Source organism: Tenrec ecaudatus, chromosome 6 (assembly GCF_050624435.1).
Source record: "Tenrec ecaudatus isolate mTenEca1 chromosome 6, mTenEca1.hap1, whole genome shotgun sequence".
Taxonomy (NCBI): domain Eukaryota; kingdom Metazoa; phylum Chordata; class Mammalia; order Afrosoricida; family Tenrecidae; genus Tenrec; species Tenrec ecaudatus.
Window position 1 is genome coordinate 84,419,838 of NC_134535.1, and position 71,925 is coordinate 84,491,762.

At 45.6% G+C, this 71,925-nt stretch overlaps 1 protein-coding gene, 1 long non-coding RNA gene, 1 other non-coding gene and 2 pseudogenes across 4 annotated transcripts; 2 read left to right on the top strand and 3 right to left on the bottom strand.

The window, feature by feature from the left end:
• Positions 1-2,205: 2,205 nt before the first annotated feature.
• Positions 2,206-20,291, bottom strand: LOC142450141 (uncharacterized). The gene is made up of 3 exons (XR_012784918.1): positions 20,209-20,291; positions 18,590-18,684; positions 2,206-3,077 (listed from the first exon to the last, which is right to left on the bottom strand). It is a non-coding gene; the product is annotated as an uncharacterized LOC142450141 (long non-coding RNA).
• On the bottom strand, positions 18,441-18,558 carry LOC142452127 (small nucleolar RNA SNORA70; annotated as a pseudogene).
• A 5,951-nt stretch (positions 20,292-26,242) lies between the features above and the next one.
• On the bottom strand, positions 26,243-40,828 carry TMBIM6 (transmembrane BAX inhibitor motif containing 6). Of its 2 annotated transcripts, none has more exons than XM_075551725.1 (10): positions 40,670-40,828; positions 32,011-32,098; positions 31,532-31,640; positions 30,714-30,834; positions 29,718-29,766; positions 29,511-29,608; positions 29,260-29,339; positions 28,714-28,814; positions 27,297-27,372; positions 26,243-26,374 (listed from the first exon to the last, which is right to left on the bottom strand). In XM_075551725.1, the coding sequence occupies exons 2-10, from the start codon at positions 32,064-32,066 to the stop codon at positions 26,351-26,353; spliced, it is 714 nt and encodes a 237-aa protein (XP_075407840.1). In that variant the 5' UTR covers positions 32,067-32,098; positions 40,670-40,828; the 3' UTR covers positions 26,243-26,350. The 2 variants fall into 2 exon arrangements, with proteins under 2 accessions (XP_075407840.1, XP_075407839.1); XM_075551724.1 differs by lacking the exon at positions 40,670-40,828 and adding an exon at positions 40,156-40,312.
• A 291-nt stretch (positions 40,829-41,119) lies between these two features.
• LOC142451044 (sigma non-opioid intracellular receptor 1 pseudogene) lies at positions 41,120-42,438 on the top strand (annotated as a pseudogene).
• A 12,408-nt stretch (positions 42,439-54,846) lies between these two features.
• Positions 54,847-55,011, top strand: LOC142451934 (U1 spliceosomal RNA). Its single transcript, XR_012785036.1, has one exon. It is a non-coding gene; the product is annotated as a U1 spliceosomal RNA (small nuclear RNA).
• The last annotated feature ends 16,914 nt before the right edge of the window (positions 55,012-71,925 follow it).

The window sequence follows — 71,925 nt, forward strand, 5'->3', positions numbered from 1 at the left end:
TAATATCGTTCAGCAATCTCTCCATTCGGTTGGATCACCGCTGCCTTGAGCACAGATGGGCATCTCTTGCAGTCAGCTGGCCAGGCAGCTGTCCTCCACAGTTCTGGACACAGAGGAGTGTGTGTGTCCAGCATCGTGTCTGTTTGCTCAGCTCTCTCCAGTGTTATCCCCTCCATTTATGGAGCCTGGGTTTTTGCCAATGCCTGCAGCGCAGCTTGGACTTCACGTTCAAGAGCACGGTATCAAACAATGTCCTACTATTATTCCTACAGTTTACACTGACCAATATTTTTAGACCAATCTTCGTCTGGAAGCCCCACTGAAACCTCCCACTAGGGGTGCCCTTCAGGGGATTCGAAAGCACAGAGGGTTCCAGCATCACTAAAATAGGGCCAACGGACGGGAGACTGTGCTTGTTTTTAAAGCTTTCCATTAACTGGATTCTGCACATCACCCCCCTCCCCACCACCACCACGTAGTTTGCACGGCCCGCTGCTCCCCCTGCTGCCTACACAGTGGTACTGCACCGAACTCAGTGGTTCCCATTTGAATTTTGTTTGGAAAGAAGCAAACAAACACAAAACTTCGCCGGCACTGTTGCTAACTTTAACACCAGCTGTCTCTTAGCGGATGATGTGCCCAGCTGTGGGTTACGACTGCTGAGCGGCATTGTTTCATGAGGGGCTGCAAGCCTCTCGTTCCCTCACTTCTCGGTTAGTGTGTCTCTGTAGAGAGAAATGCCCACGTTTTGTTTGCCCCAGAGGACAGGAGCACGTGCTTGCTTCTCTTTATGAACCGGCATTCAAAAGAGCTTGGTTTCCTAGCATCTTCCGAAGGTGACCAAGGAGATATATATCTATATTTTAATATCATCATAAACATATGCATTTAAAAAATATTGATTACCCAGGATTGATGACCCTCTAGGGACAATAAGTAGAATAAGAGTTTGGGGTGGGGTGGTGGTAAAAGGGTGACTGTGTCAAGGAGTCCAGGAAGAAAAAGAATGTTTGTAAACGGACGTGATAGCAATTGTACCATTCTGCTTGAAGTGATTGATATGATCTATGTATTAACTCCCAATTAATAATAAAATTTTAAAAAGATATGTTGAATATATATTTCAATCTATTGCTGTTATGATGCTCGCTGAGGCTGGACTCATCCGTCTTTGGCCTCTGAGAGCCTATTTGGGTGTGCGCCAGCATCTCTTGAAGGGCCCAGTCCTCTTCGGTTGTCTCTCTGCTTTCCAGCACATCACATTTCAGGCGCATCTCGTCCATTTCTTGCTGTGAACCTCTGATCACCATTTCTCGGAAGAGCACCGCTTCCCTTTAGTGGAAATGATAGGAACCACAAGCAGAGCGAGAGCACAGCATCCTTTTCACGGCCGCTCCTCCCCAGTCTAGTTTCCAGTCCCCAGAGATGAAGAGTGCCCTTGCGGTCATGCCCTGGCTCAGGGTCCTCTAGTTCCTCAGGCTCTCTCGCTCAAAAGTCTCCCTTACCTTCAGGACAAAATCTGTTTCTAAACCCACATACCAAGCCCTCAGGCATTGCCGCCTGCTTTCTTCTCTCCCCAATTTCCTACTTGCTCCCCACTCCCCCTAAGCTGGACACCCTTTGTCTCCCCGCTGAAGCTCGACAGCCTTTTGAGGGTTTTTGCAGGCCCTGGGATCTGGCTCCTATGGCCTTTCTCACAGCACTGTCTTTCTTACCTGGTCACTTAGCTCCCTCTGACTCATCCGCTAGGCCAGCGGTTCTCAACCTGTGGGTCGCAACCCTCTCATAGGGGTCACTAAGACCATCAGAAAACACATATTTCCCACGGTCTTAGGAACTGAGACACCGCTCCTCTATCCATCTCCAGGCGGGTCTGCCCACATGCAGATATGCCCACATACGAGTACCTGGCGTGAAGACTGTTACCCATGATACACTAGGCTTCAAGAGAAAATTTCATTTATTTGTCATTAGAAATAAATATTTGGTGCAGTGTAGCAATGATGAAACATACAACTTTCCTCTAGTTCCTAAAAGCTTCTCCCCTCCCTGCTCCCACTATCACAATCCCAATTCTACCTTACAAATCTGGCTAGGTCAGAGGATGTACACTGGTACAGATAGGAACTGGAAACACAGGGAATCCAGGGCGGATGATCCCTTTAGGACCAGTGGTGTGAGTGGCGATACCAGGAGGGTGGAGAGAGGGCAGGGTAGAAAGGGGGAACCAATTACAAGGATCTATATATTACAAGGATCTATATATAAAACCTCCTCCCTGGGGATGGACAACAGAAAAGTGGGTGAAGGGAGACGGTGGATAGTGTACGATATGGCAAATAATAATAATAATAATAATTTTTAAATTATCAAGGGTTCATGAGAGAAGAGGGAACGAGGAGGGAGGGAAAAAAATGAGGAGCTGATACCAAGGGCTCTAGTAGAAAGCAAATGGTTTGAGAATGATGATGGCAGCAAATGTACACATGTGCTTGACACAATGGATGTATGTATGGATTGTGGTAAGAGTTGTACGAAGCCCCGATAAAATGATTTTTAAAAAAGAAAGAAATATTTCACAATATATAAGAGCATATTGTTTTGTGATTTATCACTATGCTTTAATGATGTTCAATTTGTAGCAGTGAAAATACATCCTGCCTATCAGATATTTACATGACGATTCATAACAGTAGCAAAATGACAGTGATGAAGTAGCAACGAAATTAATGTTATGGTTGGGCGTCCCCACAACATGAGGAAGTGTGTGAAAGGGTCACAGCATGAGGAAGGTTGAGAACCACTGCTCTTGGCTTTAGCTTCTTCTAGATGTTACCTCCAAAGTCCTCTCCCGGAACGCTCAGGCGAAGCATGGCTCAGGTGCTTACTTCCACATAAGAGCACAGTGTTGACATGGAGTGTTCTGCTTGGCTGGTCAGGGAATAACTGAGAAGCAGAGGGTCTTATCCATCTTTATCCCCAGCCAGAGCACGTCTCATGGATCTGATCACTCAACCATTCTCTTCTCCCAGTGTGCGTGCCCCTCCTCAGGTGCCTCCACTGGTGCCGTCCCAGCTCTGGTTCAAGACAAGCAGATTGGGCCTGGAATGAGCTGCTGTGTGCAATACCTTTCTGTTTAATGCATTAATTGGTGGATTAGCTGGGGGAAGGAGGAGGAGGAGAAAAGAAGAAGAAAAGATGTGCACTCTTCGACTCTGGCTACAAAACCAGGATGTAGATCAGACACTAGCCTCTGTTGCCTTGCAAGGCTCACGTGGAAGGGCAAGGGGATCCCAAGACAGTGTGCTCAGTGCCTGGATGCAGATCTGCCACTGCCTGCAGGTGTGGCCACAGAAGCTGTTGACCACGCATCGCAAAGCCTTCTTGAGCCACTAGGACTATTACATGAACAACCACCAGATCACTCTTTGTACTGTGTTTTGTCAGCACTCAAAACACATTATGATTCCCTCCCTCCTCTGGAGAGTAAACGTCAGCACAAGGATAAAACGGAGCTTCAAAAAGAATCTTCGAGATTGGCCTTTTGTCAACATCAGCAAGCAAAGAAAGGGCAGAAGATGCTTAAGGACCACTTTTCAAGTTGGGGAAGAGTGGCTGCTCTTAGCTCGGATGGGAGTATGTGCATCCCAACAAGCTAACCGAAGGAACATGGATGAACAGCTCAGTATGTTGTTGTTGTTAGGTTCCAGCTCAGTGACCTGATGGACAAAGACAACGACAACAATGTATCTGGTCTTCACCATTATCACAATCACTGCCACGTTTGAGCCCATTGTCGCAGCCGCTGTGGCCAATCACCTCATTGAGGTGCTTCATTTTTCTGGAGCCTCTATTTTACCAAGGAGCCCAGGTGAACTGTTGGGTAAGCACTGGATTGCTAACCACAACATCAGCAGTTCAAACCAACAAGCCACTCCAAGGGCGAAAGATAGGTCCTATCTGCTCCTACAATGATTTACAGCCTTGGAAACCCTATACACAGGGTCATTATGAGTCAGAACGAGTTTGATGGCAGTGGGTTTGGCTGCTTTACCAAGCGTGATGTCCTTCTCCATGGACTGGTCCCTCCTGAGAATACATCCAAGATAGATGAGCTGGAGCCTGCATTTCTAAGGAGAGACGCATTCTGAGTGCTCTTCCAGGACCGATTGGTTCGTTTTTCTGGCAGTGCAAGTGCCCGTCACTCTTCTTCACCAAGCCAACATTCAGATGCGTCTATTATGCTGTGTCTTCCTCATTCATTGCCCAGCTTGAAGAAGGAGATGGGTGACATATATAAAACTCGGAGAGAGAGAAATTGCCAACCTAGAATTATAGATCCAGAAAAAATTTGTCTTTCGCATGGGATATTGAAAAGGGAATCCTTTGCCATGGACAATGGGCAGCAGTGTTGGATAAGAAAGAAGAGTGGGAACAAGAGACACCAGGAGGAAGTGGGAGACATTGCAATGAATGAGAACAAACAACACGTCCATGAATTGTGGAGTAGCAAATCGAGGATCTGCTCTGTAAACCTGCACCCAATTCACAATAATTAAAACAATAAAGGCGAAGTTAGGACATTTCCAAATAACCACAAATTAAGAGAAATTATAAAACCTAAACTAGCCAGATGGAGCCCAGGGGCACAGTGGCTATGTACATTGGGCTCCAATCCGAAAAGCCAGCAGTTTGAAACCACCAGCTCCTCCTCAGGAGGAAGAAAACATTTTCTATTTCTGCAACGAGTTAAAGTCTCGGAAACCCACAGGGGCAGCTCTACCCGGTTGTACAGGGTGGCCATGAGCCAGAATCGACGCGGTGGGAGCGAGTTTGGTTTGGGCTTGAGACTAACCAATCTTAGAAGAAATGTGAAATGGAATCCGTGGGCAGAGAACCAACAGTGCCAGCAATTCCATATGAAGAGGAAGTCAGGATGGTCTTAAGATGAGACAGACCATTTTAAACTTAGAACAAATAACAAATTAGAGGGTAACCTCAAAGAAATTAATAACCCCTATCATCACAAAAATCATAAAGATTCAATAACTCTAAAACAGCAACAATTAAGAAAATCTGTAAACAAAATTAATTTGGCACAGGAAAATCTCTAGATTTTTGTGATCCCAAACACAAAGTCACAGCGGTCAGTTCGAACCTGTCAATGGTTTCACTAAATGTAAGTAGACTAAATGCACAGGCCGAGTGGATCGGGAAATGTGACCCATCACTGTGCTGTCTTAGATACACGGACAAACATAAGCTAAGCATCAAAGGATGAAAAACATGTCATTGCAAATGGCCACAAAAGAAGAGCAGGAGTAGCAATATTTACTTCTGATAAAATGGACTTTAAGGGAGGCACTAGCTCAAGAGACAAGGAAGGGTATTATTTAATGATTAAAAGGCCCATCTAACAAGAAAACAACCACAATATCTATTCCCCTAGGGAAACCACACCCAAACTTACTGCCATCAACCCAATGCGGATTCACAGTTACCCTGAAAGAGACTCCCAAATACAGAAATAACACTTTAAAAGATAAATAACTCAGGGGGAGGGAAAAAAGGAAAATGAGGAGCTGATTCCAGGAACCCAGGCAGAAGGTGAATTTTGGGAATGATGAGAGCAACAAATGAATAGGTGTATGGATTGTGATAAGAGTTGTATGAGCCCCCAATAAAATGATTTTTTAAAAAGATAACTAACTCTACAATAATAGCAATGGATTTGGCAAAGCAGAACAAAAAGGAGGAAGACTCCCAACAAGTTGGCTGCAACAATTGGCTCAAACCTAGCTATGGTGGGGGAGGTGCAGGTCCCTAGCAATGCATGGAGCTGCTGTGAGTCAGAACCACCTGGACAGCCTGAACAACAAAATCGTGAGCTGAGGGTGCACAAGCAAATGTGGTGAATACACCTGATGGTGCCCGGATACCAAAAGATATAGCATCTGGAGTCTTAAAGGCCTGAAGATAAACAAGAGGCCATCTAGTTGAGAAACAAGAAAACCCACGTGGAAGAAGCACACCAGCCTGTCCTGACTCGATTGCTGAGGACAAAGCAGGTGCATAAGCAAATGCAGTGAAGAAAACTGATAGTGCCAGCTGTCACAAAATATAGAATCTGCGGTCCTATAGGCTGGAGAATAAACAAAGGGCCAATTAACTGAGAAACAACAAAGCCCACATGGAAGAAGCACACCAGCCTGTGAGATCACAAGGCGTCGAAGGGATCAGCTAGTAGGCATCAAAGACAAAAAAAAAAAAAAAAAGCATAGCATTGCGAATGAGAGGGAGTGCAGAGGGGGGACCCAGGGCCCATCCGTGGGAAATTGGACATCCCCTTGCAGAAGGGCTGCAGGGAGGAGATGAGCCAGTCAGTGTGCAGTGTGGCAATGATGAAACATACAATTTCCCTCTAGTTCTTGAATGCTTTCTCCTGCCCCCCATCCTCCCTCCCCGACTATCATGATGCCAATTCTACCTTACAAGTCTGGCTAGACCAGAGGATGTACACTGGTACAGATAGGAACTGGAAACACAGGGAATCCAGGACAGATGAACCCCTCAGGACCAGTGGTGAGAGTGGCGATACGGGGAGGGTGGAGGGAAGGTGAGGGAGAAAGGGGAAACAGATGACAAAGATCTACATATAACCTCCTCCCTGGGGGATGGACAGCGGAGAAGTGGGTGAAGGGAGACGTCGGATGGTATAAGATATGACAAAATAATAATAATTTATAAATTATCAAGAGGGAGGGAAAAAATGAGGAGCTGATACCAAGGGCTCAAGTAGAAAGCATATGTTTTGAGAATGATGATGGCCACAAATGTACAAATGTGCTTGACACAATGGATGTATATGTAGATTGTGATAAGAGTTGTATGAGCCCCCAATAAAATGATTTTTTTTTATTGTGAGCTGAAATGGACAGGTATTGACCATTGTGAATCTAACAGTAAACTATGTCGGAAATGACAAATTCCAAAGGAATGGCATTGAATTCTTTATCAAAAAGAGCATCCCAAGATCTACCTTGAAGTACAATGCGGCCTGTGATAATATCTATACACCTACAACAAATCTAGTTGATACAATTATTACTCTTGTTTACACGCTAATTAAAGCCAGTGATGGGAAAAAAAGAATGTTACCAATTTCTTCCATCTGAAACGGATCAAACAGGCAATCAAGATGTGTCGATTATTACTAGTGAATGGAATACTAACATCAGAAACAAGGAGGAGAGATCAGTAGTTGAAAAATATGGCCTTGGTTATAGAACCGAGGCTGGAGATTTCCTGGTCGAATATTGAGAGACCAATGACTTATTCATCGCAAATACCTTTTTTCAACAACTTAAACAGTGACATTACACATGGACCTCACCAGAGGAATAGACCATAACCAAATTAACTATGTCTATGGGAAAAGAAAATAGAAAATCTCAATATTAACAGCCAAAACAAAGCCAAGGACCGACTGTGGAATAGACCATCATTTGCTCATAGGTAAGTCAGGCTGAAGATGAAGAAAATTTAAACACACGCACAAGAACTACAATATGACCCGGATTTAGAAGGCATCTCAAGAACAAATTCGACATATTAAACACTAATGACCAAAAAGAAAGATGAGTCGTGGGATAACAAAAAGAACATCATACAAAAGATCATTTTAAAAGACAAGTCAGAAAGAGAGACCTCAGCAGATGGCAGAGACTCTGAAACTGACGCTTGCACGAGTAGCCAAAGCAGATGGAAGAAATGAAATAAAAGCGCTGAATAGGAAGCTCCCAGGGCAGCTACAGAAGACAGGCGAAGGCATTATATTGAAATGTGCAAAGACCTGGCGTTAGAAAACTGAGAGGGACGAACACGCTCAGCATCTCTCAAGCTGAAAGAACGGAAGGGGAAAAAATCAAGTAATATTGAAAGACTCTAAGGGTAAAACATTGAATGATGCAGGAAGAATCAAAGAACATGCCAGCTCTTGTTCTTCGAGAACGAGTCACTGTACTAAACAGAACTGCTAGACAGTCAACCACTTCAAGTGGTACCATGATCAACAGCCAATGGGATTGAAGGAAGAAACTCAGGCTACACTGAGTGCATTAGTGATGAGCAAGCGCTCACTCCATCTAATTGACCCACAGACACACACCCAAAATCATCTCATCCCCTGAAAAAAAAAAAGCCCCAGGAATGAATGAACAGAATGCCAACTGAAACCAAGGACAACAACCGAGGCAGTGGGTTGTGAGGGGCCGTTCTCCCAAACCCTCAGGCTCCACTCACGGGGGCCCGTTTGTCACTGACCTCTCCTCCAAGCAGGTGGGCAATCGATGACCCTGCAGCTGAAGCGAAGCTAAATGGAAGTGACCACCGCAGGAGCGCAGCGCTGGAGGAGAAGCAAACCAGTCTAAGAGCTGAAGGAGGTTGCCCAATCGCACCCTCAGATCAGGCCTCTGTGGGAGACCTGGGGTTCTGCGGTCATCGTTTTGTGCCATGAGCTGGGACAGGGGCTGGTACTCTCAGAAGGAAAAGCAGCGTGCCAGCCAGGAGGCCAGTCACAGGATGCAGGATTTTGGAATACACACCAGAGTCTACACCAGCGGTTCTCAACCTTCCCAATGCCGTGACCTTTTCATACACTTCCTCACGTGGTGGGGACCCCCAACCATAAGATTATGTTCATTGCTATTCATCACTGTCATTTTGCTACTGTTATGAATCGTCATGTAAATATCTGATAGGCAAGATGTATTTTCTTTTTTTTTATTAAAAAACATTTTATTAGGGGCTCATACAACTCTTATCACAATCCATACATATACATACATCAATTGTATAAAACACATCTGTACATTCTTTGCCCTAATCATTTTCTTTTTTTTTATTTTCTTTTTTAAAAAATTTTTTTTTAATTTTAACAATTTATTAGGGGCTCATACAATTCTTATCACAGTTCATACATATACATACATCAATTGTATAAAGCACATCTGTACAGTCCCTGCCCTAATCATTTTTTTCTCCTCTTTTCTTTTTTTACATTTTATTAGGGACCCATACAACTCTTATCACCATCCATACATATACATACATCAATTGTATAAAGCACATCCATAAATTCCCTGCCCCAATCATTCTCAAAGCATTTGCTCTCCACTTAAGCCCCTTGCATCAGGTCCTCTTTTTTTTTTACCTCCCTCCCCTTTCCCCCCTCCCTCATGTGCCCTTGGTAATTTATACATCGTTATTTTGTCATATCTTGCCCTATCCGGAGTCTCCCTTCCCCCCTTCTCTGCTGTCCCTCTCCCAGGGAAGAGGTCACATGTGGATCCTTGTAATCAGTTCCCCCCTTCCAACCCACTCACCCTCCACTCTCTCAGCATTGTCCCTCACACCCTTGGTCCTGAAGGTATCATCCACCCTGGATTCCCTGTACCTCCAGCCCTCATATGTACCAGTGTACAGCCTCTGCCCTATCCAGTCCTGCAAGGTAGAATTCGGATCATGGTAGTTGGGGGGAGGAAGCATCCAGGATCTGGGGGAAAGCTGTGTTCTTCATCGGTACTACCTCGCACCCTAATTAACCCATCTCCTCTCCTAAACCCCTCTATGAGGGGATCTCCATTGGCCGACACTTGGGCCTTGGGTCTCCACTCTGCACTTCCCCCTTCATTTAATATGGTATATATATACATATACATATACACATATATACACACACTTATATCGTTGTTTTTTTTGCATGATGCCTTATACCTGGTCCCTTGGCACCTCGTGATCTCACTGGCTGGTGTGCTTCTTCCATGTGGGCTTTTTTGCTTCTGAGCTAGATGGCCGCTTGTTTACCTTCAAGCCTTTAAGACCCCAGACACTATCTCTTTTGATAGCCGGGCACCATCAGCTTTCTTCACCACATTTGCTTATGCACCCATTTGTCTTCAGCGATCCTATCATGGAGGTGTGCAGTCAATGATATGATTTTTTGTTCTTTGATGCCTGGTAACTGATCCCTTTGGGACCACTCGATCACACAGGCTGGTGTGTTCTTCCATGTGGACTTTGTTGCTTCTGAGCTAGATGGCCGCTTGTTTATCTTCAAGCCTTTAAGACCCCAGTCACTATCTCTTTTGATAGCCGGGCACCATCAGCTTTCTTCACCACATTTACTTGTTCACCCGCAAGATGTATTTTCATGGTTACAAATTGAACATCATTAAAGCATAGTGAATCATAATATGTCATTATAGATTGTGAACTATTTATTTCTAATGACAAATAAATGAAATTTTCTCTTGAAGCATGGTGTAGCATGGGTACTCCTAGGTGGGCGTATCTGCATGTGGGCGGACCCGCCTGGAGACGGATAGAGGAGCAGTGTCTCGGTTCCTAAGACCATGGGAAATATGTGTTTTCCAATGGTCTTAGGCGACCCCTGTGAAAGGCTCATTCGACCCCCAAAGGGGTCTCGACACACAGGTTGAGAACCACTGGTCTACACGGACAGTCAAGCAGGAACTCTCACAAAAAGTGAAAGCGACGTGTAAAATGGCACGCCTGGCCTCACACACTCTTTCTGAGCAGACAAACCCCAAAGACTGGATGATGGTACTTACCCGTGTAGCCTGAGGCCCGGGAAGAAGGGGAATTATTGGAGCCTGTTCAGAGGGTCCTCTACTAGGATATAATGTGGGAAATTGTGAGACGGTCATCTCTGTAGCATGATTTGTGACCCACTTTCTAGAGCGAGGGAAAGAACCGTGGCCCCAAAAGTTTAAGGAGAGTCATGTGAAGTCTCCTACTGAGTTCACACTCCAAAATGATGCTGAAAATCATTCACTGGTATCGCTTTCTGTCTTAGAAATAGAAGCACCAGGAATTACACTGTCAAAAAAAGCCCAGGGTAACTTTCCCCAGAAAACAAAAACCATCAAGCCAAGGTGATCTATGAAAGGACTGGGAAATGGCATTGAGATTTTCCAGTAAAGAAAAGAAAACTTTCAACCTGAAGGGAGAGTTGCTGAAACTAATGGATTGTCCTCAGAAAGACCAGGCAGAGGGAAAGTCTTTGAACTCTCAGGACTGGGGGAAACTCGTCAGAATCAGTTGACTTTATTAAGCACCGCAGATTTCACAGTGAGGAGAAACCCTGCCAATGTCAATAGAGTGCTAAGAAGTTTAGATGGAGATCAGACCTTAACAAGCACTTAACCACACACTGAGGTGCAGTCTGTTCCTCATGGTGTGGAAAAGCTTCAGTCAGAAGCCAGATCTCCACACACACCAAAGAAGCCTTTGATATGTCATGAATTTGAGGGTGGGGGCAGAATTCAGTCAGGACTCCCTCCTCTTTAAACACTGACGAGCCCACAGAGAAGGGGTATTTCCCTGTAGTAGACGCAGGAAAACCTTCAGCAGGTAGTCAAGTCTCCTTAGACAACAGAACCCCCCCATCGGTGGAAGCTTGACATTAGGCAATTTTCACCAAGTGAAGTTGATAAAATGTAAAATCATAAAACAACGTGCTGCTAAGAATGTGTCACCAGTGGAAAATCTGTGAGCATTCTAAGAACAATCTGCTTGGAGTTGTATGTATCTGCCAACTCCAATAACAAATACAACTCAAAATAGCAGGAGCAACCACGAGTCAATCTACAGTCTTCTATGACCACGAGGCTATTTGTCTGGCGATCCTCGTCCCGGCCACTCTCGAACATATGTAGAAAAATTTATAGCATGGTCTTACAAAACGTAAAGCAATGGTATGTGTATTAATTGCATGTCTTCAGAGTGGTAGGCCTAACACCTTAAATTGTCTCATATGATAGAAATATATTCTTAAGTAAAGTTTTCCAAGAACCAAACTGGATTTTCTTTTATCTTTGGACATTTTGCAAACTCGGATGTCCTTTAAGTGTTTCTACTAGAAATTTTTAGCAAATTTAGGTCTTGGGTTTTCTCTGAATCAAATCATATTTCCCTCACCACCAAGGAATCTGACAGATGAACTAATCTAATCATGCACTAGTTTATGTCTCTACTTGGTAACCACTCAAAAGTAGAAAACGTCTCCAATGAGGTCGTATGGAAATTGGCTGGATTTGTAACCACAGACATTGGGGCAGAATTTGGGGCAGTTAAAAAAATTGCTATCTCCTTAACAACAATCTCAAAACTGATATAGCACTAGAAACACTCACTAATCTTTGCCAAGATAATTGGAAGGCAATTGTCTGTCAACGGACTTGAAAGGATCCATCTTTGTGCCCATGCCAATGAAAGGTGAGCCGATAGAATGGGGAAACCATTGACTACCGCCAATATAACATGCAGTTAAATTTTGCTGACGGTAATTTTACAATGATTGCAGCAATGTTCATCAACAGAGAGCTGCAAAACACTGCAGCTGGATTCTGAAGAGGATGTGGAACAACAGCTAGGACTATTGATGGAATATGGATCTCGACTGACAGCAGAGAATACCAGAAAGATGTTCACCTATTTTTACTGACAACTGAAAGACGTCCCACTGTAAGAGTCCTAGCAAATGATGGATAACACTGCGAAGAATGGGAACCCCAGAACACTCACTGGTGCTCATGCTCCACCTGTACACAGACCCAAAGGCAGTCATTTAAACAAAGCAAAGGGGGTGCTCAATGGTTAAAATGCAGGGCAGGTGTGTGTCAGGTTTGTATCCTTTTACCGTATCTAGTCCACCCGTGTGCTAGGCCAAGAATTTGAGAAACTGATGAGATGAAGAAGACTGGGAATCAGGATGGGAGAAAGGCTCAGTAACAACCTGCAACCTGCAGACAGCACCACCTTCATTGCTGAAAGCTCCGAGGACTGGAAGCACTAACGATGAAGATCAAAGACTACAGCTTTCAGTCCAGGTCCCAGCTCCATGTAAACAAACAACACTCCTCACAATTTGAGCAAGAAACAACCTTACAGTAAAAGGAGAAAAGAGTGAAATCGGCAAGGGTTTCATCTGACCTGGGTCCATGATCAAGGCCCAAGGAAGCAGCAGTCAAGAATGCAATAGAGGGGTTGCATTGAGCAAATCCATTAAAGAGCGATGATGGCAGTTTGAGAGCTGAGGGGAATGTGACCCAAACCATGGCATTTTTGTCTCAGGTGCACGAGAAAGCTGGACAATGCATAAGGAATACCAGGGAAGAATCGACCCATTTGGATCATGGGGCTGGCAAACGATATTGAAAGTACCATGGGCTTCCAGAAGAACAAACAAAACTGTCTTGGAGAAAGTACAGACAGGATGTTCCTTGCAGCAAAGTTAGCAAGACTTTCTCTCACATCCTTTGGGCATGTTATCAGGAGAGGCCAGGTCCTGGAGAAGGACATCATGCTTGGTAACAGAGGCTCGGTCAAACAGAGGACGTCCTCAACATATTAGATTGACTCAGTGACTGCAATGATGGGCCCCCACATAACAGCCGTGAGAACGGTACAGGACTGGGTGGTATTCCATCGTGTTGTATGGAGGGTTGGCTGTGAGTCAAGACTGACTTGACTGTACCTAACAACAGGAAACAACATGAAGAACTAACTGTACGTCAACCAATTTGAAGACCTAGAAAAACAAGACAAATTTCTAGAAGCACACTATCCACTCAATCTCACACAATCTGGTAGGAATTTTGAACAGATCTATCACAAAAGAAGAAAGTGAATAGGTCATTTAAAATAAATAAATCCTTTTTAGTGGGCTCTTACTGCTCTTATAACAATCCATGCATCAATTATACCAAGCACATTTGTGGGGGGTTTTGTTTTGTTTTTTTGGGCTTTTGAAAATAATTTTATTAGGGGTTCTTACAACTCTTATCACAATCCATACATACATCAGTTGTGTCAACCACATTTGTACATTCATTGCCCTCACCACTTTCAAAACATTTGTTCTCTACATAAGCCCCTGGCATCAGCTCCTCATTTCCCCCCCTCCCTTCCCGCTCCCCCTCCCTCCCTCATGAACCCTTGACAATTTATAAATTATTATTTTGTCATATCTTATACTGTCCGACATCTCCCTTCATCCACTTTTCTGTTATCCATCCCCCAGGGAGGAGGTCACATGTAGATCCTTGTAGTTGGTTCCCCCTTTCCACCCCACCCTCCCTCCACCCTTCTGGTATCGCCATTCTCACCACTGGTCCTAAAGGGATCATCCACCCTGGATTCCCTTGCAAGCACATTAGTACATATGTTGTCATCATTTTCAAAATATTTTCTACTTGAGCCCTTGGCATCAGTTCCTCTTTATCCCTCCCTCCCCCACTCTGACACCCTCATGACCTCTTGATAAATTATAAATTATTATTATTTTCATATCTTATACCATCTGCTGTCTCCCTTCACCCATGTTTCTGTTGTTTGTCCCCCTGGTGGGGGGGCGGGTGTTATACGTTGATCATTGAGATTGGTTTCCCCTTTCTCCCCCTTCTACTCTCACCTTCCCCCTAGCCTACCCTCATGGTATCACTATTCCTATTATTGATCCTGAGGGGTTTATCTGTCCTCGATTCCATGTGCCGAGAGTTGTTATCTGTATCAGTGTACATGCTCTGGTCTAGTGTACATGTAAAGTAGAGCTGGGGTCATGATAGTGGGTGGGAGGAAGCATTAAAGAACTAGAGGAAAATTGTGTGTTTTGTCGGTGCTATATTACACCCTGGCTGACTTGCCCCATCCTTGTGACCCTTCTGTGAGGGGATGTTCAATTGTCTACAAATGGACTATGGGTCCCCCCCCTTCATTTGCATCAATATGATTGTTCGTTTTGGGTCTCCTGATACTGATGCCTGATCCTGTCAACACCCCTTGATCACGTGAGTTGGTATGCTTCTTTCATGTGGGTTTTGTTGCTTCCCTGATAGATGGCCACTTGTTTAACTTCAAGCCTTTAAGACCCCAGATGCTATATCTTGTAATAGCCAGACACCATCAACTTTCTTCGCCACATTTGCTTATGCATCCATTTTGTCTTCAGCAATCGTGTCGGGAAAGTAAGCATCACAGAATGCTGGATCATTAGAACACAGTGTTCTTGCGTTGAGGGAGGACTTGAGTAGAGGCCCAATGTCTTAATACTTAACTACCTTAATACTTAATCTATAAATGTATATACATAGACCTATTTCCCTATTGCTATATATTAATATATTCACACATATATACATGATTATATTTATACCTCTATAAATGTCATTGGCTTCCTAGCTTTCCCCCCTATTTAACATACGTCATTTGGAAAAGTCCCAACAACAACAAAAGTTCTGACCTGAATAGCTTCCCTGGAAATTTCTACCAAACATTCAGACAACAGCTGACACCAATTCTACTCAAACTTTTCCAGAACATGGAAGCAAGCACACAAAAACCAGGTCAAGACACCACTATAATAGAAAGTTATAGACCAATATTCCTCATGACATTGATACAAAAATTCTCAACAAAATTCTAGCCAATAGACTCCAAGGGCATATAAAAATGCATCATGAACAAGTGTAATTCATACCAGGTATGTATGGAAGGCTCGACATTAGAAGAACAATCCATATAATCCATTATATAAATAAAGCAAAAGAAAAGAACCACATCGTCACATCAATTCATGTAGAAGAGGCACTTGACAAAATTCAACACCGATTCTTGATAACAGTGCTCTGTAGGGAAATTCCTCAACACAATTAAGGGCATATACACAAAGCCAACAACCAACCGCTCTTCCCAATGGAGAGAGACTGATAACATTTCCCTTGAGAATGGAAACCAGACAAGATGCTTTCTCACCAATCCTATTCAATATTGTATTGGAAGTCCTTGCCCGAGCAATGAGACTAGAAAGGAATATTAAAAACCTCCAAATTGGCAAAGAAGTTAAATTCTCTTTGCAGATTATGTGATCCTATACACGAAACACCCTAAAGATTCAGCAAGAAAACCGCTCACCCAAATGAAAGGATTCCGCGAAGTGGAAGGGTACAAGACCGACAGAGAAGTATCCGTCAGATTCCCATCGACTCACAAGAACTCCAGGAAGGAAACCGGAAAAGCAATGCTATTGGCAATAACCGCCCAACAAGGGAGTGCTTATGAATAAGTCTAACAGACACAAAAGACCTACACAAAGAAAACGATAAAACACTACTGCAAGAAACCAAGAGAGAGATGCTATTTCTAACTCGTTAAGGAAGCACCATAGCATTTCCCGGAGTGGCCATACCAGTTTGAGCTCCACCAGCAGTAGGTGAGGGTTCCAATCTCCACACCCTCACCTGCTTTGTTCTGGGTTTTGAACTGTGCTTTGAATACAGGGGTGAGGTGATTGCATCATTGGGTGGCTAACCTCAAGGTCAGTGGTTCAAACCCACCGGCCATTCATCTGGGGAGAGATGAGGCTGTGTGCTCCCATAAAGATGTGTGGTCTTAAGTATGGTTGGAAAAGGATTGTGGAAGCAATTGTACAATTCTGCTTGACATGATTGAATCATGGACTGATGTGACATATGTATCAACTCCCAAGTAATAATAAATTAAAAGAAAAAAATACAAACATAGAACCAGGAATGGGTTTTGGGGTCATACTAAATCCTAGCTCCAACTTAAGAAGAATTAATTCTTACATCATGGCCCTGCTCGATACTTGCTCTCGGAAGGGAACACAGAAGATATGGGGCTATAGTAAAATGTGTTAAAGAAAATTGATGATGCCCAGCTATCAGATAAAATAGTATCTGGAATCTTAAAGACTTGTTTCTAAGCAAGATGTCAACTAACTGCGTCCACATGGAAGAGGCACACCATCGTCAGTCACCAAAGGATTGTAAATCATATAATGCAAAATCAAAGGAGGGATTAGTATCAGAGACTAAATTGTGAGGATCAGATTTGAAAAAGGCTATGGGGGGCAGTGGGAGCCCAAGATTCATTTGTGGGAACTACATAGGAAACAAGCTTCTGGTGATCTCCCTGCATCCACAATTGAGGGATGGGAGGAAACGGGCTACTTACAGGGCACTGGACAGATGACTATAGAAGATCAGAGGCAGACATTGACTTAAGCAGTTCATACGTTGTCAGTTGATCCCCCCTCTGATGCATGCTGGGCCTGATCTGGTTTTCAACATTCTCTGTATTTTTTGTTTTTTTGTGTGTTCATATGCGGGCGTATCTCAGAGGTGTCATCAGAGGGCGCCCTCTGGAAGTGGTGCTCTATGTTTTTCTGTTTCTCGGTAGATGAAACTCGGGATGGGTGAACCTCTAAGGACAGCAAGTAAAACAAGGGTTTCGGCATCCATAAACTCACCAATCCAGAGTTTCACATACACAGTGTGGATTACAAGTCCATGTAAAGCAAACCAAAATCCCCGCAAGTGGACCAAGAGAGAGTATCCTGATCAATAGAGGGGGAAATTGACATCAAGGATGTCTATCTTGCTTGGATGCACCGTGAGTGCTCGTGGAAGCGGCAATCAAGCGATCAGACAACCCAGGGCACGAGGTCATTCTGCCGCACAAGGACCTCTGTGTAGTGTGCCAAAGGGAGGAGGCTCCTTGGACGACTGAAGGGCGGCTGACCTAAGCCGTGGTCATTTTAATTGCCATGCATGCGTGTAGAGCAGAGAGGCAGCGAGAAAGAAGGCCTTTGACGGGCTGGGTTGGCAAAGTGGCTGCAACGATAGCTTGAACATCGGAGCAATGTTGAGGATGGCCCAGGAGCGGGCAGTGCTTTGTTCTGCTGTGCCCAGCGTTGGTATGAGCTGGAACCCACTCGACGGCCCCATCCCGGACTCATTAGAGCGCCTTCACAAAACAGGAGGGCCCATCCAAAGCATGCCTGCCGGGGATTGTCCGATGAGTTCACTCCAAGGCAGACAGGTGCTTATGATTCGAACGTTCCAAAGGGGCAATCTTGGGAGACTTTCTTGAAGGACGGCACAGGAGTGTCACGAGGGCTTCGTAGGAAGAAGGTTTTCAAAATGGAAAACTGCATTGTTGGGGGAAGTCAGAGAAGTCTGATTGAGGACATCTTCCATCATTTACAGCGCGCCTTTGAGGCATAGCCAGGGCCGACTGCCCTCTGCGGATTTCATCGAGACCTGACCCCCTCCACCCTGCAGCCCTGGTCTTGCGCCTCAGTTTGAGTCCCTTTAGGATGTCAAAGCTGCCCTTTTTGTGTGTTATAAATTGAAGAGTACAACATTCCTTGGGGGAAGAGTTAGAGCGCCAGAAACACCGCCTTCAGAAGTGTATAGACCAAGTGGAGGACATGTCGAGAAACAATAGCATCAGGTTCTGGTGTTTTTTGTTTTTTTTTAATTTGTTCTTCCCAGTTTGGAGTCTAATTTAGGGAGAGCAGATATTAGTCAGGCCAGAGGCATCGAAAAGCAGCAAAGAATTGTCTCCAAGGTCCCTTAGGACAGCCTGTACATACCAACAGGCTGCATACACTACCGAGGAGGCTTGCTGTTTGCAGCCATTGCAAGGTTCTGGTGTTTTAATAATGATCTCCATGATTGTGTAGCAAGACTTTTTTTGTACTTACCTTGGTGCCAAATGATACAGCCATCTCACTCCTAGATCTTTAAGAGCAGCTAGGGCCTGACTCAATGTGGGCACACCACCATGTTCGTGGAAGCACTGTTCACAAGAGAAAGCATGGAAACAACCTAAGTGATTATCATCAGTGGATGAGTAGATCAGCTACTACGGTGCATGCACACAATGGAGGCCTGCACGCTCATTAATGAGGAACCACGAACAGCCTCGGGAACAGCACTGCGCCCGGTGCACCTGGAAGACTGTGCTTCGTGAGATTAGTCAATCACCAACAGGCAATTATTGTATGAAACCACTACTGTAAAAAGTTTACACACCCCCAGAAGAATTTATTTCAAAGGACGACATTGAATCTGCAGCTCCGGGAGAGGGACATATCTGATCAGAGCACACGGGAGCAGATGAAGGGGGAGGAGGAGAGAGTGGAGCACATCCTGGCCCACCAGGCCCTGAGGACGATGACCCCAATTAGAGCAGCCAGTCCACGGAGAGGACCACATGGCCAGCCCCACTATGAGACTTGACACCCCTCACTGACCCATGGCCCTGCGGGGGGCAGCACCGGAGACACAGTGTGGGCATTGGGCCCGACCTGATCCCACCACACCGAGACAAAGCACTGGGGGAGTGCAGCGGCAAGGGAATGGAGTGGCAAGGTCCCCAGGGAATGCTGAAAGTGGACTTTGGGGCCAGGGTGTGGTGCCCCAACAGATTGGATTGGAAAACACTCCTAAGGGCCAACAAACAATCCTTGAACTAACTACAAGCTTTTCTTTCTTGATGTGTTTTGTTTTGTTGTCAGTGGTTTGTTGTTGTTTTAATGTATACTGTTGCTTGGTTTCACTCTGTCTTGTTTTTGTGCATGTTATTATCTCTGTAGGTCTGTCTAAATAAGATAGCTGGATGAACTATCTGGAGGAAAAACAACGAGACCAACAGTTCCGGGGGGGACATGGGATAGGGGGAGATGGGTGGTAAGGAAGTGGTGTTAACAAACCCAGAGACAAGGGAACAACAAGTGATCCAAATTGGTGGTGAGGTGGGTGTGGCAGGCCTGGTAGGGAATGATAATGGGTAATGTAATGAAGAGGCATAGCTGTAACCCAGGTGGGGATGGAGCATGATAGTGGGACAGGAGGAAAGTCAAGGGAAATAAAGGAAAGAGCTAGGAGGCAAAGGGCATTTATAGAGGTCTAGACAAAGACATGTACATATGCAACTATATATATGAGGATGCGAAAATAGATCTATGTACCTATATTTATAGGTTTAGTATTAAGGTGGTGGAAGGACATTTAGTCTCTACTCAAGTACTCCCTCAATGCTTGAATACTTTATTCTATTAAATTGGCATTCTATGATGCTCACCCTCCCGACACAACTCTTGAAGACAAAGCGGGTGAACAAGCAAATGTGGTGAAGAAAGCTGATGGTGCCCGGCTATCAAAAGAGATAGCGTCTGGGGTCTTAAAGGCTTGAAGGTAAACAAGTGGCCATCTAGCTCAGAAGCAACAAAGGCAACATGGAAGAAGCACACCAGCCTGTGCGATCACGAGGTGCCAAAGGGATTAGGTATAAGGTGTCATCAGAAAAAAAAAATCTTACCATAGTGAATGAAGGGGGAAGTGCAGAATGGAGACCCAAAGCCCATTTGTCAGCCACTGGAGATCTCCCTTGCAAAGGGGTCTAGGGGAGGAAATGAGTCAGTCAGGATGTGATGTAGCACCAACAAAGAATACAGCTTTTCTCCAGTTCCTAAATGCTCCCTCAGCCCCCCCCCCCTCCCAACTACCATAATCCGAATTCTACCTTGCAAGTCTGGATAGAGCAGAGTATGTACACTGGTGCAGATAGGAGCTGGAGTCACAGGGAATTCAGGGCGAATGTTACCTCCAGGACCAGGGGTGTGAGTGGCAATACCGGGAGGGTAGAGGGTGAGTGGGTTGGAAAGAGGGAACAGATTACAAGGATCTACATGTGACCTCCTCCCTGGGGGACGGACAACAGAAAAGTGGGTGAAGGGAGACATTGGACAGGGCAAGACATGACAAAATAATTTATAAATTAGCAAGGGCTCATGAGGGAGAGGGGAGCGGGGAGGGAGGGGAAAAAAAAAGAGGACCTGATGCAAAGGGCTTAAGTGAGAGCAAATGCTTTGAAATTGATGAGGGCAAAGAATGTACAGATGTGCTTTACACAATTGATATATGTATGGATTGTGATAAGAGTTGTATAAGTCCCTAATAAAATGTTTAAAACAAAGTTTACACGGAAACATTCTTTGATGCAAACCAAGGGTGGAAGGAGAAAATAGGGTAAATTGTTAACTAGAGGTTAGACACATACTTGGGAGAAGATAAACACACCATGCAACCAGAGGAAAGTCAGGTCAAAACAACAAAGGTAAATACTATTACATATGAAATTCTGCAGTCAGTTAATACCAGTAGCCTACTAGCAGATACATTAACATGCAAGCAGATCAGGGGTGAGAAGCTGAATGAGGCTACCCATGAAAATATATAGGCTTGGTTTCACAAAAGGATGTGCCTACATGTGTGTTATAAATTCATTAAGGAGAATAAAAGAGCATACAGCTCTTTCCTTAGACAGGTCACAGAGATCCTGGTGTGTCGCCATGGGCTGCCAACCTGCCTGGATTAATGGTATTATAAGAGCAAACCTTACCAAGGTGTTCCTGATGTCAAGATTCTTATCTTTGACCTCAGTTGGGAGGCTGCAAATGTGAATAAATTTCCAGTGTGGCCACAATACTATGAGCCTCCAAAGTCCTGGAGCTTAGCCACATCAGTTAGCAAGGACATGGTGAAAAGTTGTGACAAAGTTGGCTTTCACATCCAAGTATGGCTCCACCCCTTCACATCACCTGTATTAACAAGCTGTTGTTCCCTGCTGGGGCTGGCAGGCTCCAGACGGGGATGTGAGGTGGTGTTGGAAAACCACAAGGCACTGTGACTAGAGTCCACATTGACCACGTCACCATGCCCAAGCTTCTAAACAAGGGGTCTGTGAGTAAGGCCTGACGCAGGGCCAAACACACTCCCTGGGCACCAGAAATCCCCATCTCCAAGAAGTGGGGCTTCCTTCACCAAGCTGAATGCTGTTGAGTTTGAAGACCGTGGCTGAGAAGAACCTGATCAAATTGGGGTGTCAAACACCGCCCCCTAATCTCAGCCCTTTGACAAATGGCAGGCCCTGCATTCACAAAGGCCCAGTGCCTTGTCTGACCTGACCTGTGCACCCACCAGTAAGTTGAATGTCCTGATTGAAAAATAAAACAAAAAGCACACAGGGAAGAGTTATGAAAGCTTCTTAGTCACAACATAGTTTTGGGGGACATTGTCAATTGGCAGGACAGTCTCCAAAGACATTCTCTGCTCTACTTTAGTGAGTAGCAATTGGGGTTTTAAAAGCTTTTGAGTGGCCATCTAAGGGGCAGCCGCTGGTATCACCCCATCAGGAGTGAAGTAAGCAGAGTGTGGAAATTAACACAAGCTACCCAAATCGTCTAACAGAACTAGATGGTGCACAGCACCACAGCAGACTAGTGTAAAGAGAAAATGTGAAACAAGACTAAGAATCACAAAAAGGACTAGGTTTACTGGTCTGGTGGAGACTGGTACAACTGGCAATATTATGAGCCTGGAACTGAACTGACTCAACTTTCAAGCAAATAGACTTTTATAACATAAGCAGGTACCAAGGAGGTAAGTATGTCTTAGAACCACGTGAAATCCAAGAGTCCTGTTTGCTCGGGATTCAAGGATCAGAAAGACAGGTAGGCATAATAAACATAAGGGTGTGAGGAGGGCCGCTACTTTGCGGGGAATCAATGCACTCAGTGTCATGGAACAAAATGTGGATTAATTATTGAATGGAAGATCAACTTGCTTTGTTAAGTTTCACCAAATAACAAAGAAAATTTAAAAACAAAACTCAGGGTGGGAACTGGGGAAATACCACATACAGAGAACATGAGATGAAGTCTAGAATCGCTGTTTCTAAGGAGCATTCTGGTTTCACTTCTTCCAAGACCAATTTGCTCCCTCTTTTGACCAAACCCAAACCAAACTCACTGCCATTGAGATGATGCTGACTCGGTGACTCGATAGGACAGGGTGGCATTGCCCCTGGGGGTTTCCAAGACTGTGCTCTTTACAGCAGAAAGCCTCCTTTCTACCAAGGAGAGTTGGTGGTTTCAGACTGCTGATCTTGAGGTGAATAGCCCAAAGTGTAGCCACTATACCACCAGGCTCCTTTGTTCCGACAGTCCAGACCAGGGGGCCTCAAACTGCAGCCCGTCAAGGACACTTATCCAGCCCGTCAGGTGTTTTTGCCACTGCTGCCTGTCCTGCTTAGCAGCCAACTCGTCCATTGTGCATAGGAACTTGTTTTTATAGTCCGGCCCTCCAACGGTCTGTGGGACAGTGAACTGGCCCCCGGTCCAGGCTATAGTCACTAGTTTTCAACACCACAAATACAGCCCTCAATTCGTATACCTTTCTTACGGTTCATCTTTCACACACGCATGAGACGATACAAAGTACCATAGCTTGGGTCAGGTGCAGCTTAGTCCTTCAAAGTCACGTCTTTGCTTTTGGACATTTTAAGGTCTCTTGTAGCAGATTTGCAACAAGGTGTGTTTTTTTTTTTTTAACTACTGTCTTCCACAGGCATTGTGGACCCAAGTGAAATAAAATGCTCAGCTTCAATCTTTTCTCCATTTGTTGCTTATTGGGGGTCGTAAATATCTTTTTTGTTGTATCTATTCTGCAGGCTGTAGTCTTTGAACCTCATCAGTTAAGTGCGTCCAGTCCTCAGCTCTCAGCAAGCACGCATTACCTGCACATTGCAGGTTAACGAGCTTTCCTCCAATCCTGATGCTGGTTCTTTTCCACATAATCCCTCTTCCTGGGTTATTTCTTCAGTTCACAGATAACGACATTGATGCACACCTTTCAACAATGCAGCGTCCCCATGACTGGCTGCCTTAGTCTACGCACCAGCCCAATTGTTCTAGAATTCCTTCTTTGCAATGTCATTCTAGTTTATGATCCACACACATGCACCGCCTTGGCCTAGTCATTAAAACTCAGGTGTCTTTTTGGTATCCTTTCAGTCAGGATCCATCAAACATCAGCAATAACCTCCCAGGTGCCACACCTCCTCCTGAAATGTGATTGCAGTTCCCAGCAGATTTACGGCTGCAAATTCTAACCATCGCGTATCTTCAGCTTAACTTTATTTGCATAGGCTACAGTGTCCAATATCCATGGTTTGGCCACCTATCTTTGGATTGGGTACAAATAAGGATCTCTTCTGCCTTCCAAGTTTCTTTTCTAAGTGTAATACAAATATGGGTCAGTCCCAACCCATGGTCTACTTTCATTAGGCAAGGAACAGATTAGACATGATCAACTAACATTGTCTTGCAGGCTGGTTTATCTACCACAAGCTGCATGAAAGGCAGGGGAAGGCACTGCAGGACAAGGTCTGAGCTATGCAACCTCGAGCCAGTCCCTGACATCTGTGGCAAGTTGGTGCTGCAGCGCCAAGTCCAAGAAAGGGTCTTTGTTGTTCCTTTCTGCTCATACCTACCTACAACAGAAAATCCTGTCCCACTCCCACCCCCACCAGCAAGTCAGACAGGACCCCAGACCGTGCCCAACACACACAAACACCATGATAGGTTAAGGAATTTTCTTTATTTTTTACAAATTAAGACTATGTAGATTTCATATATTTCTGAATCAAAAACACCTTTTCTTCACAGTATGAGTTAGAGAATGCAGCCTGAGCTGAAAACCAAGGAACTAGAAAAAAAAAGTGATAATTACAGTGATTACTGTATTAAAAACCTGTTAGGTATTTTCCTTAAAAGTATTTTAATTTTTTGTATCTTGTTCTTGGCACTGTTTCTAAAGAAAAACTCCTTTATCCCAAGCAAAAAGCACAAGAGGCAGAGTTGGCTTCAGGAGATGACACCGGAGTCTCGGGCCTGGCCGAAACTCTTGGATGGAGAGTTACTAATGGGGGCTCAACAGGGAGGAAGTCCCTGGAGTAAGTTCTCAGGCCAGAGGCTGGAGGCAGCAGCTATATTGGAAGGCAGCATCTGTGTAAGCAAGCCATTTTGGGCAGCAGGCCTCTCCAGAAACAGCCTGGGATGTTTTCCAGGATGGGATGACGGCACAGTGACATGGTTCACTGACCCACAGAACAGTACATTCAAAATTGCAAACCACTCTGCCATCCATTTGATCCTGACTCCCAGGGACCTAAAGGCCAGAGCAGAACTGCCCCTGTGGATTTCTGCCAACTGTAACTCTTTCCGGGAGTGGAAAGTCCCATCTTTCTCCCACAGAGCAGCTGGTAGCAGCCCAACCTGTGACCCCTCTGCCACTAGGCCTCCTTTGTGAATCAGGAACGCCCAAAAAAGGTATCTTCCTGGCACTGTGCTCTCCGGCTGAGCTCCCTTCCAACAAAGCCTTGGATGTAGCCAGAGGCACCGCACTGCCTGATGCCCCTTCTGTGCCAGATGACGGTGGCAGCAGGACACGAGCCAGGGAGCGTCAATGGTGCCATCCGCCCAAACTTGCCACCACAAAAGCGGCAAACATTCAGATCACTCGCTCATAGACTTGGTCACTCATTTGACACCTGCCTGGAAGGCGGCTGATTTCTGGAAACAGGTGAACAGACCAAAAACTAAAGTGCATCCAAAAAATGAACATTTACCTGCTGCCTCAACCCCATGGGCCCTGAAACTACCTCTTAATGTCCTGGTGTCGCAGGACCATTACAAATGCTGCCCCCAAGTCACTCCAGCCCTGTTCCGTTGACCTGGACAAAGGTCACTCAGGTGGTAGACGGAATTTGTGTTCCCTCCTGACCCAGCAGGACCTCACTTAGCTTTGTCTTATGCCCAGAAACTCACCCTTGTCCCTACCCATCTTCTCCTGCAGACTTTCACTAAATCAGTCACCTGGTAGAGGCCACTCAGTAACTAAGGTGAGAACCAATAAAAAAAATAAGATAAAGACCAAGGGAGACTTCTGGGAATTCTATGTGACACCTTGCCAAACCTCCACAATCTTGGTGTAAATGCCCGACAAGAAATGGTCTTCCCTTTTGTGAATTCCTCCCACCCCAGGGATGGAAAGCAGGCAGAGTCCCTGAGGGTCGGGTAAGGGGTGGGAAAGGGAACACATACAAATCCACATTCCTTTGTGGTGGCAACGCGTGAAAGCGGTGTCAGCCAGGCCAGCTCAGAGGAAAGCAGACTGCAGCAGTAGAGGATCTTCCGTTTCTTTCAAGCAGCGGGGCCGGCACACTTTCCCCATGAGAACACACTGCCCAGCCCCCCGGTGTGATGTCAACTCATTCTCTACCCCGAGTTCAGGGCCCCTCGGTGAAGCGTGCAGAGCGGCCTCCTGGAGTTTGTGTCCTCTGCTGCTCTGGTTCCTCAGCACGCTGCGCGGGGAGAGAGGCTAGGGGAGGGGCCGAGTGAAAAGGGATGAGGAAGGACTCCAGGAAGACGAAGCCAAACTCCAAACTATAGTCTGCTAATCAGTTTTTGATCAAAAAATTCAAGAGAGAGAAAACCACAAAGTACAAAAGCTTTTCTGATGCTTTTCATTATCACGGAACGCGCCACCTGTAATGTGTGCAAACAAGAAATGAGGGTGGTGGGAGAGGAAGTCAAAGTGGGAAAGGCTGCACGGCCGTCTCACTTCTTCTCCTTTTTCTTGTCCTAGAGAAATGGAGAAAAGCAGCATAATTTAAATTCTGGCAGCTGATCTTCAAGCTAAAGCTCAAGCCAGCCTTTTGTCAGCACTAAGAACTGATGAGCGCGCTAAACAAGACAGAGAAATGCTCCCTTAGCTTAGTGGCAATTCAATCTTCCCTTTCTCTCACTGGCGGTCCCTAAGTTGCTGATTAGGCAGTCAGACTTCAGAGTAAGAGTTCTGCCTTTCCCCAAGTCCCGTGCGGGTCTGTCCGACTGCTCTTGACTTCTTCTAAGCACCACAGCTCACATTCCAAACCCTGAAGGCTGCACACTGGCAGTCTGTCCTGAGAGCTGAAAGCATCTGGGCAAAAACTAAGAAGTACTCTATCTAGCAGAAGCTCCAGTCAACCCGAGACGAGAGCCGAGGGAACGGAACACGGTGTGCTTGCACTGAAACTGGGGAGCCAGATGTTGAGTCACCGAGCCCACCTAGCCATCAAATACCACCACCACCCGGCCCACTGTTCCCTAAGAGGTCTGTAAAGAAGTTCGTTTCCAAGCTGTGATCTTCACAGGAGCAGCTTGGCGGGTCTTCTGGGAAGTAACTGGGGGCGCATCCCAATTGGTACCTATTCAGTCAGAGGCCGGGGGTTCACTGTGCCACCACTTCCACAAGCTCCCATCCTTCTAGCAGACTGCTTTTTAAAATCTTATCCCTTTGAAACTCATCTCAGGATTATTTCTTTAAAAATGAGTGTGCATGTGCATTGTTGTTACTTAGTTTTCCCCCTTCGCTAAAAGGTTCTGGCTCATCTCTTACTCAGTGGTCTACCTTACTGATACCCTGGGACCTACAGGGCATGTGAACAAGGTTTCAGATCTGAAGTTCACACATAATGCTGAGCTCAAAGGCATTCTCTTATTTTCCCCTGGTGGGCTGACTAACCTTCTCATTCATAGCCAGGATCATCATGAGTTTTCTGAAGAGAGTAACAAAATCCAGGAAGAGATCAACGCAATGCCTGAAAGAAAAGCACCAGGTTATGAAACCAACTTCCCACTCTTCTAGATTTCAACATCCAGAGGTGCACAACACAAAGCCCTTCACCCACCCCCAGGAGCCAGCTGCTCTAGCATCCACTACCAACAACATAAATCTTGGGCCTGAGACCTTTCTCATTTTTTTAAAGAGACCTTTTTAACTCGTTGCAGCCATGGACTACGGAGGCAGTAACATGGGCTTTGTATGCAGCAGAGGCCAAAATCTCAAACTGGAAACTACTGCTAGCTAGTTCTGAGACTCGGAGAGGATGACTACATTTAAAAATAATTATACACATACTTTTCTCATTGATAAGGGTTTGAAAACCAGAGAAACTTAAAAAAAAAAAAAAAAAAAGGAAGAAGTAACCAGCAGAGTACTTTTCGGGGTTGTACATCCTAGGGAAAGTAACAAAGTGCCGCTGTAAAATCCAGTAGCCCTGTCAGCAACTCCTCCATCTACATCTGCTAGCTTCCGAAGATGGGGTTCCACCTTCCCAACCCTTCCACGGGCTCTTCCATCCACGCGGTAGCAAATGGCAGTTCTGCCACCCTTGGGGCCTAAATGCTCTGACTGTGGGGAACTAAAAGAAGTGTAAGGGACGAGGTCAGAGCTGTGGGGGCAGCGCTAAGGATTCCCATGGAATTCTCATAGGGCAGCCCTCATTCCCATGGAAAAATGAACAGGAACATTGTTGTAAGGGGAAAAAAATTCTCGATGAAACTTTCCGGGTCATTTTTTCTTACCAATGCAGTTTGCATTTGAAAATGTACAGATGCCCTTGAAAGCCACTGTCTTGATTAGGATTGCTGGTTTTTTTAAGGTACTCCATTCTGACTTATTACAACCCTACAGCAGAGTACAAAGCTCCTTTTCTCCCGAGGAGCAGGTGGTAGGTTTGAACCACCAGCCTCAAGGAGCCTGCTCCACCTTCAGAGGTCCTTCTCACAAGTCTATTACTGAGACTAGTCTCCAGCCATCTACAGGCACAGAGACATGTTTAAACGTATTTCTTGGAATAAGCCCATGCATGTATAAACTGGAATCCTAATAGCAATGCTTCCGACTTACCCTTATTGATTGATTAGTTTAACAATAAGAGCTTTCAGCAATGTAGGAAACGATGCTATTTGATGCTGTTGTTCTAAAACCATGAATATCTCTTAGCACATACTATAAAAAAGCCTGGATACCTAAATTCAATTAGGACACCTAGTCTACTCGCGCCCCTAACAAAGTGGGCCAGGAAAAGGCTTTGTAAGGAGCTGTGGAGAAGGCCTGCCTCACCCGTAATGCTCATTAGGGAAATTTCCACACTCACCAGATATAATCCTTATCTCCATTTTCAGCCTTTTCAATAATGAGTTGAGTATCAAAAAGGACAAAGCCACACATGACAAGTAGCCCCATATACAGGTTTGCCTATTGAAAAGAAAATGAGACGTTCCTTTAAGTCAGAGACGGTGGGGGACGGGGACAACATGATTCCTTCTGGTTCTCAACTACTTGAAAGCGCATCAAGCGCTCACCCTAGTAACACTCATGGGGACGGAAGCCTGCTCGGAGGGTTGCTGGACAAATTCTGCACTCCTGTTTTTAGGTCGCCCATTTTCATCAGGAGTGACGCTGAGCTGGCTTCAGACATCTAATCTCTGAGCAAATGATTGTCTCCTTCCGGGAGCAACATGGAGCCACTGTACTCCCCCCCCACCCCCAAGCAGAGGGCTCTAGCCTTCTGGGACTAGAAGGCTACTGGGAGGGAAGCTTAAAGAACAGGGCCCAACAGAGCAGGATTCCTGGAGCCTGCTTTTGGGTGAAGCAAAAAAAAAAAAAAAAGGGAGTTGGCAAAGTGGCAGTAGAGTCTCACCTGGAAAAGCCAAATGGATCCAAAGAAAAGGTTGCCCAGGGAGGACAAGACCATAAGGCTCATAGCTGACATCAATGTACCTGTAAGAGATGGCAAAAAACAGCTGTCTGCAGAGGAGCCCTAGTAATTAAGGTCATTCTATATTTTTAAAAAGGCAGCTTTCCATAAAAGGAGAATTGTGGGGATAAGAATAAAGTCTTAGGATTCTGGCTAGAGGTAAAACCTTCTCCCTGCTTCTAAGCCAAACTTACCTCCCAAGAAGAGGTAGCTCCGGCGTCTGGCATAGAGCGCACTCAGGGTGAAGCAGGTGAAGATCATTGCTGTGCCCATGAAAGCGGTGGGAAGGATGCTGTTAAAGAAAGACCATTAGCTCGCGGGCTCCAGGCATAATTTAAATGGAACAGGTAAGAGTCACAAAGGCAAAAACAGATTGAGGGTGCTGCTACTACAAGCCTTACCTGGGGTTGATGGCAATGCACACCTCCAGGGCAGGACCCAGGCCAACTCCTAGAAAACACCGAGCCCAACACTATCATCAGCTCTTGGAGAGAAAGTGACCTGCCCCAAAGATGATCAGTAGCAGCACAGGTAGGCCCGTGTACTTAAAAACAAAGTACACGGGCTCCTCTTGTTGTTTTGTTTTCCTCCGTGCTTGTAAAAAACAAACAAACCATACTCCTGAGTTATTTAGTTACAGACACGCTGCCACTTTTTTTTAGCTAAAAATCATGTCTGATCTCAGAAGGAACAGCAGGCTTGTCCAAAACATTTTAAAGGTAAGTTTTTTAAGGTTGCAAAACTTTCAAGTGCGGTGACATGAGACCGTCGCCATGTGGGCCAGATCCAGGCTGGAAGAAAAGGAGAAAGAGCGAAGCCAGGTCTCGTGGGCAGCAGCAACCTTGACGTCACACAGGACTGATTGCCTCTGTGGCAAAAAAGGCTGGACCGGTTTGTCAAGGAGCACTTGCCAAGTCCGGCACGAAGACAAGCTGCTCCAGCCGCACCTTTTCCTCCGCTCTGGTTACCCTTCTCTCACCTCCAAATTGCTCTTCTTAATGCCTTAAAAGCCAGCCTTCCTTGACCCACAAAAGCTGAAACCCCCGGTCCCTTTCCATTCTAAAACTCCTTCGACATTGTGCAGATTAGACTGCCACTCAGAACAAGTTGTTTTAACTCAAATGTTGCTTTGCAATTATTTTCATTATGCAACCTGAGCTGTTTTCCTTTCATACTAATTCCAGAAGAGCTGTGCTTCTAATGCTTCTAATTCCTCTCTTAAGAATTAGCAAAGTGCCATGGACGGCATACATGGACAGCTCTCCGTGTGTGGCCTGCATTATCTACGTGCAAGCCCTCTGAAAGGTCAGGGTGGGCCCACCGATGTCAAATTCTCAGGCCTAACTTAGTCCCATGCCTGCCACTAACAAATGGTACTACACAAACTCTTTCCATACCTGTAAGGAAAGCAAATCCAGCAAGAAGTCCCAGTCTTTTCTGTTCCGTTTCATGGCTATGCGGGGTTGCCATCAACCAAATCATCAATCCCAGAGAGCCCAGGGCTGAGAGCAGGCCAGCCTGTCGGTGCCAAAGCCAGAAATTAGACCTTACTGGGTCCAAACACTCAACTTCCTAATACTAGTGTCTGGAGGTTGTGGCAAAAACAGTGCTTTCTCAGGGGTGAAGGCTGAAGGAAAAGAAACCCCAAAGCCATGAAAGCATAAGGGATGCTGGTGCCTTCTGATTGGATGGGGTCCGAGTCGTGCCCAAGAAATAGAAGCTGTCAACCAAAGTGACACGTGCTTTAAATATATGGTCTGTAGAACTAGAATTTAATCATGAGTGTGGAAATGACCCCCTTTTGATTATTTATTCTCCAATGGTCCCTTCAACTCCTAGCCTAGCCCCAAATTCTCCTCAACACAAGACCCTGAGTTGCTGAAGGTTTTCACCCAATCACAGTAACTGATAACTAACCACACAACCAGCGCACTTAATTCAGAAGAATGGAGGAAAGGGTAAGCGACTGCTACGTCACAACTCCCTCCCAGTGAAGTCTTGTCGTGCAGCATCCCTGCCCTTCAGTGCCTGGGTGAAGGCATTCTGGCTGATGCAGTTATCAGAGAATTCATTATACGCCCTGACTTAATGGCTGGTTGTGATCCCTAAGCACAGATAAGGATTGAGGAGGGACTCAGCTTGAGCAACCATGCTGGGCAGGTCTCCTCCTAATACAATCTGCGCCTTCACAACCATGGGAGAAAATGACTCTTACCTGAATGAAATGAGTGACCACATGGACATAGGCCCCAGCAGCCGCCACAAACATGCAGAGGGCAAAACTGGCATAGACCTTCTTCAGGTGCTGCTGCGTCGAGGGGGTTCTAGGAAAGAGGTTAAGAACGACCATTACTCAAGGACTAGTAACACCTGCAAGCTAAGAATCGTTTTTCCCTCGCTCCCATTCTCAAGGACTAAGTGGTGTATTTCACAGAGCCTAAGATACTTTGGAGAGAGCATATACTAAAAAAGGTTAACAAGTAATCTTAAATTAGAAGAGCCAAATCCTGAAATTATGAATAATCACAACCCACACTAGAACAATGACTGACTTTCCGATGCTACCTTAGGACCTGGAAACTAGTACTCACGCATCTAACTCTGGTACAATTCTCCTGTTAGCTCACATACACAGGGTTAATAAACTAGGAAAACATATGAATTAAGAAATGCAGTCAAGGTCAAACTACTTACATGTGGGAAAATTTTAAGAGCGCATCGAAGTTGATCTTCCGATCAAATATGTTCATGGTGCCGGAGTCTGTGGGACACAGCCTCTGCTCTGAAACATCCAGAACAACAGGCATTACTTTAGAGATACCAGGAGTAACCACCTAACACAAACACAGTAATGGCAAACCGGTTTGGAAAAAAAGGAATCTGAATCCCCACTGCCCTAACATACTGACCATTTTCATTTTTAGGTATCTCTTCCCAGAGTGTATTTACATACTTAGTCACTTTTGAGGAGACAAGGAAAACGAACTCCTTCTCCTCCAAATGTTATGGTTACTATTCATCTCATTTCTATCAGTTTAAAATGAACACATTGCTTAAAAAAAAAAAAAGAACCTCAATTAGCAATCTAGTTAAAAAGAAGCAGTCACTGGAACATAATGCAATTTTACAAGAGGCTAGAGAAATCCCTCAGGAAAAGCAACGACTTCAAGGATTTAAAACAAAATAAACCAAAAACCCCACTAAGAAACTGAGTCTGGCACTAGACTTGCCTTTAAAATAAATACATGTGGAAACTTTCTATCAAACATATTTTACAAATACACTGAAAAGAGTCACAATTTAAAAAGGAGCAAATTTCTCTTTCTATGAAAACAGAATTTCTACAGAAAGGCTAATTTTTATATTTTACTTTCTGACATAATTTCAGAACCTTTCTTACAGAAGTTATAATAATGCGAAGAATTCCTGTATACTTATTTCTATTCCTTAAAATGCCAATATTTTACATTTGCTTTATCATTCTCTGTAAGTGTATTTCGCTATAGAGAAAACATATTGATTTTTCTAACCTGTAAATATTTTGTCTAACTCAATTCACCCTCAGACACAATACCAGCACCATTATCTGATCTACAAACATTATTCAGATTTCGCCAATTGTCCCAATGTCAGGAAGGGGACATCAGGGTTTGTTGGTTTCTCTCACTGACTCATATAGGGTTACATTACACACCAATACCATCAAGCCAGCTCCTTATGGTTTAGTGTCCCTACTTCATATACAATCTTCAAAAACATGTTTAGTCTATAGAACAAGAAATGTCTAACTGGGGCTTTCATCTTTCCTACATATGAACTTTCCAAATTCCTCCTAGGCTTAGATCCACACAAAACTTACATTCCCCCCACCCCAGAAAAGGGGTGGGGGGAGTGAAACCAAACACAAAAGGTAGGCAACCTGAAAGAAAAGCCAAGGACTGGCTCACCAACCAGCAGCTAAACCACTGTTCAGCACAATTAAGCCAGACAATAGAGGCTACAATAATCCGAAAATCCATCTCCTGCTGACTCCTAGGCCCCGGGAAAAATGCCCTCTTCTCACCACCAGCCAGCACAACCATCATTTATTCGCCCACTGAGGTGCTTCCACAATCACACTGCCCTGTCCTTCTCCACTTACTATTTGTACACAAAGTGGGTTTGTTTGCCAACCGCACCCACCCCCTGTATTTTCATAATAAGACTCTTTCTTTGGCAACAGTTTTACATGTTGCTGTTAAAATTATCTGTATTGTGCATCAGAACCTACTTGGGAAGGAGTGCAATTGGCAAACACAGAACCTGTGTTATTTGTGTAATACTGCCCCTTTCCTATCACCCACACCCAACTCACCTACAGACTTTGGTAAGGAGTGCACAAAGCAGCTGCACATCAGCTGAAGCTGTTGCTCTGCTCTCTAAGTCCCGGGGCTGCGGGCCCTCTTGATCTAGATGGTGCAATTATTGCAGGCAGTTGCAGAGCCAGCCAGAGTCTTCCACACCGTGACGAGTGTGGCCCCCGGGGAGCGTACTTACAGGATGGCAGCATCCAGCATCTGGAAAGTGTCTTTGTTTAAGGCTTTCATTAGCATCCTTAATGACATCCCCAGACAGAACTTGCATCAATACTGAAGCAACCGTCAGAGTCAAGATGAGTATTCACAAACAGCAAGGCAAATTACCTCTTGCTTCCAATTTCAAGAGTTGGGGGGTTTGAAATCATCAGGGGACTGTCAGACAGACAGGGCAACACTCATGTAACTGGACCCCATCAGTGGAAATTGTGGGTGAGAACGACAGATGCTCCTGTTAGCCAGTGTGCTCTTCAGTATCTCTCAAGGGGTACTGACTACCTTTGTGGGACCTTCTCCCCGTTCTAGATGAAAAGCTCTGAACCATCAAATGCTGTGTGTGTGTCTAGTAGGAATTTCTCATTTTACTAGTGGTGTGACTTAAAAAAAAAAACAAAAAAAACACCACCCCAAAACTCGTTTGTCAACCTTACTACTTATTCCCAATTTTAAGTGAAATAACTAACCACTAGATTTGCTTGATGCAAAGGTACAGTAGCTTGAATAGCTGTTTTAATCATAACTTGAGAGAGAGGAGGAATTCAATGGACATATTATGTAATAAGACCACCTTCCCCCCAAAATGTTAAAATGTGAGGGGGAAAAAGGTCTTAGAATCAAGGAATATGACACTTTACTCTAGCCCTATTCTAAGTAGCCAAGAACTACTGTGTAGAGTTACTTAGGTAAAACCGTTTTGCCAGACAAAATACGCTTTTTATCAGGTTTCTAGCTTCAAGCAGTTCTGCCCAGACCCAATGCCACCGAGTCCATTCTGACTCACAGAGAGCCAACAGAACAAGTACAGCCTCAATGGGTGTCCATGGTTGGCACTCTGCAGGGAATCAGATCACTACATCTGTCTCCCACAGTCACTGGTGGATTCAAACTGCCAACCTTGCAGTTAGCAGCTGAATGCTTAGCCACCTCCCCACCAGAGAAGTTGTATAATAAACATGGTGCTTTTCAGTGGCTTGTATTCAAACTAAGCAGAACAAGATTAAATTACATGCATCAAGTAAAAATAGAAGCTCCACACCACACCGTAGTGCCTGCCACTCCAGCACTGTCCTTGAAAGAGTGCAACAAGCCCAACCACTAACCAAGCTGAGCGGACACTGAAGAGGTCCACACTTAAATGACAATCATGTTATAAAAGAGAACATTTAAGTTGCTTAAAATGTCTTCAATATAACACACATCTAAGTCAATTGCAAAATTAACATCAGCATGGTCCCAGGGCTCCAACTTGTACAGGTATCTAGAAACTGAATTCCCTCTCCTCTCTCTAGGTCCAGAGATTCAACTGTAAAGCAAACCTACACTGTGGTTAGGGATTTGGGAAATTGCCTACACTCATTTGTAAAGCCGAGGCAAACACTCATTACCAAATTCCTTTAATTTGGCTCAGCCTCCTTTTACACCTTCATTCTTAGGAGAGCAGGACCCGCAGTAGGCCAGGCCTGCACTGCTCAAGTTGTGTAAAGCGTTTTTACCATTTGCTGGTTCCTGAACCAGCCTCCTCTGCCAGTCATCCCACCCCACCCCCAAAACAAAACAAAAAACCTCAGAATGAAGTATCACTTGAGTTTTACCCATAAAGAAAAACTCATTACTGTTTTCAATTAAATACTACGTAGTCTATTTTTTCCCCTTTTGGAGGGGAGGAGGCCTGTAGAGAAAGAGATAGTCCTATCATTGGACATCTGTCTGGCTGTTTTGTGCCAGTTATTTCTCAGGACCCTTGTCCTAAAATGGAAGGCTATAAACACCATGGCTTCAACTAAGAACAATGCAAAACCAAACTTCAATCCTACTCTAAGGACTAGTAAATGACCAAGAGCTAAACAAAACAAAAACCACCCCGCATTAAAAAAAATCCTCACGTTTGCAAAATAAGTCTGCTGAGTGCTGTGCCAGACAGTTCAGCAGCATTAAATGGGCAGGTGAAATAGGATGTCTCGTCAAAGACTAGTTTGTGACTATACCGTTCTTCATTCCTGTTGCTAATTCACCCACCTCCAGGCCCCTCCCCACTCTTCTAAAGGGACCAAATTAATAAAGAGAAGAAAAATCCCACGTGGTTTTAAAAGAAGGGAAGGAGGGAGTGAGTTTGTGTAACTTGCTACCAGTTCTTCCCATTTGACCTTTTGCATACTCTGTACATACCCAGGTCCCAGCCAGTGGCTGCCTCTGAAGCCTGGCTGCTAGTTCCTTAGCTTTGCTACATGCAACCAATTTCTGGCACTTTTGAGCCTCAGTTTCCTTGTCTGTAAAATAGTCCCTCAGAGATCTGAATAGAGTGACAGAAAACAAATACAAATTGTGCTCTGTACACAGGAGCTCAATACATGTTAATCATTCACTGATGTAAATGCCATTTCTCAAGTCCTTTTACAAATGCCCATTGTTCTCATGCCCTTTTGCAATCTATGCAACATGCTGCTTCTAGTTTTAGGAATTTTTTTTATAAAAACAAAAATTTTTTGTCAGGCCTAATTTACATATTCACTGTATTTTTAAAATCCTTTTAAGCCATTAATTCACAACTAGGTATATTTTGAGGGTTTATATTTTGTCCCAAAGAAAGTAAGAGTAAATGGGAAAGGGGAAAAGATTCCAACAAAATTACATACTAGAAATTTAAAAGAATTTGACAGATCTTATTAGTGGCTAAAGCTACTTTTATTTAAACAGCATGCCTCTCCTCTGGCACATTTTTACACTGTTATCTCCTATCCCAAAGGCCACATGACATTTTGAGACAGTCTAATAACCATTAATAATCTGATATGATAGAGAATTTGATGAAATAAATGGTCATTAGCTTGATTCTTCCCTTGCCAGCTGCAAAAGGCAGGTCAGTTTGTTTCAGGATTAACTTAAGGGCATCCACTTCAACAAGTGCTGAGCTTTGATCATTCAGAACCCTCAAGAGTCCTAGCCTCTCCCTAACTTGAACCAAAATCTTGAATTAGCAAACACTGAATCCTGTCTCTCTAAGACTGCCTTAAAACCAAACCAGTAATTAAGAGATGGCAAGCCAGTTGAAGTAACTTTGCCTTCCCAAGGTCTTTTCCGTCTCAGTAACTTGCGTTTAGCTGACAGCGGCTCATTACGAAGGGTCCAATGGCCTCAGTACTTAATCTTCAAATGCACATTGGTTATCCCTCCCCCAATAACGTATTTAGTCCAAATGATTATCAGGCGTAGATCGGGACAAACAGCCACCCACTCAGACCCTCAGCCTCGAAGTCCCCTTTGCAAGTGTTTCACATTCCAGTTGTGCAGCTGATTCTACTCAACACTCCGGCCTTAAAGAGCAACCAGGAATCTCCTGAGCAAATCCAGATCTAGATCCCATTATCACACCATTTCCACTGCAAAACACCCCCAAGAAAGCACAGGGTGGAGCCCACCTCCAGGGGTCAATCCCTACGGTCTTTCTCTCCTGGTCTTCAACACTGGGGGTGCTCACATGTGTGAGGAGAAAGGCTAACATCTTAACACTGCATACTGTAAAAGCCATGAAAGTCACCATAAAATCTGGTTAGAAATGCAGAAGGAAACAAACAGGGTGCTGTTTAAGCCACTTCTTGAAGATTCAACAGGCAACTCAAAGGAACACAAGCAAATTTCAGAGGACCACAGCACTAGTTAAAAGGGGAACTTTTGGAAGTCATATTATGTGATTTAAAAGTAACCCTATATAAACTTAGAAACCACAATATTACCAAATACAATTTTTAACTCCCTTATCCAGTATTACTACCACTCCAACTCACTCTCACGCAGTGGTTTTCCCAAAGGAGGCTAATGCCCTTGGGTAGTTTATGAAATAAAGTGAAACTCCCAGTCAGCATGAGGATCTCATACGAGGGACATTTCTGTAAGTTTACACCTTCCAACATGCTTTTCTATCCACCTCCTTCCTGGATCTTCACCGAAGCCATTAGGAAAAGGAAAGGATGACCATTATCCCCACAGCCCCGAGTCAATCTCAACTCACCGACCACCTAGGACAGACTAGAACAGCCCCACAGGGTTTCTAAGGCTGTAAAGCTTGACAGAGGCAGATCTGACATGCAGCGCAGAAGGGTTCCAACACCAACCCTTAAAGGCTCAGCGCAACAGCAGAAGGATTCCAACAACCAACCCTAAGTTAGCCGCAGTGGCTCACTAAGAACTTGTTACTTAAAAAAACGTTCAAAAAGGCAGAATGGTGAGTGGCACAGCACTGAATCTGGAGTCACCGTCCTGCCATTTTCTACCAAATAACCGTGGGAAATCCTTCCACCGAAGGCCAATCTCAACTGCCTCATCTGTAGACTAGGACAGTGATTAACAAACACCTGCTTTCCCAGCTCACGAAGTGCTAGAGACATTAGTGATTATGGATCTGAAAGACAAGTGTCAAAAACAACCAAGCTAGAACCAGATTCCATCCTGGTCTTCTGGCCTCAGAAGGCCAGTACTCTAACAATCCACCCCACATTAGGAAAGTACGTGTTCATTCAAGTAGTTCCAGCCACAGGCCAAGAGAACTCGTAACGAAAAGCAAACAAACATGCTGGCTCTTAATGTACATGCCTTTTGTATTTCTAAATCGAGCGTCAGCTACACTGAGAACTTGGGGAGGTGGGGCATATGCAAAAGCTAAGCATATGGATTGATTTCATCATTCTTATTCTTTAGGACGTCTGGAGAAAGAGGGCTGTCTATGCCTGTAGAGGTACAGTCTAGGGAATGCTTTAGGAGTTAAAGTGCTGTGTTTGGGGGGTGGAGGCGTGTGAAGGCAAGAAAGGGGGTACTAAGCCATGTTTCCACAGGATGAATAATAGGAGGAAACTTTGGATCCAAATTACGGACTGAATTTCCCACGGATTCAACTATGATGTCCCCACTGGTGGAAAACAGCACAAGAGAACTAAATGTCAACAGATTTGAGGCCACAGCAAAGAGGATTAAAGAACACACCAAAGACACTTGTTCTTAGGTCCCTGGGAGTAGACCATGACTCCTAGCGACTCCTAGGTGCAACAGAATTAAACACAGCCCAGTCCTGCGCCATCCTCACAATCGTCGTTTGAGCCTACCGTTTCAGCCACCTGGTCAATCCAAAGAGTACCACCTAAGATCAATTACACAAAAAAGTGTGTTTTCCGAGTTTAAGTGGCCATGCAACTCGGACCATCTTTCTTGAAATTCGATTCTTAAAGTACACATATAGTCGGAAGATAGCTACAAATAAATATAAGTAACCAGAAAAGCCCATTCTCCAATAACTTTTGACCTTAAAGTCTTGGTCTGTTTTTGGCCCGTCAGCTCTTCTATTGGGTTACAAGTTAACAACCATTGCGAGCAGAGTCTCAAGTTCACGGCGGCTGTTTAGCCAGCGGAAGATTGGTAGTCCTGCAACCTGGCGCCGCATGGGTGGCCATATTCCACAATCAACATCTCAAAATATCCAGGCCTACCTATGACCAGAGAGTAGGTTCAAAGAGAAAAAGCCCAAACGCCTTTCCAGAGCCGCCTCTTGGGCAAGACGCCCACAAAGCTCGGGATCAGCAGAGCAAGGCCACCTCACCTGTCCAAAGGTAACCAATCACACCAGGGCGCGCCGCCCCACGCCCTGAGAAGCCAGGCCAAGGCCCGGTCTCCTCTCACCTCACCGCCAACGCTGTGGGCTTCCAAGTAACGAAGGAGTCACCATGTCACAGACCAGTGTGACATCACCCCCCCCCCCACTGTGACAGGGCAGCCAAAAGGGCCCGCAAGAGATCAGCGCTCGGCTGGGGCTGGAGGGGGGCGGGAGGCAGTGGGTCCGGGTGTGACAACAATCTCCTAGGGTTTCGCTTTCAGTCGCCTCGGAAGGAGTGGGCGGGGAACGTATCCGGAATTCAAGGGGCCAGGGCTGGGTCAAGGGGGCCCAGCCTTTACACTAGGAGGGCAAAGTACGAGGGGGAAAGCGGAACTGGAGAAAAGCAAGCGAAGAACGGGCCCACCTTAGCGTTCCAGAGCGGAAGGGGCGTCTCCGGGGGCCCCCAAGTACCCCGCAGGCTCACCCCCCGCCCATCCCCCCGCTACGACTCGGCCGCGCATGCGTGCCACTAGTTCCCGGCCTCTCCCCTTCCCCACCCTCTCGACTCCCAGCGCCTACCAGGGCCCCAGTCTAACCCAAACGGAGGCTACTCCCCTTCTTGTTCCCACAATACCGACTCTCTTCCCCTCTCACGGCCGGGCTTCCCAGTCCCAGCTTCAGACGTACCTTCTTACGCTTCTAACACGAGCAAACTCAGCTCTTGCCACACCGGACGTGCTTCTGCGTCCCAGGGTCCGCTCCAGAGGCTTTACCCAGCGTCCGCCTCCCGATAAAATCCCCGCCTCCGCGCCCCACTGAAGGCCAGTCCTCATTGGCCGTTGTCCGCGCCTCCGCCCTTCTATTGGCTGTACGCGCATAAACAACGGCTGCTCAGCTCAGAACCATTCGCTAGGGCTTGCATCAATCAAGACTCTGGCAGCCAACCGGCGTCGTAGAGGAAGGTCTCCGCCCTCCCCCACCCGAAGCACAGCTCTGGGCTCTCGGCCGCCTCTAGCGGAGAGAGTGAGGAGTGCTGGCCGCGCCCGAGGCTCCGGCACCGTAATGGACGCCGCCCACGCCCTCGGCCTCCAGCACACCGCGCAGAAAGGGACACGGGTTCTAGGCTTCTCTCCGAAAAACACCTCAGAGAGCACGCTTTTCTTGTTTTTTAAAGAGAGCACGCTTATAGGGCCCTATTTACCGTGAATCTGAGGGCTTTCCGATTCGGCGAATTCTCCACAATGCGAAGAGGAAACAGCAGCCCCAAGGCCCAGCCTCGGAGGTCACCGTCCAGCCCGCGTGCGACTGCCCGGAGCTAGGCTGCAGCGCCACCGCCGCGACCACCTGCTGGGTGGGAGGGGCGGGCTCTTAAAACGCTTTGTCACAGTGGGTCGGGGGGCGGAGCAAGGGCGGGGACGCCCTGCCCCGCGGAGGCCACACCCAGGGAAGTCAAAGAGCAGACAGGTCCCTAGCACGGAGCACGGCCAGTCCCAGGACGTCAGAGGAAGTTACAGATGCGACGTTACCATCACGGGCTTGTGAAGCTGGGAGGGGTGTGGGGGGGGTGCGGGGGGTGAGGATCTTAACTATCAATAATAAAAGACTGACTGGTCGGTCTTCCTACAACGTCTGTAAATAGTACATAGAGACCACGCGGTGGCGGCCGAGCGATCCCGGGCGGAGCGCCGCGGGGTCGGAGGCAGTCTCACCGCCGGACCCCGGCTCGGCGCCCTCGGCTCTCTCCGCCGCGCTCTGCCAGGCCGCCAGCCGGCATGCAGTGGGCCGTAGGTCGGCGGTGGGTGTGGGCCGCGCTGCTCCTGGCCGCCACGGCTGTGCTGGTGCAAGTGGTCTGGCTCTGACTGGGCACGCAGAGCTTCGTCTTCCAGCGCGAAGAGATCGCGCGGCTGGCTGGGCAGTATGCGGGCCTGGATCACGAGCTGGCCTCCTCTCGGCTGATGGTGGACTGCATCCACGCCATGAGCTGCCGGACGAGAAGCTGCTGTGGGTGTTCGTGAATGCGGGTGGCTGCATGGACGCCATGTGCCTTCTGCATGTCTCGCTGTCCGAGTACGTGCTGCTCTTCAGCACCGCTCTGGGCTCCCGTGGCCACTCTGGACGCTACTGGGCTGAAATCTCAGACACCATCATCTCTGGCACCTTCCACCAGTGGCGAGAGGGCACTACTAAAAGTGAGGTCTCTATCCAGGGGAGACGGTGATGCACGGACCTGGAGAGGCCACAGCTGTGGAGTGGGGGCCCGACACGTGGATGGTAGAGTACGGCCGGGCATCATCCCATCCACCTTGGCCTTCGCACTGGCTGGCACGGTCTTCAGCACCCAGGATTTCCTCACCCTCTTCTATACTCTTCGAGCCTACACCCGGGGCCTCAGGCTTGAGCTCACCACCTGCCTCTTCGGCCAGGCCCCTGACCAGCCCGGCTTGAAGGAGGACCTGTGGATGGACAGGCGTGGGCAGGCCCGCATGTATCTACTTGTGGGAGTCCCTGTGCACAGACAGGAACACACTCATCCCATGCAGATACTGAGTTCCTGGTATGCCAGCAGGGGCATACATGCTTCTACATCCAAACACCGACACCCATGGGAACACATGAAACCAACCAGTGCTGTGGTGGGGCAGCAGCCCTGCCCTCAGGCCCATCAGGAGAGGGGCCCCATACATACTGAGGGGCCAGGCCTGTTCAACCAGAGACCATTGCTTCACTCACTAACTCAGGCCTTCCAACATTTAGCTTCCCAGCCCCAGTTAGGGCTCTGGAGTTAGGGAGGGGGTGGGCCTTACACGCTGCCTGGGTTTGACCTCTCACCCTAGCAAGCGGTGAAGGGGAAGAGGACCTGCCCTTGAGGTCCACCTTTCCCTGCAGCTCTGATGCCCTCCCCAATCATTGCCCCTGCCCTCGCCATATGCCTTATCCCCCTTCTATCCCCCTGCTATGCAAGCACCTCAAGGCTGCCCCCCTCTTCCCCCATTAGCCAGATCAGCTGGAGAACCAGAGGAGAATGGTGATTTGGTACCCTACCTCCCCTTGGTGTAGGATAGGCTGGCCTCAGCCCCGGGTCTGCTACTGGGGAAAGGGCTGAAGAGATGGGCCTGAGCCCAGGGGACCATCCTTGGCCTGCAGAAGGCCTTCTGAACACCCTCAGCACCCCCATGCCCCCCAGCTTCCAAACACTGCCCCTGCTGCATTCTCTGTCATCGCTAATAAAGCCCTGTAAATACTTCCAGAAAATAATACATAATGGTCATATGAAGAGGCAGTTGATTGCTTCACTGACGTGAAGCACTGGTGATAAAGTGGTTAAACATTGGAGCACTCACTGCAAGGTTAGCAGTTCGAAACCACGAGCTGCTCTGAGGGAGAAAGTTAAAGGTTCTGAAATTCACAGGGGCAAATCTTTCCTGTCCTATAGGGTCGATGTGCGGCAGCATCAATTCAATGGCCGTGAGTTCATTTTGATTAGTTTTGGGGTTTGCTGTGGACTAAGCATCAAGGTTGATCCTAAACCGCCAACTGCCCTGCAGGAGAAAGCTGAGACTATCTGCACTTGGTTTGAGTTGGAACTCACTCGATGACAACGGCTTTGTTTTTGGTGGGGTGGGGGCAGTGGGAAAGGGGGGCCCAGGATATACCTCCGAGGTTGTAATCTTTAGGGAAGGAGATTGCCACAGGGTTGCTGGCTTAACCCCAGCATTTAACCCACTGAGCCACAAGGGCTCCTGCAAGAGTGTGCGGTGAAAAAGAAACTAATGTAGACACTGAAAGATGATAGTGGTTACGAAGCAGTTGATAACAGCATTACTTTTCAGCATTTTTGTCAGTGTTTTAAAATCCTTCGTGATTTTCATTCTGAACATTCACTCTATTAAATAATTTTGTATTACATTCCGGAAAGTCCCACAAATTGTATGTTTCAGGTCCCACAGAGCATATAAGCCCTACCTCCACCCTCCCATTGTACACACACAGGCAGGTTCAGGGACACAGAAGTTTCTTAAAAAGGGAAGAATGGTGAAAACCAAGTATCAGTGGCCCGGAAGCCCTGGTGGCCGAGTGGGTCAGGCATCGGGCTGCTCTCCACAAGATCAGCAGTTGGTCCCAGTAGCTCTGCAGGAGAAAGACAGGCTTTCTACTTCCTTAGAGTGTCGTCTCAGAAACCCACAGCGGCAGGTCTACTCTGTCCTATAGGTCTCTGTGAGTCAGAATTGACCCAATGGCTGTGTTTTTTTTTTCCAATGGCTGTGTTTTTGTTGTTGTTTGTTAAATCTGTCATCAACAGAGGTTAGATCAAAATCCAAGTTTTAGGAACTCTCTCACTTTCTGAAGGACAGAATGAAGCTCTTCAGTAAAGAGTTTCCATACGCAAACTCAGGTAAGCAACAAATGCACGTTTCTTCTCTGCAAGGGAACCTAACAGTTACTCGGAACTGTGCTAGGGTAGAAAAATGGCACTATCAGGCCCTGGGGGGATTCACCCCCTCTAATTTCCACCACCATTATGGGGGCAAAGGACTAGAGAACAGAATCCACATATGTCTTGGTCATCAATATGTGGGAAACAGAAGGATTTCTCCAAAGCTGTCTCCCCCAACTATATGCCAAACTTAGCTGCTTGAGAATGACCATACACTTGGAGGTCATCAGGAGGAGATCAGGGGTCATTCTCCCTAAGAGCTATCAGCCATCTAGAACAAGCAGTCACCACTGTTTATTCCACAAGTAGGGCCCACTCCCTTCTGATAAGGATAGTAGTTGTCTGTTTCCTTGTAGGAGATGCCAGAGAGGTCAAACCCATCCAAGGATGACCAAGGTTAGGCTGCCATCCTAAATCTAGGATCCTCCCATCTTGTCACATGTATGCCCCAGTCCCACCTCTTCCTATTGCATGTATTTCCCTAGACCACCCCCTCTCATTGCTGTATTACCTATAGCACAGCCCCTTCCTGTGACGTATGTCCTCACCTGTAATTAGGGGGCTTGCATGTCCCCAGATAATATAAAAGCCTGGGTTAGCATTAAAGACTCTCCCTCTACGTGGACCACCAAGCGGGGCTGAGGTGAGCATGCTACCACGATCATGTCTGACTCCATTTATTTCAATACTTCTTTCTCTCATGCTCTCTATAACTTTACTATGATCTTTACTTATTATTGCTATACAATTGCGCCTACCGGACCCGTAATGATGTGTTAGGGGCTGGCTTCCCCTGGCATCAATACACAAAGGGTGTTGCAGACTTCTTTTTACCATTAGACCAATATAGCCTTTGCAGGCACAGCAGCTGTTTCATGCTGTCCCTAAAGTACAAGAAACCTTTTGTCAAGCTACATACAGAACTTGCAGCCTAACGCCACAGGCTCCTAAGAGTCTGACATGAGGGAAAAAAAGGGAAACCGAGCTGATTCCAGGAACCCAAGTGGAAGGTGAATTATGAGAGTGACGAGTGCAACGAATGTATAAGGGTGCTTTGCTCAATTGATGTATGTACAGATTGTGATAAGAGCCTTATGAGCCCCAATAAAAAGATTTAAAAAAAAAGAGTCTGACATGGACATGTTGACAGACATGACTTGTTTATTCCTTGAGGACCCATTATCTGGCTGGCAGGGTTGGAGACATTTGCACATACATTAATGAGCAAAACAAAGATCACATCCTTCTAGACAGAGTTTACCTTCAAACAAAGGGAGAAAAACGAAACAAGAGCGGCAATAAATGCATAGCTTATTTAATGTATTATGAAAACTAACTGGTCTTGGGGTTAGCAGCCCAGCGTGTTGGGCTTCGAACCACACAGTCTGCGTTTCAGAATCACCAGCCACTCATTGTGACAAAGAGGAGGTTTTCTGCTCTCATGAAGACTTACAATCTCAGAAGCCCACAAAAGCAGTTCTACCAAGCCTTATAGAGTCACTATGAGTCGGCATGGACTCAGTGGCAGTGAGCCTGAGTAATGGATTTGTCCGTGACATCAAACACAATAGGTGTGAAGGAGTGGACACACAGAGATGATGACTGATGCAAGAGTTTGCAGGAGTGTGGGGGGATGGGGAGGGTGAGCGGATTTCCGGAGTAAACAATGAAGGGAGGAGGGGGAGTGAGTACTTGGAAGGAAGGTGATGACATTTATTTTAAAGGTGATTTAATCATGGGGGGGAGGATGTTCTGAAATTGTGGTAATGATTGTACAAATCTTGATATTATTGAATTGTGTGATAGGTGGATTAAATGCTGATAAAGCTGTTAAAAATATAATAGGCAAATTAATAATTTATAAATTATCAAGGATTCATGAGTGACAGGAGGGATGGGGAAAATGAGGAGCTTATACCAAGGGCTCAGGTAGAAAGCAAATGTTTTGAGAATGGTGAGGGCAACAAAGGTACAAATGTGCTTGACATACAATGGATGGGTGTATGGATTGTGATAGGAGTTGTATGAGCCCCCAATAATATGATTTAAGAAATACAATAGGTGTAGTGCAGTGAATTACTAAATAGAGTCCTTCTAGCCATAATCTTTGTAACTCCCACCAAATGACTAGATGAGACTCAGAAATGAGGTGATAGTGTCCCACCACAGAGATTGGGTAGCTCTATAATAATGCAAATAAAGTTCATGGAATCCTAGTGGAGGTGAGACCATGCACATAAGTGGGTGAAACCCTAACAAGGACATCGGTCCGTTCTTCTATCCTATTGGGCCTAAACTGAACCATCCCAGAGGCAGAGAGGGGGCCTCACCACCACCAAGAAGAAGATTGGGAACAGAGCTGAGAACCTCCTGGACACAGGAGCCACAGGAAGCTGTGACACTGGAGATGGTGAGAGATGGCATGAGATGCAGTGGCAGACAAATGGCAATAGCAGAACCAGAAGATTGGCAGGTCCTGATCCACAGAGCAAGAGAGCTGAGCACCGTTGGGCAAGAGGCTTATTGGCAGAGTGGAAAACCTGCAGACACTTGGTGGAACTATACTTGCTGACCCACGGAACTAGAGTTGAATCCTTTGGGCTGAGGTCTACACGTGAAATGGGGTGCCTCCGGATACATACCAGCAGAACTAAAGGTGCTTTGTAACATTTGCCCAAGAAGGGCAAAGGCTAGACCAAGGAACCAAGGACCAGAGAGAATTGTATCCTAACCATTCCTGAACCTGAATTATAACTGGTCATTTTCTTGATAAATCCTCTAACTGTGAGTGTGGTCTGTGAGTTGTGATGGCATTGAGATGAATTATTGAAGCCAGCAGAGAAGTTGAGAAGGACAGTTGGAATCAGACTTGGTAGAAAGGGTGAAGATGGAGGCATGCCTGACTTCTACCTCCTGGGAGTCAACTTTGGGCGGTTGCTAAAGATAATGATTCTCTCTCCCCTTGTGACGTTTAGAGGCGACGAGATGCCACTGCCGAGACATTTTGGGCATTATTACAAGAGGGGTATTGGAATCAGAAGGATTGAGAGATGATGGGCAGATAGCAATTACAGATACGGGCTGTGTGATAGGCTTCATTAAGAAATGACATCTAAACAATAACTTGAAGAAGATGAGGGATTAAGTTATGTAGACTCTAAGGAAAAGGCATTCCAAACAGAGGGATAGCAAGTGCAAAGACACCCCGCCCCAAGTCAGGAATTGAGGAACAATAAGATTCCAATGTGGCTGGAATAGTATATGTTGGCTAGACTTTTACAGAATGAACTGAGAGAAGTAGTATGGTCAGAACCAACTATGAAAGACTAACAAAAAAAGAAAGACTAACAAGAATTTTGGCTTTTTTGCTTCAAGGGAATCACTGCAGAGGGGAAGTATCATCTGATTTACCTTTTTGGTTTATTCTAAATAAGCTATGGATGCTCCAGGGTAGAAGCAGTACAGTTAGAAGGCTCACACCAAAGTGGCAGCAGTGGGGGTGTGAGAAGAAAATATATTGTTGGGTATATATAGCCACCAACAGGATTTGCTATTATTGTTGTTATATATAACCACCAACAGGATTTTCCTAGAAGATTGGCTGTAGGGTGAAAGCGGAGGAACTTTGTCGCGCGCTCAGTCTCGCCGCAAGAAGGACGCACCACAACAGGATTCTTCCACAGGCGTTTAATGCGGGTTCAATTTGCAGATGCGGAAAAAGACCCCGAAGCCCCAAACTACTGCTGCTTATATGCGCTCTATGGGGACGTGCTGTGCATTGATTGGTGCGTTCGCCAGAACCCTTATTAGCATACTCCAGGGTGGAGTTATGACTACGTCATCTAAGCAGTGCGCATGCTCTAAGTGGTTGTTTACCACTTAACTGGGCCACCGCCCTGACTGCCCGGCGCCATCTTGTAATGGCGGCGAGAGCTGCGACTTCCCACATCTCATCCTTTCTTATTTATTTTAGGCCTAATCCATTGATCCATCCCGGAGCCTCCAGCAGCCCCAGGAGATCAAGATGGATATAAGAACCCAAATCTGGTCACCTTGATGCGTGCAATGAGCAGAGCTCTGCATGGTGCAAGGGTTGGCCAAGATCCAATTTCTGTCACTCTTCCCAGTGCAATGGGGTCTTCCCCTTGGGGTGCGAGAGCTGACAACTTATGGGGGTTAGTTTTCTTTTAACAAAGAAAGCCAAAGATCATGGGAACCACCGCGCTCAATCGCTAAGAGCACCTGCGCAATGATGACCTTGTCATGCCTTTGCTGAGCTTTAAGTTTGCAGAGCAACCATAGCAACAACACTCCTCCACAGCACATTATTGCAGCAAATGTAAACACCTCCACCCACTCCTTAAAGTAGGAAAATGCAGATGAAAGCCAAGAAGAAAAATTTTCAAGGGTAAGGGGTTCCACGCGTGTTCCATTCAATCGGACAACTTGATTCAGGAGGTCTTCTTGCAGCTGGTTCAACTCTTTGGTCCATTGTCCTGTGAGATACTGAGAAATATTAGCACTCAATGCACTAAAATTATCATATAACACTGGAGTGATGCAAAGCGCTGTGGTGGAAGAGACACAGCTTAATTGTACCATAGTGGTAAGCTGGTTGATTTGCTGCTGGAGCAAATCTGTTTTTTGATTTAATAATAAAATGCCAGAGGTCAGATGGGCATCCACACGCTGACATTGCAGTAACGCTTCAGCGGTTTGAGACACAATACTGTTCTTAATTCCCTGTGCTACCGAGGCCCATATCACCATTAGCGTCAATAGTAGCGCTGGATGGATCGCTGTCCTCTTCATTCTTTCTGCTCCCACGATCTTCATCCTCCTTCTTAATTAGTCTCACCAGTCTCTCTGGCACCCAGATGGGGTTTTCTTCTTCCGTTTCTTCCCGCGCCGTGCGGTTCTGAATCCTCCCTGATGACAGGGGGTCTCCGCTCGTGCCGGAGGTGGTCGTTCCCGAGTTTCGGCACCACTTGTCGCGTGCTCAGTCTCGCCAGCAAGAAGGACGCGCCACAACAGGATTCTTCCACAGGCGTTTAATGCGGGTTCGATTTGCAGATGCGGAAAAAGACCCCGAAGCCCCAAACTACTGCTGCTTATATGCGCTCTATGGGGGCGTGCTGTGCATTGATTGGTGCGTTCGCCAGAACCCTTATTAGCATACTCCAGGGTGGAGTTATGACTACGTCATCTAAGCAGTGCACATGCTCTAAGTGGTTGTTTACCACTTAACTGGGCCACCGCCCTGACTGCCCGACGCCATCTTGTAATGGTGGCGAGAGCTGCGGCTTCCCACAGAACTTCTGTGCCCAGAGGTTCTATTGTGTTGTTGGTAAGGGCTGTGGAGTCAGGTCCAGCGCATAGTGACCCTATCTAAGTAGGACAGAAGGAAGCTCTGCCCTGCCTGCACTCTCCTGACAATTGTTACATTTGAGCCCATTGCTACAGCTACCGCGCCGATCCCTCTCTTTGAAGGACTTCCTCTTTTTCACTGACCTCCACTATCAAGCATGATGACCTTCTCCAGGGACTGGTTTCTCCTGATAGCGTGTCCCATGTACAGGTGACAACATCTTCCCCTCCTCACTCCTAAGAAGCATCCTGTAATTCTACTCTGTCTGTGGGTTGTCCTGATTCCAAGGTGGCTTAAGGGTACCCAACAACAAGTATCAGAGGGGAACAGGCTTGTGCAAAGCAGAATATGGCAGTGCTCTTGCTTGCTCGCTAGCCTGCTTCAGCTTGCAGAGTTACTAGGGTGTCCCTGGAGGCCTGGGATCCTGGAAGTAGGCCCCCTTACTTTGCCCAAGCTATAAAAGCCCCTGCCTCATCCGGGGAGTGTAGAAGCTCAAGTTTGCCTGCCCCCACTCAGGGCTTTGCCTTAGTAATAACCCTTAACAAAACTCCCATATTACTTACAGCCATGAAGTTACCGGCATCCTTCTGTGGTCTGTTAGCCTCTTAGTGACTGGTTCTTGCTCAGACAAGTACACACAAGAGGCTGGGTAACCATCATCACTATTGCCATCAAGGGATTGGATAATTTTATGGCTGCTCCCATTAAGATCATACTGAGAAAGTGCTATTGCGTGACTTCTAAGAGTGGGTCATACAAAACCACAGACCTTCCACCTGGGTCTCTTTGGAGCAATTGCTCTTAGGACAACTTCGGGTTTGGTATTCTCTCTCAGAACCCAGTTGCCATTCTGTGAGCCTAAGCTACTTGAGGAGTTCTGGTGGTGCGGTGGTTTAGTAGTATGGTCTATGGTCTGCATGGTCAGGAGTTCCAAACCACCTGAAGCTCCATGGTAGAAAGACTGGAGTTTTCAGTTGGTCTCAGAAACCTACCCCGGGCCACCATGAGTCAGCAAGGACTGGACGGCAGTGACTTTGGTTTTTTGGTTTGGAAGCTACTTGAAGAGGCCACACATAGGCGCTCCAGTCAACAGTCACAACTGAACCTAGCTTTGTGTCATCTCAGCCCATGCGCTCTATGAGTTAAGGAGTCTTCAGGTGCTTCCAGCCTCCACAAGAGTCTTGGCATTTGAATCACCCCTGGCTAGCCAATCCTTCTCATCGAATGCCTCGCAGTGTGTGCCTAGATTTCTTCCTCTTTTTTTTTTTTTTACTGTCTTGCTTAATAAAATCATTGCTATTTTCTTTTTAAAAATCATTTTATTGAGGGCTCATACACCTCATCACAATCCATACATAGGTCTATTGTGTCACGCACATTTGTTACCATCATCATTCTGAAAACATTTGCTTTCTATTTGAGTCCTTAATAACTCCTCATTCCCCCTCCCTTCCCCTTTTCCCCTCCCTCATGAATCCTTGATAATTTATAAATTATTATTTTGTCATATCTTATTCAGTCCGCCATCTCCCTTCACCCACTTTTCTGTTGTCCATCCCCCAGGGAGGAGGTTATATGTAGATCCTTGTAATTGGTTCCCACTATTTTCAACTATTAACTTTGGAAGAGGGTCCTTCCTACAAACCAACAAGAAAAAGATTAAAACCAAACTTAAGAATGGACAATAGATAAAGACAGGCAATTTATCCAAGGGGGGGGGAGTGAGAATTGGCCAGCAAACATAAAAATATGTTCAATCCCGCTGGTAGCCAGGAAAATGCAAATTGAGACAATGGAATGACATTACAAGCAAGATTTGGCAAATACAAACTCTGCCAACTCCAATATTGGGGAAAGTAGAGCCATGGGTGTTAGGTGCTATGAATCAGTTCCGACCTATAGCGACCCTATTTGCAGCAGAACAAAGCACCCTCTGGCCCGGCGCCATCCTCACAGCTGTTCTTATGTGTGAGTCCGTTGTCGCGGCCACTGCGTCCACCCATCTTCTTGAGGGCCTTCCTCTTTTTACTGCCGCCCCTCCGCTTTACCGAGAATGATGTCCTTCTCCAGGGACTGGTCTCTCCTGACGACCTAGCTGAAGTATGCAAGGCAAAGGAAGTCTTGTCGAGTTTACCTCTGAGGCAGCTCTGTCTGTACTGCTCCCCAGTCAGGGGGGTTTGTCCTTTCAGCAGTCCATGGTTTTTTCAATATTCTCCAGCACCGCAGTTCAAATGCATAGCTGCTTCTTCAGGCTGCTTGATTCCAGGCTCGACTTTCTCATGCGTATCAGGCAACGGAAAATACCATGGGGCAGGCACACGTCGGTCCTAAGAGTAACACCCTCGCTTTCCAATATTCTAAGAGGTTTCGCGCAGCAATGTATCCAATGAAGCTCTTCTTTGAATCCCTGGACGATTGTTTCTATGGTGTAGCGACTGTGGATCCAAGCAAGACAAAATCTGTGGCGACTTCAACCTGTTCTCCATTTATCGTGGTGTGACCTTTGACCATTTGTGAGGATTTTGACTTTCTTTATGTTGAGTTGTAATCCATCCCGAAGTCTACAGTCCTTAGTCCTCATCAGCAAGGGCTTCAAGTCCTCACTTTCAGCAAGCAAGGTGTGTCATCTGCATGGAGCAGGTTGTTTAGAAACTTTCCTCCAATCCTGAGGCTACAGTCTTCTTCACAGAAGCCAGCTTCTTTTATTACTTGGTCAGCATATAGCTAGAGTACATCTAGTGAGAGGATACCAACTGAGTTCACCTTTCCTGATGGGAAACCCCGCAGTCTGCCCTGGTTCTGCTCGCACGACTGCCTCCTGATCCATGGACAAGTGCTGCATGAGCACAAGGAAGTGTTCTGGAATTCCCATTCTTCTCAAGGTTGTCCACAGCTTGTTAAGATCCACACAGTCAAATGCCCTGGTAGCCAACACAACCCAAAAAACACGCAGCCAAGATCCATCTGACATCAGCAACGAGAGCCTTTGTGATACAGAGTTTAGACAGAAAAGGAAAGTGAGTGTCGAACAGGCGAACAGATTTCCTGGGCAATGCGACCCGCGGAGTTTTTCCGGGCTAGAGAATAAAGAAGCAGAGTGGAGGAGACCAGAGCAGCGGGGTAGGAGAGTAGCTGAAAGCCAGAGCGAGCAAGAGAGCAAGAACAAGTAAGAGCGAAATAAGAGACAAGAGCGAGATTAGAGCCAAGAGCGAAACAAAGAAAACATGCACTAAGATACCCTTGGGGACTGTGGTTAATAATTAGGGGGGAGGCGCATATCTTCTTGACTGGCAAGTTTGAATGCGGTGGGGTGATGTAAACTCTGACACGCACGGGAATTCTTTGGCGCATGCGGGAAGGTATGGGGTTGGAAAGAATCATGGGAAGGAGACTCTTGTTGTAGTGACTAGGTGCTGGTCCACGCTCAGCTGGACCCATTACTTTGTCCCACATCATCTTCTGAATCTGGCCTGATGCTCAGGCAGCTCCCTGCTGCAGTCATTGTTAGATAATCTTCAGAAAAATTCTACTTGCATATGATGTCACATACACTACTAATGGAATGAAAAATAAATATAACCACTTTAAAAAGCAATTCAGCGAGATCTAGCAAAACTGAAATAATGGTGCCCATGACTTCTAGATATAGCTTTTAGTATAGATGCATGAGGACTGTTATAAGGGAAAAACACACACACACACACACACACACACACAAATCAAATACATTTTATAGAGACCCCTTTAATAAGTCTTAAACAAGACAAAGAGAGGGCAAAGACAAAATGTATCATCTGGATGAGGGAGATCAGCAGGAGGTCATCATGGTGTACACATGATACACAGCCACGTGACTAAATGATAGAGAGTATAAAACAAAGGAAATTTCCCCAAAATCATGACCGGCAGCAGATCAATTCATAGTCACAGGAATTGCCACCAAAGTGGAAAAGGAACCAGGACAGCAGTTGATAAACTAGTTCACATTACAAAAGCTTACAAGGTTGATTCAGGACCCTCCAATCATCTATCTAGGCTGCTTGCACTGTGACTTAAGTCTTTGAGGCTCTAGCACCCCAATTTACATCAAGGGTGTGGCAGTTACATAATCTGTCAATTTGTGGAGGGGTGGAGCCTAGCCTGTCAATCACTGGTACCATTGCATGGCTGCATGAGTTTAAAGAGGAATTTATGGATTAGTATGGAACATAATATTGGACTTATGGACTTGATCTGGACTGGGCTGGGATGTTTTCTTAATGTAAAGTTTCTCTTTGATATAAAGTTCTCTCTTACACACCTATGTGTGTCTGTGAATTTGTTTCTGTAGTCAACCCGGCTACCACAAAGGGAATGGCCAGGAAAGTTCCTGAGAGCAAGACTGCCTGTGTTAGTCCAGGTAGACTGGAGAAACAAATTCAGACACTGATATGTGTGTAGGAAAGAGTAATTGTACATTAAGAAAACATCCCAGACCAGTCCAGATCAAGTCCATAAATCCAATATTAGCCCACATGTCTACCATTAGTCCATAAAGTCCTCTTTGGACTTATGCAGCCATGCAATAATGCCAAATACAGGAAGATCACAGGCCAGTGGGTAGAAAGTCTGTGGATCCAGTGGTGGTGGAAGCATCTCAGCACTGGCAAGGGTCTCCATCAGGTTCATTCTCATTAATGTCTCCCAAGGAGTGAGCCTGTGTCTCACCTCCAGCAAGCTATTTATCTCCTTAGTGCCTCCAAATGAGGTCATCAAGTTGAGACCTGATTGGCAGGTTAAACGCCACCCCTTCCCTCTTAAGTCTCAAACCGACAACAGATTATATAAGTACCACACTGCCTCTATCTAGATTTGGCCAGAGGAGGCTCCTGGGAATGGAAGGCAAATGAGAGATTAGGAGAAGGAAAAGTCTATGTATGTAAAGCAACATATAATAACAACATCTGTGATTATAGCAGAGCCTGGCAGGACCAGCGATCTGTGCCCCAGTTCCCTCCAGTGAGGAGGTTGAGGGTACTAAGAATCACAGTTCTTGAGACCTCCTGTCCCTTATCTCCTGCTATCAATCTTTAGAAATACGGTGTTCGTACTGTGAAAGATGGCTCAGGAATCTAGGAGGAATATCTTTATTCCCAGGATCCTCCAACAAGGATGCTGTCAAGTCATCAAGTGTGACTCATAGTGACTCACAGGACAGAGTAGAACTACCCCTGTGGGTTTTTGAGTTGTAATCCCAGGAAGTGGAGAAGATATCCATTCGTGTCCACACTCTGCATGAGAACAAATTGCTCCAAAGCCTTAGTGGCCTTTTCATAAAGACGCCAGTCGGAATCACCTTGACTGCAGTGGGTTGTTTCAGGTGTTTGGTAGAAGGCTCCATCTTTTAAAAGCAGATCATTGTATTTTCTTCTGTGGTACTGCTGGGTGGATTCAAACTGCCAGCCTTTAGGTTTTCAGTTCAGTGCAAACTACTTTTGCTACCTAGGATCACAGTGTTGCTAACTAACCACAAGGTCTACAGTTCAAAACCACCAGCCTCTCCTCAGGAGAAAGATGAGACTTTCTGTTCCCATAAAGATTGACAGCCTAAAGGGAGATGCCATGATCACGAAGGTGGTTTTCCCAGGGCGAGGCTTATCCATTGCACTCCGGATGTGCTCACCCCTGCGATTTCCCTAAATGTGGGAAACTCGACTGCATAATTTGTGGTAGTGGGGGACTCCATTCGCGCTCCTCCCAGAAAAAAAGATTTACAGCCTAAAAAGAAAGGCAGTTTTACTCTGCCGCATAGGGTGACTGAGAATCAGAATTGACTCCATGGCAGTGAGATTGGTTTTATGGACTGCTATAGCACAAACAAATCGCTCTTGGAAGAAGTGCAGCCAGAACGCTTCTGAGAGGCAAGGATGGTATGTTAGTCTGGGTACTTTAGAGAAACAAATCCACAGAAACTCATGTATAAGAGAGAGTTTTATATAAAGGATAAGTGCACATCAAGAAAACATCCCAACCCAGTGTTGCCCAAACCCATAAGTCCAACATTAACCCATATGTCCAACACTAATCTACAAAGTTCTCCTCCATCTCACAAAACACACACTATGACGCCGACTGCACGAGGAAAGCCGAATCAGTGTACATGTAAGCATCGGCGCTGGCAAGGGTCTCCACACGGCTGCTCCAGCACCCAGGGCTGCATCAGAGTAGGTCCATGTGGTTTGGGGATGTCTTGCAGGAAGGGAGTCTTGTCAGCTGAAGCAGAGAACTGTCTAAGGTAGCTGCACCCTGGTCTGACCATCACAAAGCAAGAGACCCGAGAACTAGAAAGGCGAGGCTCACTGACCCATTTATTTCTCTGCACTTCAGTTAACCCCACATGTGTTTATCGGCCAGGTTGGCACAATAAACTTTAACTATATCAAATGGCAAGACTTCATCTTACATACTTTGGACATGTTGTCAGAGGAGACCAGTCCTAGGAGAAGGGCATCACTCTTGGTAAAGTGTCAGGGCAGCAAAAATGAGATCTTTCAACACCTTTAACAAGATGAATCCACACAGTGGCTACATCGATGGGCTCAAACACAAGAACAATTGTGAAGACAGCCCAGGACTGGGCATTGCCGTATTCTGTGTGCAAAGGGTCACTATGCATCAGGACTGACTAGATGTCACCTAACAACAACAACATCCCACTTCATTGCATAGCAACTCAGTGGAGAAGGTAATGCAAAAAAAAAAAAAACACATGAAACACTCAGATAGCCTCACCTTTGTACCTTGGAGAAGCTGGTGGGTTTGAACCACAAACCTTGTGGTTGGGAAGTCCCACCCTTATTTGACCTTGACTTCATTTTACAGGTATGAAACAGAAAACACAAATAGATAGTTATTTTCCCTAAAGAAAAGAACATACTTAGATGCTGTCACAGATTGCCTCATGCTTGGAGGTAATTGCCTCTTTTCTTCTCATGGAGAAGCTTCAGCACAAGATGCAGATCCACTCCTTCAGTATTCTCCAGTACACTGTAATCTCCTGTTGTATCATTATTTCAAGGACCAAAGACTTAGACAGGCTCTCATCTACTTCATCCGGTGCTGCTTCTGTGACGGTGAACAAATAAAGAGACAGTGGGGGGTTGGTCTAGACTGGCCACTTGTGTCTTTAACATATATAATTCTCTAATATATCGATTTACTTGTATTTTGTTTCTTGTTGGCCTCTGCCTACTAGAAATATAAGCCCCATGAAGGCAAAGAATTGTGTCTATTTTTCTCATGGATATCTCCTCAGCACGTAGAAAAACAAACAAACAAACCTACTGCCGTTGAGTTCATTCAAACTCATAGCAACCCTATTGGGCAGACTAGAACTGTTCTATAGGGTTTCTGAGGCTATAAACCTTAAAAAGAAAGAAAAAGGTTGAACTTTTGAATTATATGATATGTGAATTCTATTTCAATAAAACTGTCCAAAATTTTGTTAAGTGGGGTTAACCTTTCAGATCATCAATTTTATACTCTGTACTTTAAACTGTTTATCAAACCCCCCCCATTAACACTCTCCCCCGACACCCTCCTTGATTTCTCTTTTTTCTTTTGTGGATTACTATCTTTCCCTTCACAAGTTAGTACCCGTCAACTCTCTGGTCTATTTTTCCATCTTTCTTTCCCTGACCTCCTTCCTTGGTAACCTCCAAAGTTTCTTCCCTTCAGGATGAAAGGCTTTGTCTTTGGTTTTTTTCTTTATCACACTGGCTTCATATTGAGGTAGTTACACAATTTCATGTCAACTTGAAGATATATAAAAGTGTAGGAGTGGAGTCTAGCCTGTCAATCAGGCCACAGCCTGATGGTAGCTCCTGTGGGCATGGCCTTCCCAGCCTTTACCTTCTTGTTGGGGGACCATTCTGAGACCTGTCAGAGCCCATTGGATCCACACAACTTTGTATCCACTCTTGTGATGTTCCTACATTCTGCATCATTGCATGTGGCTGTGTGAGTCTGAAGAGGGACTTATGGACTTGAGTTGGACTTGGTTGGGATGTTTTCTCCGTGTATAATTACTTCTTGATTTAAAGTGCTCTTATGCATATATGAGTGTCTCTGGATGTGTTTCTCTAGTTAACTCGGCCTAACACACATACTGTAGAGGCTGCAAATCTTTCTGTATACAGAGAGTTTCATCTGTCTCCCATGGAAAGCATAATAGAGTTGAACTTCTGACTTTGGAGCTAGCAGCCCAGTGCTTAACCCACTGCACTACAGGAAGCACCTGACAAATAGCAGATTCTCAGCAAATAGATGTTGAACGCATGAATGATGATGAAGTGGAGAGTTGTTGCGTGTATATCCATGGCTCACTGAATTGCCTTCCCTGTGTCATTATTTATGACTGATATTCCAAATGTTTTCTCGTTTTGGTTTTCCTTCAATTACTGTGCTAGCTTTCAAAATGATCTAGAAACTCCCCGACACTCTCACTTAACTCCCCTTCCCTTAAGTGTGGGCTGGACTTAGTGACTTGCTTCTAAACAACAGAACATTGGTTAGTAGAGAAGATGGTGTGTCATGTTGGACCCTGGGCCATAGAAGATCCTATGGCTTTCTGCTTGCTTTCTGTCTTGGATCACTCATGGCTAGCTGCCATGTCACAAGGTCACGCGTGCAGCCCTGTGGCTAGGAATGGATACCCTCTGCTAACAACTATCCAGGAGCAGAGGCATCCTGCATGAAGCTAGTTGAAAGCAGTTAGGTTTTCAGATGACCGCAGCCCTAGTCACCATCTTGACTGCAACCTGAGAGACTTAGAACCAGAAGTGTTCGTATAAGCCAATCCCAAATTCTTGAGGCTCAGAGACTGTGCAAGATAGTAATGTTCCTGGTGGGGCTTGATCAAGGGCAAGTGGGACAAGAGTAAAGTAATGGAAATAGAGAACAGAAATAGAAGGCAAAGGGCATTTATAGAGGTCTAAATACAGGCATTTACATATGTAAATATATATATGATGATGGGGAAATAGATCTATGTACATATATTTATAGGTTTAGTATTAAGGTAGCAGATGGACATTGGGCTCCCACGCAAGTACTCCCTCAATGCAAAAATACTTGCTTCTATTAAATTGACATTCTATGATGCTCACCTTCCCTACACAACCACTGAAGACAAAGTGGGTGAATAAGCAAATGTGGTAAAGAAAGCTGATGGTGCCCGGCTATCAAAAGATATAGAGTCTGGGGTCTTAAGGGCTTGAAGGTAAACAAGCGGCCATCTAGCTCAGAAACAACAAAGCCCACATGGAAGAAGCACATGAGCCTGTGCGATCACGAGGTGTTGAAGAGATCAGGTATCAAGCATCATCAGAACAAAAAATCTTATCATGAGGGGGGGAGTGCGGAGTGGAGATCCAAAGCCCATTTGTAGGCCATTGGACATCCTCTTACAGAAGGGTTGTTGGGAGGAGACCAGCCATTCAGGGTGCAATGTAGCAACGATGAAAAATACAACTTTTCTCTAGTTCCTAAATGCTTCCTCCCTACCCACTATCATTATCCCAAATCTCTCTTACAAATCTGGCTAGACCAGAGGATGTACACTGGTACAGATAGGAAGTGGAAATGCAGAGAATCTAGGGAGGATGATCCCTTCAGGACCAGTGGTGTGAGTGGCGATACTGGGAGGGTAGAGGGAGGGTGGGTTAGAAAGGGGAAATGATTACAAGGATCTACATGTGACCCTCCTCCCTGGGGAATGGACAACAGAAAAGTGAGTGAAGGGAGATGTTGGACAGGGCAAGATATGACAAAATAATAATTTATAAATTATAAATTATCAAGGGTTCATGAGGGAGAGGGGAGTGGGGAGGGAGGGGGAAAAAGAGCAAAAAAGAAAAAGAAACATGCAGCTTTCCTCTAGTTCTTTAATGCCCCCCCCCCCCCGCTATCATGACCCCAATTCTATCTTAAAATCCAGCTAGATCAGAGTACGTACATGGGTACAGATAAGAACTAGAAACACAAAGAATCCAGGACAGATAAACCCCTCAGGACAAACATTGAGAGTAGCGATACCAAGAAGGTAAGAGGAAGGTGGGGGGAGGAAGGGGGGGTAATCAATCACAATGATGGACATATAACCCCTCCCAGGGGGATGGACAACAGAAAAGTGGGTAAAGAAAGACATTAGTCAGTGTAAGACATGAAAAATAATAACAATTTATAAATTATCAAGGGTTCATGAGGGAGGGAGGGTGGGGAGGGAAGGGGGAAAAGAGAAGCTGATACCAAGGGCTCAAGTAGAAAGAAAATATTTTTAAAATGATGATGGCAACAAAAGTACAAATGTGCTTGACACAATTGATGTATGTATGTATGGTGATAAGAGTTGTATGAGCCCCCAATAAAATGTTTTTTTTTAAAAAGATAGTAAATGCTTGTTTGTTTTTCAAGTCATTAAATTTTGGCTCAACTTGTTAGGCGTCATATGCTGTTGTTAGTTGATACTGAGTCAGCGTCAGCCCTATTCCTGCACCACCTTCTTCACGGTGGGTTTGCGGCCATTGTTGTAACCATGGGTAGGCCCTTCCATTCTAAGGGGTTCATCTTCTAGCACTCTATTGGACAATATTCTATTGCGACTAATAGAGTTTTCATTAGTTGATTTTTGCAAATTGATGGCCAGCCTTCTCTTTCGCTCCCTTTCTTCCTTCTTTATTTCTTTTTTTCTAATCTTCTTCCGCCTGGAAGCTTTGCTGAAACCTGTCCACTATGGGTGACCCGGCTAGTATTAAATACTGGTCTCATCATTTCCAGTATCAAAAATGATAGTAAGTTATGAATACCCTTCCAGAGTTTCCTTTCCTGATCCAAGCTGGTAACATGACAAAACCTGAGGGTTCCACAGCTTTAGCCCTTTCAGAGAGCTAAACATTGAAACAAAGTTGAACCTTAAATGACAGGAAACTCGCATTGGAGGAACTAAGCACATGACTGATTATGTTTTAAAACAACCAGTCTAGCTAAATTGTAACAAGTGGTTGTAAGGGAACAAGAGTGGCACCCAGGAGGGAAGACAAACTTTGAAATAAGACATATGCAAGAATTTGGACAACTTGCTTTCCATACATAGATAATTTTCTCTTTTTAACCTTTACATTCTGAATTGAGTGAAAGTTTACCAAGCCGATCATGAGTTTTATATTTAATAATTCAATCCACTTTGCTTCATTTCATTCATTGCAATCCCTTCAGTGTACCATCGTGGGTCCCACTTCCCCTGTCTTCCTTGTTCTCACTCCTCCTTCCGTAACCCTTCAGAACTTTGTCCTTTTGATCACAAATGCTTGGTGATTCTAAGGCGCAGGGCCTCCCTGTTGTTCTTGCTTCCCTTATACACCAGTCTGTTGTTTGGATGAAGAATGGACCAGGGGATGAGTTCGGTTCCAGACCTGAACGCTGGGTAAGGGCCATGGTCTCCAGGGTTCCCCGGTCTCTATTCTACCCCTAAACCTGGTCTCCTTGATCACTTTTTGAGTTTTGTCCCACATTTGTCTCCCTCTCTAACCAATACCTTCTAATGTGCCTTTTTAGCGCAGTTGATAGTGGTAACTGAGCACCAACTGGTTCTTCTGGTCTCAAGACCATGGAGACCGATGTTCGAGGGATCCATCAGTCCGCTAGACTAATTGTATACATGTCTCTTTAAACTTTTTTCCCCTCTTCTTTCCTCTGAACAGGGAGAGAACAATAGTTGCTCATCGATCATTTTATAATAAACTACATATTTACATATTTTGTTGATTGTCAGTCTCGCCTCACTTGAATGTAAGCTCCATGAAGACAAAGGTTTCTGTCTGGTTTGTTCATGGCTATATAATAACCCCGGCACCTAGAAAGTGCTGGCACATAGTAGGTTTACATTAGTATTTGTTGAATGAATAAATGATGATAAAGTAGTGACTTGCTATTTTATCTTTAGCTTGTGGTCTTGTACACAAGAAAGAGCTGTGGGCTGCTAACTATCACGTCAGCAGTTTGAAACCACCAGCTGCTTCTTGAGAGAAAGAGAAGGCTTACTGCTTTAACGATTTAACCTCAGAAACCTACAGAAGCTGTTCTACGATGTCCCACAGGGTCACTGAGTCATGTTCAGCTCGACGGCAGTGAGCTTTTGGTGTTGCTATTTGTGGTAATTACTGTTTGGGCCGGTCCAGACCAAGGCAGCCCCTTGCACCAGCTTCTCCAGAAGACAAATGACCTGGCTGAACTTCAAAGCACCTGCCTCCAGCATTTCACAAAGGTTCCCCACCCCCACCCCCTGGCAGAACAGCCTCCTTTCCCCAGTGCTCCAGGAAGCAAGTTTGCTGAGAACAAAATGATTTACTGACAGGTCATCTCCTGACCCAAAACTTGCAACCGCAGCACAAAGAACCTCCCTTCCCCTGACCGGCCCATATACCTTTAAGCTCATACCCTATGTATGTCCCACCGTCCCAGTACCAGGAGCTACTTCCCTGACCTATCTCGTTGGGTTGTGGAACCTGCCTGGGGGCTCAAGATGCCCCCATCCCTTCTTTCTCTGCTCTCCCTTAGCTCCTGGGAGTTCTTTCCCTGCCTCAATAAAATCTTTCTCAACCTCACACTCCTGGCTAAATTCTATCTCTGTTCTGTGCCTCAGTTCTACCTCTCAGTTATATAATCTGTTCTCAATTTGAGCCGGTTAAGAGTTAAGGGGTGGAGTTTACCAGTCAATCAGGTTGCAGCTTGATGACCTCGTTTGGAGGTGCTAAGGCGGTAAATAGCTAGTGGGAAGCAGGACACAGGCTGACTCCCTAGGAGACAGTCCTGTTTACAAGCCACATGGAGCCAGGCTGATGGCAGGCAGAGCCTCGGAGCTGGAGAAGCCATGCAGAGACCCTGCCTGCACTGAGATGCTTCCACCGCCACTGGATCCACAAGACTTTCCACCCACTGGCCTGTGATCATCCTGCATTCAGCATCATTGCATGTGTTTGGTGAGTCTGAAGAGGAATTTATAGGTTGGTATCAGACATATGGGCTAATACAGGACTTAGGGACTTGATCTGGATTGGGCTAGGATGTTTTCTCCATATTGAAATTGCTCTTGTATATAAAACTCTTCCTTACATACATATAAGTGTCTATGAATTTGTTTCTCGAGTCAACCCAGACTAACACAGTAGTGTATGGAAGAATTAAGAGAAACACAATATTGTTTTCACTTCTCCATCAACTTTTATTTTTCTTTTTACTACTGGTCCACTTTTCCTTTAAATTACCCACTCAGCCCCTCTAAGGAGCCCCAGTATCCTTGTGGATTTCACTAATGTCAAAGTCAGCATTTCTAATCCATCAGCTATTCAGAGGGAGAAAGATGAGGCTTATAAAGTCTCAGAAACCCGGAGAGTAGCCCAACTCTCCCCTACAGTGTTACTTTGAGTCAGAATCCACTCCATGACAGTCTGCTTGGGTTTACGCCGCCCCTGTAACTTAAAGGTTTCAGACTTCTAGTTTAGCTACTACCCCTATTAATCTCATAGGATCCAGTGCAGAACTTTAATTGAGCACTTTTCACATTTTTTTTAACCAACAGAGGTCTCACTCTGTGTGGCTGAGAAGCAAATACAGAGCGCGGATGAACGTGAAAGGGGAAGCCTACCTTGATTGACCAAGCCAGGAGCAAACCAGACCAGAGCTGACAGGGCAAACCCCACCCCCACCCCATGCCCCAAAAAGGGGGATTTACAGTTTTATAGAGAGAGACCAAGAACTAAATCAAAAGAATTATAAATATGTAACGGATTTCCAAGAAATGGTTATGGATATGCACGAGGATGGGTTTGTGATTCTTGGCTCGGGAACTGGCTGTGACATCCATGTTGTTCCAGTTGGTCTGGCGACATCTTTCCTGCTATAGTCCTTTCTGCCCATGTTCAGTGGGCGAGACCTAATGATAACCTGTACTACCTTTCTGTGATTAAATACTTTCTTCGCGGGAAACAAACCACAGAAGAAACAGGCCATCAGGAGGGAAAGCAGCAAACAAGTTCATTAAAACCATATATTAAAAAATGTATGAGGTTGTAAGAGCTCTCGTGGCATAGTAGTTATGTATTAGACTGCTAACTACAAGGACAGAAGCTCAAAACTGCCTCAAACTGCTTCTCAAGAGAAAGAGTTACAGCCTCAAAAACTCACGAGGGGCAGTTCTACCCTGTCCTACAAGGTCACTATGAGTCGGCATCAACTCGATGGCAATGAGTTTTTGTAGTTTATATGAAGCTGTAGGGTCGCCAACTTATGCTCCAACATGGCGGTGCTTCAGCTAAGTAGGCATATCCCGTATGTCCCCAGGCTCACCTGGAGGACAGCTCCCTCACATACAGCTGGGCTAGACCAGAGCCAGAGACATTCTGTCCCCTCCTCCCATGCCCACATCAGACAGATACAGTCTGGTATGCACATTAGCAGCAACTTAACAATACGTCTGAGGTCATGGTGCTGGTAATTTCAGTAATTGACATCAGGCAAAGTTGTTCTTTACCTGGTATATGTGAGCCCCCACAGCCCCCACCCCACCCCCTTAGCAGGTTTTTTCCTGTACCACCGGATGCTGTAGTGCTGTCCCAGTCTGGAAGCTCCCTACTGCAAGTCAACTAATGTCTCCGGGCCAGTTTTCAGTTCCTTGGCCTCTACCTACGGGGAGTCTCTCCCTCTTTGGGGCTTGAGCCCAAACAGAGGTGTGTGTTTTGTAGTCAGGGAGGAAAGAGATAACACATGCAAATATAATGTATAGAGACACGTTTATTAAGTCTTCAATAGGACAAAGATGAAAGAAAGACGATTTATTTATGAGGATGAGGGTGACCATCAGCCCAAGGCCACGATACTGTCCGAGGATTGACACATATATGTGGGGCCACTTAAATAGGACACGGGAGGGAGTACACGGGAAGTGGTCACAAAAGCATGACTGGCATGGGGAAAGGAAAACAAAAGGATGAATACAAGGAAGAAAAGGGAGTGGGGGCATGGGGCACTAATCCACCCAAGGGGAGGGGATTGTTTATATCTCCACAGGGAAAGTGGGGCCAGACTTCAACCCAATGCCGCAAGGTGTGAATGCAATATCCCGGCGTGGAGTAGGGAACCAGTGGAGAGGTCTGGGAGGCTGGCCCCAGTACCAAAAATTAAGTGGATTCCTGCCCCTCCCCCGAAAAGAATTTGTTTCAAAGGACGACATTGATTCTGCAGCTCCGGGAGATGGACATATCTGATCAGAGCACACGGGAGCAGATGAAGGGGGAGGAAGAGAGAGTGGAACACAGCCTGGCCCACTAGGCTGTGAGGATGATGTTCCTGAGTAGAGCAGCCAGTCCACAGAGAGAACAACATGGCTGGCCCCACCATGAGAAATGATGCCCCTCAGTGGCTAAGGGCGATACAGGGGACAGCACTGGAGACACAGTGTGGGAATTGCACCTGACTTGATCCCACCACACCGAGGCAAAGCACTGGGGGAGTGCAGTGGAACAGCAAGGGAATGGAGTGGCAAGGTCCCCAGGGAATGCTGAAAGTGGACTTTGGGGCCAGGGCGTGGTGCCCCAACAGACTGGACTGGAAAACGCTCCTAAGGGCCAGCAAACGATCCCTGAACTAACTACAAGCTTTTCTTTTGTGAAGTGTTTTGTTTTGTTCTTTGTCAGTGGTTTGTTTTTGTTGTTTTGTTGTCTGGTTGTATACTGTTGCTTTGTTTTCCTCTGTCTTGTTTTCGTGCATGTTAGTGTCTCCACAGGTCTGTCTGAATAGGACAGGCTGGATGAACTATCTGGAGGAAAAACAATGGGACTGAGAGTTCTGGGGGGACTTGGGGTGGGGGGGTAGGGGGGTAAGGAGGTGCTGTTAAGAAACACAGGGACAAGGGAACAACATGGGACCCAAAATGGTAGTGAGGGGGGAGTGGCAGGCCTGGTGGGGAATGATCAAGGGTAAGGTTGCGTAGAGAAGAGGTATAGCTGTGGCCCAGGTGGGGACGGAGCATGGTAGTGGGGCAGGAGGAAAGTCAAGGGAGATGGAGGAAGGAGCTGGGATTCAAGGGGCATTTATGGAGGTCTAGACAAAGATATGTACATGCAAATATATATATATGAGGATGGGGAAATAGATCTATGTGTCTATATTTATAGGTGTAATGTTAAGGTGGCAGAAGGACCTTGGGCCTCTACTCAAGCACTCCCTCAATGCATGAATACTTTCTTTTATTAAATTGGCATTCTATGATGCTCACCCTCCAACACAACTGCTGAAGCCAAAGTGGGTCAACAAGTAAATGTGGTGAAGAAAGCTGATGGTGCCCGGCTATCAAAAGAGATAGTGACTGAGGTCTTAAAGGCTTGAAGATAAACAAGTGGCCATCTAGCTCAGAAGCAACAAAGCCCACATGGAAGAACACACCAACCTGTGTGATCGTGTGGTCCCGAAGGGATCAGTTATCAGGCATCAAAGAACAAAAAATTATATCATTGGCTGCACATCTCCATGATACGATCCCCGAAGACAAACGGGTGCATAAGCAAATGTGGCGAAGAAAGCTGATGGTGCCCGGCTATCAAAAGAGGTAGTGTCTGGGGTCTTAAAGGCTTGAAGATAAACAAGCGGCCATCTAGCTCAGAAGCAATAAAGCCCACATGGAAGAAGCACACCAGCCGGTGCAATCACGAGGTGCCAAAGGGACCAGGTATAAGGCATCATGCAAAAAAAAAAAAAGAAAAAAAGAATATATACATATATGTATACCATAGTGAGTGAAGGGGGAAGTGCAGTGTGGAGACCTGAGGCCCAAATGTTGACCACTGGAGATCCCCTCATAGAGGGGTTTAGGAGAGGAGATGGGTCAGTCAGGGTGCGATGTAGTACCAATGAAGAACACAGCTTTCCCCCAGATCCTGGATGCTTCCTCCCCCCAACTACCATGATCCGAATTCTACCTTGCAGGGCTGGATAGGGCAGAGGTTGTACACTGGTGCATATGGGAGCTGGAGGCACAGGGAATCCAGGGTGGACGATACCTTCAGGACCAGGGGTGTGAGGGGCAAGGCTGGGAGAGTGGAGGGCGAGTGGGTTGGAAAGGGGGAACTGACTACAAGGATCCACATGTGACTTCCTCCCTGGGAGATGGACGGCAGAGAAGTGGGGGGAAGGGAGACTCCAGAAAGAGCAAGATATGACAAAATAACAATCTGTGGATTATCAAGGGCTCATGAGGGAGGGGGGAGCAGGGAGGGAGGGAAAAAAAAAAAGAGGACCTGATGGGTGGGCTTAAGTGGAGAGCAAATGCTTTGAGAGTGATTAGGGCAAAGAATGTATGGATGTGCTTTATATAATTCATGTATGTATATGTGTGGATTGTGATAAGAGTTGTATGAGCCCCTAATAAAATGTTTTTTTTAAAAAGCACGACTAGCAGCAGCTCAATAAATCACTGCAGGCTGGGTCACAGAGGTGGGAACAGGACCATGTTTGGGATCCATACACATTATTACAGATAAAAAGCTATGAGGTTGGTCCAGGGCCCTCAGATCAAGGCAGTCAAGATATGACCATGAGCTTGCAGACCCTGGTAACCAAGGTCCATCAGGGGCATGCCCAGGGCTAGGCTGACCCCTCCTGAACTGGCTAGGGGAGTCCAAGTAATCTACTTTCCAACTGGTTCTGCCTGAGGGCAAAGTTATTCACATTACTGGCTAATGGTCAGAAAGAAAAGGAAAAAGAAAAGATAATGATTAGGGCAAAGAATGTACGGATGTGCTTTATACAATTGACGTATGTATATGCATGGATTGTGATAAGAGTTGTATGAGCCCCTAATAAAATGTTTTAAAAAGGAAAAAAAGAGAATGCAATGAAGGCTGAATCTATGTGGGGCATTTACTGTACAGCCTGGTCTCCCACAAATCTAGTGCTCAGAAGTTAAGCTCTGTACTGTTTCAAAATCCTATGACCAGATCCCTGACACTATTCAGGCCGGTTCACTAGGCAGACAGCTGACTTTATAAGGTTACACAGGACTAGGTAGATTAGAGGGAGGGTCTCACTTGGTATTGATGTTCATTCTGTGAGTGGGGAAGAAAAGCAATAATCTACCCCATTAATACTAGAAATAATTACTTAAACTGTTTCAGGATACAAAAGACCCCCAATCACAAATATAATTTAAGGAGACCATTCATTAAGTCTTCAAAGGGACAAAGACAGACATGTCGTCCAGATGAGGGAGACCATTAGCACAAGGTCAAAATGGTGTCCGAGGATTCAGAGTCAGGACACGAGTAGCCTGTTTTTAAAGACAAGAAAGAATTCCAGGAGGCTTAATCTCGATGGAGGCTCTGAAAATGGATTGGGGCATCCATATGTTATCCATAGCCTTTTGCAAACCGGAGGGCTCAGAATTTAAGCTTGAATAAGAAAGCTCGCTACCATAGGGCTGATTCCCACTCGTGGAGACACTAGGGGGCAGTATAGAACTGCCCCCTGTGGGTTTCTAAGGCTACAAAATTTTCCAGGGTGTACAACCCCTGTGGTAAAGTCATTTAGCACTACTTCAAACAACTGGGAGGAGAAATTCCATACAATGCAGCAATGCTCCTAAAGAAGTAGGGTCACACCATGAACACATGACGCTCATGGCAGCACTGTTCACAATAGCAAGAACATGGACACAACCCGAAGCCCACTAGTACACATCCCTAAAAGAGCAGGACAAAACCATGAAGTGCCTCGCATCATGGATGGACCTGGGAGACATTATGTTGACTGAAATTAGCCAATGAAAAAGGGCAAATATTAAATGAGACCACTATTATTATAAGGAAAAAAAGCAAACAAACAACATAAAGACTTTCATATCAAAGGGAACAGATTTTGGCAGGTGCCAAACTGGGAAGGGCAAGGTGGGTGGAAAAGAAGATAGTCACAAGAGGGAGAAAAGAAATCAGGGATCAAGGGAAGGATAAACTATCAGACAGGTTGACTAGCAGTTTAACAATTGAATACTAAGTTGATTATCTGAAATGTAAACCCCACCTAATTAACAATAAAAAAATGAGTTAAAAGAAATTTACAAGAGCAGAAAGCCTCATCTTTCTCCTGTAGAGTAATTGGTAGGTTTGAACTGCTGACTTTAAGGTTAGCACTTAACATGTAACCTGCTATGCCCCCAGGACTCCGTAGAAATAATTATTTAACATAAGAAAATTGATATCTACCATAGAGATGCTTCAAAGCTTTTCAATAAATATTTTTAAAATCCTTTTATTGGGGACTCTTACAGCTCTTATCACAATCCCATTGTGTTAGGCACATTTGTATATTTATTGCCATCATCATTTTAAAACATTTTCTTTCTATTTGAGCCCTTGGTATCAGCTTCTAATTTTTCCCCCTCCTTCATGAACCCTTGATAATTTATAAATTATTTTTCATGTCACACACTGACTGATGTCTCCCTTTACCTACTTTTCTGTTGTCTATCCCCCTGGGAGAGGAGTTATATGTCCATTGCTGTGATCAGTTCCCCTTTCCTCCCCCCACTTTCTCCTTACCCTCTTGGTATCACTATTCTCAATATTGGTCCTGAGGGATTTATCTGTCCTGGATCCCCTGTGTTTCTAGTTCTTATCTGTACCCATGTACATGCTCTGGTCTAGCTGGATTTTGAGGTAAAATTGGGGTCATGATAGTGGTATGTTGGGGGAGGAAACATTAGAGAACTAGAGGAAAGTTTTATGCTTCATCAGTGCTATACTGCATCCTGACTGGCTCGTCTCCTCCCCACGACCCTTCTGTAAGGGGATATCTAATTGCCTACAGATGGGATTTGGGTCTCCACTCCACACTCCCCTCATTCACATTGATATGGTTTTTATTCTGGGTCTTTGAGACCTGAAACCTGATCCCATCGATACATCATGATCACACAGGCTGGTGTGTTTCTTCCATGTGGACTTTGTTGCTTTTCAACTAGATGGCCACTTGTTTATTTTCAAACCTTTAAGACACAGACACTATATCTTTTGATATCCAGTCACCATCAGTTTTCTTCACCACATTTGCTTATGTATCCCTTTTGTCTTCAGCGATTGTGTTGGGAAGGTGAGCATCACGGAATGCCAGGTTTTTAGAACAAAGTTTTCTTGCCTTGAGGGAGTACTTGAGTTGAAGCCCAATGTCTGTCTGCTACCTTAATACTTAACATATAAATATATGTACATAGATCTATTTTCATATTGTTATATATGAATATATTTACATATGTACATACCTGTATTTAGACCTCTATAAATGCCCATTTGTCTCCTAGTTTTTTCCTTTATTTCCTTTTACTTTCCTCTTGTCCCACTATCATGCTTGGCCTTCATTTGGGTTTCAGAAATTCTTCTCCGTTACATTGCCCTTCATCAAGCCTTACCAGGCATCCTACTCCCTCCTCGCCATCAATTTTAGATCACTTGTTGTTCCCTTGTCCCTGGGTTTGTTGGCACCTCCCTTCTGTTCCGCCACCCCCACTCTCCTGTGTCCCCCCTGGAACTGTCGGTCCTGTTGTTTTCTCCTCCAGATTGTTTATTGCACCTATCTTGTCTAGATAGACATGCAGAGACAATAATAAGCACAAAAACAAGACAGAGCAAAACAACAAAAACCCGATAAAAAAAAGTCTGTAAATAGTTCCAGATGTTTTTTGACCTGTAGGAGGGTTTTCCAGTCGAGTCTGATGGGGGCCATGCTCTGGCCCCAAAGTTTATTTTTGGTATTACCCAGGGGGTTCATTGCTTTTCTCCCCTAGTTGCTGTTGCGCAGAGCATTGTGTGCAACCTTAGCATTCTGTCCTGGTGTGGTGGGGTTCCTGCACTGTGCCTCCAGTGTTGTCCGTCGTTGTGCTATGGGTCAGTGAGGGGCATCCTGTCTCATGGTGGAGCCAGCCCGATGGTCCTCTCTGTGCATTGGGTGCTAAACAGGAATATCATCCTCAGGGCTTGGTGGGCCTGTCAATAAATAGTTTTTGAATGAATTATAAACTAACAAATGCTAGGTACTGATCTTAATGTTTTACAATTATTTATTTGATTCCTCAGTAAGCCCTATGAGACAAATACTACTATCACTCTTATTTTGTAGATGAGGAAACTAAGAATAGAGTGGTCAAATCATTTGGGCAAAATCCTATTTCAAGGGTATTGGAGCTGGGACACGAGCCCAGGCAGTCTGAGTCCATGCTTTAGCTTTTACATACTATCAGGAATTGAGTAGGTCAGTTTCTGTGTTGACAGATAAATCATTGAAGTTCCATCTTTCTCTGTAGCCAAAGGATTCCTATGCATGGTGGGTCATGCATAGGGCTGCCAACCAATAAGTCGACAGTTTGAAACCACCAGCTACTTATAGGGAGAAAAAGGAGGCTTTCTACTCCTATAAGTGGTTATAGTCTTGGAAACGCACAGACGCAGTGCTATCTTGTCCCACAGAGTCCCTGTGAGTCGGAATGAACCCCATGGCAGTAGAGTTTGGTTTGGTTCTCTATGACCATTCAGTGACTCTTGTAAAGTTCTCTATTGTTTATCCTCTCCATTCAGGAAAACGGTAGATAAGACTACTTATTTAGCTACACAGCACAATAAATAATTCATGCTGACTCTTGTCCACAGTCTTCCTTTATTCCACGATCTCCCTAGTGATGGTTAACTGTGAAATGAGCTGGTCTCACAACAAAAAGAACACCATATGGCTTTTATTTATTTTTAATGGTCACAGGATATGAATAAGCAGTTTAAATGAGAGTGAACATAATTAACAAGCACCTGAAGAAACGATGAAAATAAAATTATCAGTAGAGACAGGAAACAGCCGGGTGTTTGGAGTGATGTGGAGACTGACTGGGAAGGAGCACCGAAGGGATTTCTAGGGATGATGGAAACATGTGAGATATTGGTTGTGACAGTGGTTGTTGTTGCTAGGTACCACGGACTCAGTTCTGATTCATGACCCACCTAAGCACAACAAAGCTTTTATCACAGTTGTTACTACGTTTGAGCCCATGGTAGTAGCCACTGTGTCCATCCTGCTCATTGGTGGGCTCCCTCATTTTACTGACTGTGGTAGTTACATAATCTGCTGTCCATTTGAGACTACTATGAGTGAAGGGGTGGAGTTTAGCCTGTCAATCAGGTATCAGCTTGATGATCTCATTTGGAGGCGCTAAGGAGATAAATAGCTCATTGGAGGTGGGACACATGCTCACTCCCTGCCAGACATGACTGACTACGAACCTGATGGAGCTACCCTGATGCAGCCAGAACCCGGGGAGCTGGAGAAGCCGCCCCTGCCAACATTCAGACGCTTCTACTGCCACTTGATCCACAAGACTTTCTACCCACTGGCCTGTGATCTTCCTGCATTTGGCATCATTGCATGGCTGCGTGAGTCTGAAGAGGAATTTATGGACTAGTAGTGGACATATGGGCTAATATTGGACTTATGGATTTGATCTGGACTGGGCTGGGATGTTTTCTTAATGTACAATTTCTCTTTTATATAAAGCTATTTCTTATACACACGAGTGTTTATGAATTTGTTTCTC

Excerpts from the sequence above, each read along its gene's own strand:
- TMBIM6 (XM_075551725.1), bottom strand. The coding sequence starts at position 32,066 with ATGAACATATTTGATCGGAAGATCAACTTCGATGCGCTCTTAAAATTT. Across the intron at positions 30,835-31,531 it reads TGGTCACTCATTTCATTCAG|GCTGGCCTGCTCTCAGCCCT; the intron begins GTAAGAGTCATT and ends TGGCACCGACAG. Across the intron at positions 29,340-29,510 it reads GAGCTACCTCTTCTTGGGAG|GTACATTGATGTCAGCTATG; the intron begins GTAAGTTTGGCT and ends CATCTCTTACAG.